General features: G+C 35.2%; 1 protein-coding gene across 1 annotated transcript; it reads right to left on the reverse strand.

The window, feature by feature from the left end:
* Positions 1 to 7,583: 7,583 nt before the first annotated feature.
* Positions 7,584 to 35,705, reverse strand: LOC149539665 (mitochondrial phosphate carrier protein 3, mitochondrial-like). Its single transcript, XM_089800886.1, has 6 exons — positions 35,117 to 35,705; positions 17,226 to 17,587; positions 17,079 to 17,122; positions 8,402 to 8,616; positions 8,099 to 8,223; positions 7,584 to 7,956 (listed from the first exon to the last, which is right to left on the reverse strand). The coding sequence occupies exons 1-6, from the start codon at positions 35,444 to 35,446 to the stop codon at positions 7,887 to 7,889; spliced, it is 1,146 nt and encodes a 381-aa protein (XP_089657012.1). The 5' UTR covers positions 35,447 to 35,705; the 3' UTR covers positions 7,584 to 7,886.
* Between the last annotated feature and the right edge of the window lie 36,384 nt (positions 35,706 to 72,089).

Consider the following 72,089-nt stretch of genomic DNA (forward strand, 5'->3'; position numbering starts at 1 on the left):
CATCATTGTACACCTTATACTCTATTGAGGATTCTCTCAATTTTGCTTTGCTTCAGTGTATTTACATCTCTTGCCTTGTGGAAAGTTCATCTCTTCATGTGTATCTTCTCTTTCTATTATGCGACTATGTTTTGTTCATACTCATTTCTATGTTGTCTATCCATGTGGACTCTTAATTGTTGATGGAGAGTTCATTGAAAACGGTCTCTTTATTCTTGTTAGTGTTGTCATCAATTATCTTCCTTCCTCATGTTGTCCTTAGGTACTCAGACATTCACATTTCACACTTGTGACATTTCATATTGGAGCTTGTTGTGTAATGTACAACTCTTTCATTTTGATCTCCTTGCCTCTCTTGTTGTGTCGGTTGGAATTTATATTATTTTTTTATAACAATTAAGTTGGGAGCCATAAACTGCAGCATATAGGTAACATCTTTGATGATACATCTTTTGATGAAAATGATATTCTATGTTCTCTTCTAATCTCTTGGTTCATCTTCAACGGCGATTATTTTCTACAAGATTTTAACAGTATTAAAATAATGGTTGCAAATAAGTTTTATTATGCCATGTATGCGTTAAAAAGGGAAATCGGGTGTATGTGTGCATCCCAAACCACAACAATGGAGAAGATGGGAATTCGTATCGAAATAAATTATTTTCAGACTTGCCCTTCACATCTCAAAGTGGCATCCTGATCCAATCGGCGATGCCGTGCGAGTAAGTTTCCATGGACTTATACAACTAAGGAGGTGTGTTATTTAGAACTAGTGTACCCAAATGTTTACAAGGGATGTTCTAAAGCCATTGATAAGCATTAAACATTTGATTGAGCTCACTCCAACACCAAAATTGTCTATTAGATCATTATTTCTATATTACCCACTGCATGAAGACTCGTTTTCTATTTCATGCATCTCTATGTTATGGTCACATTCAATTTAGCAAGTGATATGATCATGATGTGAATGTTGGTATGTGTTTATTGTTCAATATTATTAAAAGATCATATTGTGTGTTGATCCATATTTGTGTGCGTTCTCCGAGGAATATTAGACTACAAAGAGATAAGTATTCTATTTTGTAGATTCTATTATTATACATTTGAATAATGATTATAATTTTTTGTTATATCATTAGCAATAGTGTATCTTTAAGATACGTTGATTCTATGAATTATAATTAATCTCTCTTGGTTGTAGGATGGATCGAAAAGTAAATGGATGACGAGAGATTACATGCAAAATCATGAGACCTATAAATGAACATGGAGATGCTACTTGCAGTCATAGGGACAGAATTGGTGATACATATCTTCATTAAAGAGGAAGATCGTATACATGTTATTGTGATTAGTTTCTTTGAAGAGGAAGAAATGATTTTTAGAGGGGCACTGTTCAACTACAAAAATCAGATTCATATGGAGTTTGCATAGCAGAGGGAGGATGTTTAATTGTTTGCAAGCTTGTATGGCAATGTCACTATAAAAGATCCATGCTTGGTCAACTTGGAATCAACTCTCTTATTGTAATAATCATAGCAGTGAAAATGTTGCCCCTATTGAGAGGGGTCTTTTTTGAAAGAGAGCTCAACCATTCTTATACATGTTAATGAGTTTTTCTTTGTGAGAGAAGTTCAAGGTGAAATCACATGTTAATGAGTTCTTTGCGAGAAAAGTTCAAAGTGAAATCACTTGTTCCACCCTTTGCAACTAGGTATGGTGTATCCACCCTCTATGAGTAGGCATAGTAGAGATACATTCTTCTCGAGGAGAAGTTTGAGGTGAGAACCCTCATTCCACCCTCTGCAAGTAGGCATGGTGGATCCACCCTCTACGAGTAGACATGGTGGAAGTCGTGTGTGAGACTTCATGACTTATGTTTCTATTTCTTTACCCTCTGGGGATAGCCATGGTGAATGTCATGTTGAGAAATTTTGTGATAAAGCTTTACTATTGATGTGCATGGGTGTAGCCATTGTGTTTATCATGATGTCATGAAATTTACAAATGATATCTCATTTGCTAAGAGGGAGCATTGATGTTTGCAATTGTGCGAGATCTCTTGATTACTTGAATGGTGCTCTTTCATATACATGTGTTTAGAAATATGAAAAAAACATGCAACATGCAAAGAGAGATGCGGTTGAAAATATGAAGAAACTAGGATTTGAAAAACGAAGAGACTTTCGGTTATGATATGATATGAAGAGTCTCTCAATTCATATATATATATATATATATATATATATATAATCGCTATGTGTGATAAGTGTGGTATTCAATTAGAAGCAATGTACTCAAACATCTATCATTTAATGAAACAAGCATTTTTGGGTGTGGTTGGGTTTTTCCCTCAAGTTGGAGGGGTTTTTCCATGATAGTATTGTTGTCTTTTTATGTTTTAGTGTTCTTTATTTTATTAATTCTTGTTTATCTTATTTCTAGGCAAGATATTAACAATTTGGTGCTTTGGTGCCACTTTTGAAAGCTTTTTATTTACTGGATGTAAGTTATTCACTTTACATCTATTGATCTTCAAAGATCAAATGATTTCCTCCCAAACATTGAATGTTGTGATTATTAGAAATTAGCAACCACTCTAAATCAGTTTATAAATGATTTTCTATGAGGCATCCACTTCTTTGTATAAGATGGGACTTGTATTTGCAATCTAAAATGGTCACAAATTGGACTAGTGTGTCAACAAGAGACTTTTCATTCATTTTGAATTTCACTCTTCTTCTGCTTTATATCCAAACAAAATATTGCCAACTTTGTAAAAATCGTCATTTTCTTTTAATTAGTGTCCCAAATAGAAATGTGTATTAACTAGCTTTGGTCAAGTTTGATTAGTTTGACCTCTACATGGATGATGAATTTGAGAGGTTTACGAACTGCACAATGGAGTCAATACAAAGGTCAAATTTTGACTAGTTAGAAATAGGGTCTAACATGCTTATAAATTGTAAGGTTTAAAATTGACACTTGTTCAAGGTATTTATTTAGTGATTAATATTCATCAATTGGCTAATTTTAGAAATTTTTGGCTAATAAGTTAAATTTAATGCAACATAAATTGCCACACTTATATAAAATTTAGCTCTCAAATATTCAAAATCATTCTAATTTATTTTATTAAAAAATGATTCGGCACAATATTCGATACATTATTAGATTTGATTCACCTAAATAGTATATATTATTGAAGAAACTCAAATTAATTCACTAATATTTATCATAATTATTAGTTACTTTAGAGATATATCAAATATAATGCAATAACCCTCATAAAATGTTACATCAATATTTTCTACACAAAAATTATGATTATTTCCAATAAAAGAAATTGTAAAATTCATCAATAGAAATAATTTTGTTTTCCAAAATAATTAAAGATTCCTAATATTTTATATTTTTTCCCAAAAAAATTTCTCAAAGTTTACCCTGCACTTGTTGAACTAACCAAATTAGACTCAACTCGACCGACATGAGAGATGGTCAAAGTTCTTAATGAAATTTTATATTTACATATTCTATTTCCGTTGGAAGAAGGTATCATTTCTACGGGGCTTTGGCTTCTTGTTTGTTAGTTTTAGGAAGAGACCCACTATAGATTTATATCATGTTTTGTTTTTGTTTAGAAGCTTTAGCATTGTTTTTATGTTTGTTTCGGGCTGCTCTTTTCATCTTGTTTTTGTTTTTGGATTCTCTCCTTTTTGGCTTTGGTCAACGATTGGTTCGGCTCTCTACTTTTTTGGTTTTTGCCCTTTCCCCCATGATGGTTTCTATGTTCTTTTTATTTGTTTCCCTTGGTCTCCGTGTGTTGTCTGGGCTCCCCTTCCAGTTTTCCTTTTGTTGGTTTATATATATATATATATATATATATATATATATATATAATATTAGTTTTCTTCTTGTTGATGTATATATATATAATATTAGTTTTCTTCTTGTTGATGTATATATATATATATATATATATATATATATATATATATCACAGTCATTCACGGAAACCAACATTGGCAGATTCCATATCCATGAGATCAGACAGATGGCTTTCAAAGGGAATATTAAACCAAAATTTCGATTATGAATTTACAGTGACTATTAATGGAGATGCTGTAGGGAATTTATTTTTTTGTCTTTGTGGGCACTGGCTAAAATCCAAAAAGAAGAAAATATTAAGTTATACAGATACGTGTTTATAAAGGAAATCTTAGGTGGACTGGCGAATGTTGTGTTAAGCCTAGATGATAGACTACAAATCCCTTTTTTAGAGGTTTACATGAGAGCTAACCTCAATCACATGGAAATCCTTGAGAATATCGTGTGTAGGTCGATACTCGTATTAAAAGGTAAAAACATCTTTCAGGCAAACTTGGGAGAAATGGAAAGGAAAAATTTAGTTCCTACTCGAATGGCTAAAGATTATTCCAACTGAAAATACTCGTTGGATTATGGATTATTGGAGGGAAGAAGGATACGAGGTTCCACCTTTTCACGATATCAATCTGGACAAGATTTAGATCATACCTCCTATCATTATCAAAAATGGTTGGGGTCGGAGCAAGGCGTACAACTACTACTACAAATTGAAGGCAAAGATGGATTATGATGAGTAGGCGAATGTAGACAAGGAAGAAGCCGAAGAGCATGACAGTACATATATGGGTTGCTTTTGTTTATAATTAGTTTCTTCTAGCCATAAATATAGTAGACTACTATTTTGCTTTCTCTAAAGGCTTCTGACCATGCTAACCAGATTTCGCTTCACATTCATATTATATATGGTTGTATTTCATAGTCAGACTCCATCTGTTCTTTTGGTTATATTGACATATTACTTTGGGTCACTTGTGTATGCTTCATTTCCATATCTCAAAGGCCATCCTATTACGCTGTTCAGGGGGATAATGAATGGGAATGCTCATAGAAAAAGGATTCTCGCTCTCTCTATTACGGTGATAGTTTAACTTAGAAACCCAACTGATAGTTTTTTGTATCTACCTATTAAGCTTTCCAGAATGTTTTGAAACACGTGTCTCTTATATTATTTCACAACACACACACAGATAAAACATTACAAGTCCTTGCAAATCGTCTTTATGATAATGGGTGTTCACAAAATTACATTTTAGAATGACTCCGGTAGAAGGCTTTCTCTGTATTGTCTTAATTCGCAACTCCCTTTCTACTGCCCTTTGCTATCATTTGGGGTTATTGAAGTTGCAAAATAGAGCATAGGTTTAATGGTTCAAATAATGCCGAGATATGGTGTTTTTGACTGTCAAATACTATGTTAAAATAATTTAACTGCTTTTCTTTGGCTACCTTTGGTAACGTATGTATCACTCTAACTATTGATGATTTTGGGCATACTCTAGTAATGAGATTATTAATGGCAAAGGAGGTTGCTTGAAGAACTATTTGGTAAAAGTGTTTCTTATATATGTCACTTATCTATGATTTTGAATGATCTGATCATGGGATTTGAAATTATTAAAACCCCGAGTTATTTGATTAAATTAATTTAATTGAGTATGGATTCATCAGCTTTGACATGTATATGTTTATATATTATTCACACACACACACATATACATGTATATGCTGGACTGATACAGCAACATGGATCTTGGATCAAATTGCTATTGAAAGGACTGAGCACTAGATTTTAAATCAATCATGCAGAGTTAGAAGAATGCAAGGGTTAAATGAATCAAATATCTAAATAGTCAAAAGGGGTGTAATTTGATTTAGAAAGTGCATGTGTGGAGCGCACATACATGCACAACCATGCAATCAATCATACAAATTTTTATAAACATATATGCATCTCTATGTATGTATGTATGTATGTATGTATGTATACACTTATATGCTGATGCAACACAATGCTGCAGATGATGTGATGAAAGGCTGGTTTGGATTGAGCGTATTTGATTCCTCCTACGGCCATTGGCTAAATACTGCAGGAAATTATGAAATTAATTTAATAGGTAGTTACATGCTAGCATTAAGCTCATTTCTTATCTGACCCAACAATTGTGGTTAGTGAATTTGATAAGAGATGCAGTAAATTATTATGGTTTGGTATAGCTTATGCAAAGTGATCTATTTATGGAACTGATAAGGTTAACCTGAAATCTATCAATGAGAGTTGATGAGGTTTATGCTAACACTTTAACAAGATGTCTTATGTGGTAGACTATATTTCTTATGTGTGTGATGTAGGTTAGAAAGAAAAGGTGTTCGAGAGAGGATAATAAAGAACTGGACCAGATATATAAAGCTAAACTAATGGCAGCAGAGCAGCAAGTGAAAGAAGGTTATTCAAATTTCCAAAGCAGCAGAACCCTTGGTGGCCAATATAAATTAAAGATCCCTTGCAGACAACATGGATTAAGGCAAATTACTGATTAAAAACATGGATTAAGGCAATTCCATATGATTCCAAATTAACTTTGTATGTTGGTCTAAAAACGACTAAGGCCTTTTACAGATACCCATGGAATGCCTATGTCAAAATATTACTTCAAATCAGTGAAACACCAGCTTGTAATTTCTTGATATGCTTAATGACCCTGAAATTATCTCAATCAAACAATTTATCATGCACTCAATATGTCTCAATCCCAAAGTTCTAATCCAGTGCTTAATTTCGTTCGTAAACCTAACAAGATTATCACTCAATCCCAAAGTTTAAATCCAGTGCTTAATTGAGTTCGAGAACCTAACAAGATCATTACAACTTGATGATAGCATTTCTTGTTGACAAAACTTTAACCAGGACTGAAAAAGGAATGATCAGTTCATTATACACTAAGCAGATTTGTATTGCGTAAAATGTTCACAAGCTGGCAACACTACATCGATTACAAGAGAAATAGAATGCATAATGTATGTCCATACATTCTCAGCAGATAAATCCAGCGAAACAAAGTTTGCCAGCTGAACATTATATATATATGATTCATAAGCAGTCATATTTGAATGCCTCGTTGGTTAGGAGAGCATATGATGGAAGGAAATGCCTTGTTGGTTAGGAGGGCTGAGTCTAATTTATGGAAATTGTATATGAACTTCAGGTGCCTTAGAATCAAAGAATAACATGTGTATGAGAACCTAGTAAAAGACTCCTCTGAAAACCATGCGACTTACACTCATGTTAGTATAGATATCCAGTTTGTTGTTAAACAAGATTTACTTCTTAAAAGAATATTTGTTGGTTGAGTTCAGATAAATCAAACAGGTCTTCAATATACCTAACTAGACAAGTAGTTGAACAAATTCAACTGTCCATACATAGCATAAAATGTACTGCTCAGGAGTGTAAACTAGTAATCAAGCATTTTTCATCAATAAATCTCACTAAGAATCTAAGGTTTCAACTAGGGCCCACAAACCTTGTTTCATTATCTCGGAACTTATTAAAAACTCATATAGTTGCAGATATCTTCTAAAGCTGTTTGCATCTGAAGTTTCAATTATATCAATAGAACTATTTTTTTACCCCAAGTATTAACTTCTTGAAGTTTTAAAAATGGAAATGAATTTAAAGAACAAAATCTGGAAAATAGACCCTCAATATAAAGTTTTTTATTCAGACATCTGTGATTTCCCCAATCAGGAATTTAGACAAGTTGACAGGGGTGGAGAAGAAAAGAAGGAACCTTCTAAAGAATTCAAATATAATTCTCAAATGTGAAGGATGAGAATAGAGAGGAAAGCCTTTTATAGAGAAGGAATGCTTCAAGGAGAAGCAACGTTCTATAGAGCTCCAATTTTCTAACAGAATTGGTCAAAAAATGAGAAATTAGTTGTGTAGAACTAAACCTTAACCTATCATGTAAACTTCACCTCATAATTTCTTTCTCCACTTAGCTCACTTTTTTCAATTCCTCAAGTTCTGGAGTCGCAGGTGTTGGTACAGCTCCACCAGTGGTAGGCCTGTGAAATAACATTGCAACAACTATTAGATACCGATAAAAACATTTTAAATGTCGAAAACCCTGACATGGCCATAAACACTTTCGAAAGCAGCTGAATGAATTCCTTTAATAGCAAAAGCACACTGCTTGGTGAAACTTACAGGCCAACAAACACCTTGAAAGCATCATAGATACCCCATTGTGCTCCAGTGAGTGTTCCAATCATAACTATACGTAAAGGCAAACCCCGAGTAAAGAGACCAAGCAAACCCATCTGCTTCACAGCCTGATTCCATAAACATTTAACAGTTAGTTTTTAATAATATTAGATTTTCACAATACAAATTAATATGGAACAAATTGCAAGACAAATAAAATCATAGAGCCATACAGTATCCAAGCATTTTATAATTGAGTCAATCAAGAGGACAAGTCAATGAAGTCCTGAACTGTTTATAGATTACCTCGCCCACACTAGCACCCTTAGCATTGTTGAGGAAAGAAACCAGATTGTCAGCCGGATGGGAAACAATAGCACAAAAGACACCAGCAATATATCCTGCTGCAAAACTAACACCCAACTGAAAAGGCTTGCTGCATTGATCCTTTGGTTTGGGGACTGCGTGCTTGTAAAGCAACTCTACAACAGTTTCAAAGGATGCAAATTTCATCATTGTATCTGTGACAAATAAATGATATTAGAATCTAAAATACAGGTTGTTTATTTGCACAAAAATATTTTCCCAAAAGCACAAGCTACATGGAATGTAACACCTAAGCCACAGGAACAACAATTACAACTTCTGTTGCCTCTAGAAAACACGGTTTCTCAATGGAATGAGACTGTTTCCATGTGAAAACACATGTACGGCAACATGCAAACAACAGAAACAACATTACAACTTCTAGCGATAAAGTGAATTCATAATGTTTAAGCAACACCAGTACAATGTATGAACATATCCTAGAAAAAAATGGGTGGGTGGGCAGATAGAATGATTTCAATGATCCATGTCACACATAAGAGTCGGGCGTTTGTGACTTTCAGCTTTTCTAGAAGTCACACTTCAAAAAGCGTCGGCCTAACCAAAGCAAATACACTTATGAATTTAGGCTTTAGCAGTAGGATAGTAACAGCAAAAAGACAGAACTCTTCATGATGATGATTACAATTTATAAACGAACAGATCTGACAAGACCCTGAACATCTCCTGCATATGAGGCAAAATACCTTAAATTAATTGAAAGCCTGTCATGTCCCCATTTTGGAGGCAATTTGATTTAATTAATTTAATTAATTAGGTTGTCCAAAATAATGAATATTTTATGAGGATGAATAATTAATTATTTTAATTAAATAAATAAGTGGTATTAAGTTAATTATTTATAAAGTTATCAAATAAATAAATATTAAAAAGTAACTTTATATTTAATTAATTTAATAAAGTGACTTGAATTATAAAATATTTTATAAAGTCACTTAATAGATAAAATAAAATAATGTTCTAAAAGCTTCTGGAGAAAGTGGAGGAAAAAGAATAAATAGGCACCCCGGGCTTCATTCTAATCATCCAGATTTGTTGTTGTTGATGTTGATGTTTGTTGATGTGCATAGTGGAGCCTAGGGTTTTTGCAATAGTCACAACTGGCCATTGAGAACGAAAACTCTCAATTGGTACGCAATTTTGAGGGTGTGAAATATCACTTGAATTATTGCAGCTGGGAGGAAGATACTTCAGTCTTCTATTTGTGTTACATTGAGAAAAAATATATGTGGCCATTGAGAACGAAAACTCTCAATTGGTACGCGATTTTGAGGGTGTGAAATATCACTTGAATTATTGTAGCTGGGAGGAAGATACTTCAATCTTTTATTTGCGCTACATTGAGAAAAATATTTGAGTACAAAAAGCAGTTCGAAAAAGCAGGCCGAAAAAGCAATTCTAAAAAGTAGGCCGAAAAAGCAATCCGAAAAAAGCAGTCCGAAAAAAAAGCAGGCCGAAAAAACAAAACCGAAAAAAAGCAAGCTGAAAAAGCAGGTCCGAAAAAGCAATCCAAAAAAGCAAATTCGAAAAAGCAAAGAAAATTGTTACAACCATCTACAATCGAGGGCGGCAGCTAGAGAGGCACGACTTGGGCACTTGAGGAGGTTATTTTCTGTTTAGTGGTATTGCAATACATCTATTCTCTAAGGCGACTTCATATGTTAGGTCTGATGTGTATTTTCATAGTTGCCTTTCACTATAGAGTGCTGTTGTAATTGTCATTTCGTATCAAACCTATCATTCATTAATAGATATATCATTCATTTTTAAATTCCTCACAATGGTATCAGCAATCCATGGCTTTAGTTGTATTTAATCATGCATGTGATTAGCGTACTGCTGTAGGGGAGTATTGAAGTTAGATATTTAGTGTTGCATTAATTTTCATTGGCAGTTGTAGGTGCATATTACTTTACCAGCAATCATCATATTTTGATATCTTTGTAAATGCCAAGAGTCTTGATTAACTTAGTATGAATATTGTATTGGATACTCATTCTCAATTAAGGAGATACAATTGCTGGTCATTAATAGTTGTCTTTGAGAGTTAATATATCATTTTTATCAGCCAGTTAGCTTGCATACCAACTGTTTGTTAAAATACCAGTTGGCTGTAGGTGATCATTTTCATGATTAGAACTCATATATGCATTCACTATTGCCAAAATTAGTTGCATATTTATGTTAGGTCATTGTTTAGACAATTTGGAGTCTTTTGTAAGCATTCTCTTTGAGGCAAATCCAAACAAGACTCACTGCAGCAATCTGAAAAGTTATATCAGTCAGAGGACCCTTGCTTGCAAAGTGTTTAACGAAATGTCAAACAACTGAAGTATAAAGATTTTTGGTGTTGGAAGAAGTTATAACCTATTGGGGTTATTTCAGTGGTATCAGAGCTATTGACCTGCCATCCTGTTGGGTAGATTGGACATTGAATCAATTAGTTAATCATGTTTACTTCAAGTACCCAGAAGCAGTGGGACAAGGATATGAAGAAGCTTAAACAAAATTTGAAAAGGTTGGAGAAAAGTCAGAAAAGGATGAATGAATTGATGGTTTCCATGTTTAAGAGGACTACATCACAGAACAAAGACAAAGAGGAACAAGAGGTCTCTACAAGTGAGGTATCTAGAAACCTCTACAAGGAGTTTGCAGCAATTGGTGACCAGCATATAGCCGAATCTAGGGAGGACAAAAATCAGACTAGCTTGGAGGAAGATGTTGGGCACACAATACTTCAAAAGGTAGTGGGAATGGATATTACGCAAATTGATAGTAACGGTCAACTTGATACTCAAGTTGAGACAATTGTATACAGGTCGTCAAAGGGTGATGTCACAGGTACTCGAGATGGTTTAGTTCCAACAGGCAATGACTACAACGTAGTGGGTTCAGATGATGATTATGAGGATGTTGTTGTGCATGATGGTGAGATACTTGGTAGAGATGAGCAGACATTGAGCATTCATGACTTTGCTGAGACAGAGTACCAGGCACAGATAGATGCTTCATCATATGAGGTTGAGACTGGTAGTACTTCACAGGATTTGTCCAACCAGCTCAAGGTGAGCGAAGATAGTATTTTGACTTCATTATCTCATCATGACAAAATGCGGGATATGATAGAGGATCACATCCGGATGATTCAGTTACAGGGTCGACATAAGGGAGTTCAGGCAAAGTCTTCTTGTGTTGACTTACAGGTGATTAGGGAAGGAATGGGAACGATAAAGTTGAGATATTTACATCTTCTATCAGATCGTGACTATCTTCTTAGCCTTGTCGGAGACTATTCAGATGCCTTGAGGAGAAAGGAGGAGGAAGTTGACAAGCTTTCTCGCGAGCTTGAGGACATTCAAGCTTCTTGGATGAATACTCCATTGGCATTACAGGACTGGGAGAGACATGGGAATGAGCATGGCATGGAGCTGAGCTTAGTTTCATCTTGCACTCCTGATACTCAGTTTTCTGCGGCAAGCGGATCATATGTGGTCGTTGATAATGTTGTGAGTTCATCTTGCATTCACATTCAGGATATAGGGAAAATGTCAGACAGGTATGTGGAGTTAGTTGGTATTAATCATATTACTCAGGTGAGGAGTTTGCTTGAGTTACCAGCTGATTCTAGTTTACGGATATGGATTCGAGATTGTTATATTGGCGTTTGGGATTCAGTCGACTGGAGATCTTTATCACTTTTTGGTAGCAGTGATTGTTTGGGTGCTATCATGGATTTGATTAGCAGATTGCACGGTGTTGTCTTTTCTTGTGCCTGCAGCTTGTCCGATGTTGGTATTAGTTTTTATACACCGGTGTTGAGCTTTGTTCATATATCCAGTCGACCATTCTTGCTGGAATGTGTTGATGATCTTTCATATTTGGCAATGTGTACAGATGAGTCCCAGGATCATATTGGCCTTGATGACATCCAGGAGGATGCAGTGGGTAGTTTTGAAGACTTAGCTTCCTTGGCAGTTTCTTTTGGTACAGAGGAGTTGGACAGCAGTGCTACAATTTTTGATACTCCGTATGTTGATATGAGCTTTGGAGTTTATTCGCAGGATATGGTTGGTAATACTCTAGAGACCAGTAACTTTGAGGATACTCCCTTAGACAGTGTGTCAGAGGAAGTTTGTAGGAGACAGTCTAGCCAGTGCCATCATGTGTCTAGTCAGTTGAGAGTTAGTGAGCGAGACATTGCTATCGCTTGCCAGCATTTCGATGCTGCTCGTCAGTTGTTAGCAGTTTATGGATGGGGTTCTCCTACTAGTGATGAGCAGGGAGGCAATTATCTTTCCTTGACAGAGATTCACTCTTTATGGGAGGCTATTCGGATCCTGAGACAGAATTATATGCAGTTGGTAGCCGATAGAGATTATCTTATGGAGTGGGGGAGTACAGCATACGATGCATTATTGGCCAAGGAAGATGAGGTGAGCGAGCTTACTCAGCAGCTCGAGGTGACTTCTGAGATTCTTGAGAGTACACAGTTGGCTTTCGAGGAGTCACAGTTTCATTTGGCTAAGGTGACCATGGAGTTAGAGCGACTACAGTCTTTACCTGATTCTGTACAGTCACAAGCTATGGTGTCTGGTGATCCGAGGATGTCCATGGTCGAGATTTTCAAAGACAGTGGAGATGGGGATGCATCCATCCTTGATACTAACATTGGCATATCGAGTTCGTTCCCACTAGAGTCAGGTTCAGTTGAGTTGGGTGCTGCAGCAGATTGTTGTGGTATGCCTAACATGGTGGTGGCCTCTAGTACTGACGGCACGGAGACTAGAGATGTTGTATCAAAGATCATGTGTGATGTTGGTGAGCCGGCAGTTGGCATGGTTCCTGCTAGTAATACTACTCCCTTGGCGATGTCTTCGGAGGTAGTAGTAAGTTCCAACTTGGTTAGTGATCGATTGCAGTTAGTTACATCTGGATTGCATTCTGAGCCATTGACTGAGATTGGCGCATTCTATCGACATTACACGGTGAGGTATGCTCATCAATTTACCTTTGATGACCATGTTGATGAGATGATGATACGGAGATGTACTTTGGCTCCTAGTGCTTGTCATCAGTTATGGGACAATTTGATGCCTCGGGATGAGAGTTGTGATGGGCATGACATGGCGATAGGTTCTGCGGTTGACAGCTTGATAATACATGACTTAGAGCAGGAGTTTGGGAGTGATGCTTCAGTAGTTGTTGTTATTGATTCTACTCCTTTGGCTATGACATCTCCTGACTTAGGTGGTGATCAATCACAATGGATTGTATCACTTGTTCATGGTGAGCTGTTGACTAAGGTTGGTTCTTTTTTATCAGCATTATACTGCAGGGTATGTACATCAGTTAGCATTTTATCCTTGTGTTGAGGAGTTGATGGTAGGCAAATTTGGTTTGGGTTCCATTCCTTGCTGTTTATCTTGTGATGTCTTTTCGCCATCAACGGTGCATGGGAGTTATGGATATGAGATAGTGGCTGGTGATCTACAGAGTTGTGTCGACTGCAAGAGTTGTACAGTGTGTGGATTCTCCATACTTGGTACAGTTTCATTCGGGAGTGATCACCATTGTTGCAGAGTTGGATTGTACATTTTGTATAGGCCAGTGGGATGCATTGATGGAATTTACTGTGTTGGCAGTTTGATTTGTCCACTTTACTTGGGTTCTGATGTTCTAGGAGTTTGTGTCTCGTGGGTTTCTGACTGTGGCAGTTGTGATTTTGGAGTTTGGTTGAGCTGTAATTGTCAGTTTGATTATGGATTCTTCTTGGTTATATTGCAAAGGATATTACAAGAGCCTGTGTTGATTGACAGTAGTATAGTTCATGACTACATTTGGGATCTAGGCAGATTGATTGGTTTATTGTTCAGCCATTGCTTGGGGACAAGCAATTTCAGAAAGGGCGGACTGTCATGTCCCATTTTGGAGGCAATTTGATTTAATTAATTTAATTAATTAGGTTGTCCAAAATAATGAATATTTTATGAGGATGACTAATTAATTATTTTAATTAAATAAATAAGTGGTATTAAGTTAATTATTTATAAAGTCATCAAATAAATAAATATTAAAAGGTAACTTTATATTTAATTAATTTAATAAAGTGACTTGAATTATAAAATATTTTATAAAGTAACTTAATAGATAAAATAAAATAATGTTCTAAAAGCTTCTGGAGAAAGTGGAGGAAAAAGAATAAATAGGCACCCCGGGCTTCATTCTAATCATCCAGATTTGTTGTTGTTGATGTTGATGTTTGTTGATGTGCATTGTGGAGCCTAGGGTTTCTGCAATAGTCACAACTGGCCATTGAGAACGAAAACTCTCAATTGGTACGCAATTTTGAGGGTGTGAAATATCACTTGAATTATTGCAGCTGGGAGGAAGATACTTCAGTCTTCTATTTGTGCTACATTGAGAAAAAATATTTGTGGCCATTGAGAACGAAAACTCTCAATCGGTACGCGATTTTGAGGGTGTGAAATATCACTTGAATTATTGTAGCTGGGAGGAAGATACTTCAGTCTTCTATTTGTGCTACATTGAGAAAAATATTTGAGTACAAAAAGCAGGCCGAAAAAGCAGGCCGAAAAAGCAGGCCGAAAAAGCAAGCCGAAAAAGCAACCCAAAAAAGCAATTCGAAAAAAGCAGTCCGAAAAAAAAGGAAGCCGAGAAAACAGAACCGAAAAAAAGCAGGTCCGAAAAAGCAATCCGAAAAAGCAAATTCGAAAAAGCAAAGAAAATTGTTACAACCATCTACAATCAGGGGCGGCAGCTAGAGAGGCACGACTTGGGCACTTGAGGAGGTTATTTTCTGTTCAGTGGTATTGCAATACATCTATTCTCTAAGGCGACTTCATATGCCAGGTCTGATGTGTATTTTCATAGTTGTTTTTCACTATAGAGTGTTGTTGTAATTGTCATTTCGTATCAAACCTATCATTCATTAATAGATATATCATTCATTTTTACATTCCTCACAATGGTATTAGCAATCCATGGCTTTAGTTGTATTTAATCATGCATGTGATTAGCGTACTGCTGTAGGGGAGTATTTAAGTTAGATATTTAGTGTTGCATTAGTTTTCATTGGCAGTTGTAGGTGCATATTACTTTACCAGCAATCATCATATTTTGATATCTTTGTAAATGCCAAGAGTCTTGACTAACTTAGTATGAATATTGTATTGGATACTCATTCTCAATTAAGGAGATACAATTGCTGGTCATTAATAGTTGTCTTTGAGCGTTAATATATCATTTTTATCAGCCAATTAGCTTGCATACCAACTGTTTGTTAAAATAACAGTTGGCTGTAGGTGATCATTTTCATGATTAGAACTCATATATGCATTCAATATTGCCAAAATTAGTTGCATATTTATGTTAGGTCATTGTTTAGACAATTTGGAGTCTTTTGTAAGCACTCTCTTTGAGGCAAATCCAAACAAGAATCACTGCAGCAATCTGAAAAGTTATATCAGTCAGAGGACCCTTGCTTGCAAAGTGTTTAACGAAATGTCAAACAACTGAAGTATAAAGATTTTTGGTGTTGGAAGAAGTTATAACCTATTGGGGTTATTTCAGAGCCACCCCCCTAACAGAAACAAAACATTAACAATGATACAAAAATGGAGATAGTCACCGAATCTTCAAATGGTTTCAATGCTTCATGTCACACATAAGAATCAGACATTTATGAATTTCAGCTTTTCTAGAAGTCTCGTTTCAAGAAGTGTCTGCCTAACAAAAGCAAATACATTTAAGGATTTAGCAAAAGGCTGGTAAGGCCCGCTTTCTTCATGATGGTGATTACAAACAAATATATCCTTAAAATTTGAGCATATCCTACATCACGGCAATTAAATAAAATAACAGCCTTTGACATACCCCTGAACATCTCCTGTATATGAGGCTAAATACATTAAATGAATTTAAAGCAACCCCATAAGAGACATATGTTACTAGACATTAGAAACAATACATATAGAAAAACCAAAGCATAAAAGACTTCAATTCTAATAAGATTATAGAGAACCACTCAAAAGCCATATACTGCTAGAAATTCAACACATGACCAATATATATTAAATAATTCAAGCTAAAAGTCTACTGCAAAATTGTAAATTCACTGACAACAAACAAACATACTATTTCAAATGATAAGAAACACATAATGAGAGAAATCTCCTTGAGACAAAAAAACAGAAAAAAAATAATATGACTAGTCATGATTTTAAAGTACAGGAAAACTAACTAATGATAAACATAAACAAGAAGGAAACTTCTGTAAATTAGTCAAAGGTATGAGGAAGACTAATTAAAGAGAGAAGTAGCACATCAGGCTTGACTGAAGGATGAGAGCAAGTATACAAGATACAGATACTAAAATTCACAAACAAAAATGCTTTATGCACATACAAAAATGGCCAAGAGAATCCTCATTGACCACATTTGCAGTAGTGCATTAATGTCCAAGCAAAAAAATTGAAAAGTTCACTAGATTACACAAGACAACCCTGGAAACCAAAGAAGTGCACTAAATGATCAGATACAGTAACCTTTAGAGGAATTACTAATATTTTGTACTTACATGGTATTTGTCGTCCCCAGAGAGGACCAATACCCTTGTATAGACTGCAACAAGCAAAAGGATACAATGATTTCAGAAACATTCAAAACTACATATAGCCTAATTACGGATATCTGAAAAGACATTTAACAAGGTGAATGAACATACCCAAGAACTCCTTCAGATTTAACAAATTTTGGGAGCCCGTCAGACAATCCTCGAGCAAATCCAGGTTGGGTTTGTACTCTAACTTTTACAGCCTCAAAAGGACAAAGTGCAATATCAGCAATAAATTCTGCAGATGCAGAACCTGCCAGGTAGATCAAAGTCTTGTACTTGGAAGCATAATCAGGCCCTGCAATGTCAGAGTAATACTTCTTGAAGAACTCATAAAATCCAAACTTGCAAGCACCTTGAGCACTGTACCCCAACAGAGTTGGTACCCACCCCCTGAACAAACCCCTTGCTCCTTCTTCTTTAAGGAGGATACCAAAGCCAGTAGCAATACTCTTGTACTTTGCAGGATTTATCTAAAAATTAAAGCAATAAAAAAAAGTGAATAAACTGGTGATAAGAATTGAATAGGTCTGTGATTTTGACTACATACAGAATTTATTAAGCTGACTAAGGGATGCATAAGACTGTTACATTATGCATATTTTTATCCTTAATATCAGATTAATTTATCGAAGGAATGCTGCATTTATGAATAACTCTCAAAATACAACTCAGAAAAGAAAAAGAAAAAACTTCTCTTCAAGATAAAACAATTCCATTAAGCTTTACACAAACTTTTTCCCATATATATTTCACTTGCACAAGAAAATGATACAGAGGATTGATTTCAAACATAAGCTAGGCTAAAAGAGATAAAGTCAGACCTACTATAACATGTTTATTAATCCATTACAAATTAAGAGACTGCACAATTGAAGGCCTCTGCACCAACAAGAACTATTTAATACAAGGCTAAATCCAGCAATTACTTGTCATACATGAATGCAGTGCAATCAAATCTTGCATCGTATTCCAGAAAACAGTGTCTAATTATAACTAGAGGAAACTAGATTAAACAAAAGTAATTGAAAAAATCAAAGATAAAAAGGGAAGAAATCAAAAAATAACCTTTTCTTGCCGATTCTTTAAATATTTAATATTGATGTCATTAAACTGCAAAATCTTGCCATCTTTTCTCAAATCAGACACTAGCGATTGAAATACACTATATCATGTCGACAATAAGCCCCTACCCTTTTAGCATCAAGCTTCTATAGGCTAGTTAGCTGTCAGGGATTCTCATAGAGGCTAGTTCTCACCGGCTCCTAGGTGCAAATCAGGGAAAAGAGACTCAGAAGACCCAGCTAATCTGGTTAAGGTGAATCATAGAACAGATTAAGGAATTCTGAAAATATACTGTTCTTGAGACAATTATTATTTATTAAAAGGGCAAGCTTGGAGTTGAGTATCCTAAAAGAAGAAAAATCTATTCACGCCATCTCATAACATTTTCTACTTTTTATGACCAGAGCAGGAGTAGAAGAGCTTTGAATTGACTAGAAAAGCTACATTAGAAGCCTTAAGTAGGATAGTAATTCAAGAAATTTTGAGGCGGCTGCTTGGATTGGAAACCATTGATGAAGGTGAACTAAGACAAAGATTGCAATGTCAGATAGGCTCCCACATCACAGAGGTAGTCTAATAGTTTGCTTTTCGGCTGACCTTCATGTGAAGAAAGGGCTCACCTCAAGTAAAATCAGATTAACTGTAATGTAAACAAAATCCTAATCTGGCACTTGAGAACAGGTTGCTGGACTAAGAACAAGTCAATCATGTTCACTAGTAATTAATTGGAAGGGATTTGGGTAGATTTGAAAAATATTCTTATCTAGGAGAAACTTAAACCTTCTCCTGAAGATCAATAACAGAGGCAAGCCTTGAGCATTGTTAATGAGTTGGGAAATCAAGTTAAGCAGGCTAAGGAATATTAACAAGCATATAAGCAAAACTGCAGATGAATATTATAAAACTTACAAAAGAATTTGAATAAGCTACCATTCAACCTTTTCAGATTCAAGGTCTGAATTGTATTCCTGAAGAAACCAAGCTATTGCAGTTAGTCATAAACGAAAAGTGGGAGGAGAGGCATAACTCTTTCGTATCAGACATATTTCTTCAGATGCACCTTTCTTCACATTACAGTTGGAGGAAAAATATCACAAGAGAGAATTGGGAGAAAGTTCAAATTTACAACTAATCGCATAAACCATCTGAGACGATGAACAACCTGATATCCCATTTCCTACATTTTCAGCTCACTCAATCCATACCTCCCTTGATAAAAGTGAAAAACGGATTCAAATCCATGCATCAAGATGTACTGATGTCAACATCATCATAAGCACCACAGAATTTCAGTCTTCTTAGGATAATACTATTATTCTTCATGGTCACCAGTAAACAGTTTTGGTTTCTCAATTACTACCTTTGTTTGTCTGAGTTAACTAGTTCGGGTTCAGGTTTGTGTAAGCCAAAACAGCGAAAATATTTTGTGCATTGGGTACATTTGTACAAAAAAATGTGAAAGTCCTGATCATTACACATTTTAGCCTAACAACAGGGAGTAAGCTCAGGGTCAAAAACATAAAAGCATACGATAAAGAAAACAACCATAAAAAAATTATTAGTGTGACAATTACACATGCTCTTCCCTCCAACATCTTCTTTTCACCTAATATTGACAAATCTATAAGCCTAAGCAGATTTTTGGCAGTGGTCGTATTGCCACTTCCATAGATGGAAAACTCGCTGAGTACTCGGCGAGTTTCAAACACTCGCCGAGTTTTTCAGCTCGGCGAGTTTTTGGCCACTTAACTCGCCAAATCAAAAACTCGGCTGAAAGGTATTTACTCGCAGATTAATCGCCGATTACTCGGCTAAAACTCGGCGAGTTTTAACTAAAAACTCGCGATTTCCTGGCCCGCAAACTGTGACGGCTAAAAAGAGCACAAAGTTATTTTTTTGCTCATTGTTTGTTGTATTTGCATTGTCTAGAGCCTTGAGGCATGGAGAGAAGAAGGTTTGGAGGCATTCTTAGCTGATTGCAAGTGATTCAAGGCGGATTTAAGTGGATTTTAGAGGATTCTAACCAGTTTTAGAAGACAAATTTATTTCCAGGTATGTTCATTTTATCATAGTTTGAAAATTTTTTATAGTTTTATAACAAATGTTTTTTTGTTTTTGTTGTTGTTTGTAAATGATTTCAAATCATTTAAAATCATTTTAAGTTTAACTCTATGTTTGAACTTTGAATCATTTGAAACCCTAGCTTCTAAGTTTTAACTTTGTTTATTCATTTTTCTATAAATTTAAGTGTAGGGCAGCGGTCAAGCATTAAAAAAACATGACAAACCCGCAAGAAGAGTGGCCACAAACACCATGCCCATCTGGATATATAGGCACTCGGCCTAAAAATGCAAGAGATAAGGCATAGCGGTATACCTATGAAGCTCCAAATGATGTTGGGAAGGTGATATGCATTCCATGTGAAAGAATTATTTCTAAAGACATAAACCGCCTCAAATACCACCTTGTAGGCATAAAGAAACATGATTCAAATCCTTGTCTCAAGGTAACTGAAGAAGAAAAAAGATTCATCAATACCCTACTTGCAACTGCTGAAAAGAAAAAATTGAATAAGAAGAGGACGAAATTAGCTATGAGGGCAGCCATAGCTGAATCTCAAGGAGCTCCTTTTGATATGCAAGAAGAAGAAGAAGCACTTGAGAACATACCAAGATCTCTTCGTGGCCCACGGATCCGCAAAAAAAATGTCTCTTTTACCGGTTCCACTTCTTCTATAAGTCCTAGTTCTTCATCACCATCCGCATCAAGAATAGGGAGTTATTTTGTGCCCAGGAACACGCCTGGAGCACAACCATCATTAGAGAGCACTACATGGTTCAAGGAGGTGCATGAGCAAACTGATATTGCAACAGCTGATTTTTGGTTTTTCAGCAATATCTCAATGAATGTTGCTGATAGTCCCTATTGGGTCAATATGGTGAATGTAATTCCAATATCGGGCAAAGGGTACAAGCCGCCTAATCGCAAGGATACGAGTGGAAGGTTAGTATTTTACTATTTAGTAATTGTAAATAATTGTGATTCACTTCAGTTCATTGTTATATTTTAAATCTTAATTGTTATAACTTATTTCCTATTTTTTTCTAACACTTTATTACACCTAAATTTTGTAGGTTGCTTGATAATGGGGTTGGTAGGGCAAGAGTATTGATAGAAGACCAAAAGATAGAGTGGACGAAGTATGGCTGCACTATTTTATCTGATGGGTGGATAGATGGAAGAAGTAGAACCATTATTAATTTTTTGGTTGCTTGCAAAGATGATGTGGTGTTTTGGAAATTTGTTGACGCCTCCAACAAAGTGAAAAATGCACACACATTGGCTTTAATGTTAGAGAATGTTGTCATGGAGGTGGGAGTAGAGAATGTGGTACAAATAATCACAGATAATGCAGCAGCATATGTGGCAGCAAGTAAATTTAATTTTTTATGTTTGAATCAATATGAATCATGAATGTAATGCTATGGTATTATTCAATTTAGATTTGATGTAATTTGTAAATACTAAATATGGAAAGTTTGTAACTAATTATTGATTTTTTGCTAATCTTTTTAGGCAAAATCCTCCAAGAGAGGCATCCCACACTTTTTTGGTCACCTTGTGCAGCACATGTCCTTGACCTTCTTTTGGAGGACATAGGAAAACTTGATTGGGTGAGTTTAGTTGTGGAAGATGCTAAGCAGGTCACCAAATATATCTATAATCACCCATGGGTTCTCAATATGATGAGAAAGGCCACTAAAGGCAAAGATTTGATGAGACTTGCTATGACAAGGTTTGCAACGGTCTTCTTGACGTTGCAAAATATTCTTGACCACATATTGGATCTGAAACAAATGTTTGTGTGTGCTGATTGGATTGCTTCATCTTACTCAAAAAAGCCCGAAGGAGAGGCTGTGGCATGGATTGTCTTTGATGATAGTTTTTTTGCAAAGGCTAAGGAAATTGTGGAGGTAACTTCAAGAATCAAAACATTATATTTTTAGTTTATTCAAGTTTTGTTATTAATTCATAACTTACTATGTTATTAACTAATTTGTATTTTTCAAATTTCAAATGTAGATGTCTCTACCCCTGGTTCTAGTCTTGTGCATTTGTAATGGGTAGGAATCCCCAATGGGAGGTCTTTATGAGGCCACGAGTAGGGCCAAAGAGGCTGTAAGAAGTTACGATCATGGGGACAGTCTTAGATTTGACCCCATTTGGAAAATAATTGATAGGAGGTGGAACAAAATGCTCCACCAACTCATTCATGCAGCAAGCTACTTCCTCAACCCCAAATTCAAGTACTATGATTGTCCTTGAAGTTGGGATTTTACTAAGACTTTATTTTACTTTACTTTTTAAGGTTGTGTAGTAAGACTTGATATCATTTTCTATATGTTTTAGGGCTGATGATTCCTACTCAGGTCCTAATGGAGAGGTCATGGAAGGTCTCTCTAAATGCATTGAGAGAATGATATCCAATGAAGCGGAGAGAGACCTTATTGTGACCGAACAAGTCTATGTGGAATCGAGGGGTAATTTGTTCTCTTCTATGCTAACAAAGAGAGCAAGATCTACTCAAGCACCAGATAAAGCATCAAACTTTAAAACTTTTGCTAATTGATAAGTTGTGTTTCTGATTATCTTTTTTTATTGCTTTATAACTTTTTATATTTTGTTTTGTAGATTCTTGGTGGGCAAGTTGGGGTGGCAATACCCCCAATTTAAAGAAATTTGCTCTCAGAGTCCTATCCCAACCTTTTAGCTCATCCCATTGTGAGTGCAACTGGAGCTTGTTTGAGTCCATCCACACAAAGAAAAGAAACAGAATGACTCAAAAACGGCTAATGACCTTGTTTATGTGCACTATTAATCTTAAGTTGCGCATAAAAAAAGCACAGAGTTCAGAACTACCTAGTCCACTTGATCTAGATGAGATAGATCCTTATTCTGATTGGACAGCACAAGAGCTAGGTCCATTGTTTACATCAGATGAGATCACTGATTTGGACAGGCAAGCCATGGAGGGGGATGCTGGAACTGATTTTCATTTCACAATGGATGACATTGAGGACAAGGACGAGGACGATAATGATTCAGGCTTAGAGGATGAGGCATTACCAGTGCCACATATAGGAGGAGATGCATCCTCTTCCAGGACACCGAGCGAGGAGGCACAACCACAGAGTTCACAGTCACGCAACTCACGCCCTATCCCAGTGCGGGGCACTTCTTTGAGGACTAGACCCCCTCGCTTTCCTGCTAGTGCAACTGAAAAGAGGAAGATGTGATTGTATTGAATCTTGATGTATTTAGACTTTTAGTATTTACTTCTAGTTTGACAAATTGAAACTATTTACTATTTTGCTTCTTACCATGAGCATTCCGCATGAGAATGCAATTTTGTATGCACTATGCATTTATATATATCTAAACTCTGCTTGTTTCTTTTGTATTCTCTTTAATTAACTTATTAGATGCATCTTCTCATTAAATTTTGCAAAATAAATGTATTTTTAATTAAATTTCAGCAGTTTTTTTAGGTTCCCAAGTTTTCCTGAGTTTTTTTTTTAAATTGCCCAGTTTTTCCCGATTAAACTTTTGGAAGGCTTGGCGAGTTTTTGCCTTTGGCGAGTTTTCCAACTATGGCCACTTCCACAAGCTTCAAAGGAAACAGTCTCCTTTGAATTTTTGTTCTTATTAAAAAGCGTTTCCTGATGTTGTAGCCTAAGTCTACTTCTTACTCTAGCAGGAGGATGCAGCTTCCTTGACCCTTGCATACTCTTTTCATTTGTCTCTCCTCTGATTTAAAGGTGCTTTTATTAAGAACATAAATCCAACAACTCCAATAGTGTCATTAATGTTCAGTGTCCTCAATAATCCAACCTGCCCTGAATTTTCAGCTATTGCAAATGCCAACATGAAAAATATAGACAACCAACCTATGGACTTTTTACTTATGTTTTTTTTTTCTTTATTTTTGCTACAGATAGCAGATGCAGAAATACATTTAATATTAATCAGCATTATTTCCTGATGTTGAAACCGTGGCAAACCAAAAAGCATACCCATAATGGAGACAATTGGACCAGGATCAGGGCCTGAGGTGAGTGAAACAATAACATAGTGTTCAGCTACTTCTTTTAATTATAAACCTTACAAAAGCAGCATTACAAATTTAATTGTAAAAAAAAAAAAAAAAAAAATTCTTCCTTCGGTCATAAATACCATGCTTGAGTATATTGGACTAGGACTGGGACCACATGGCTGCTAAAGGCGGGATTTGTAATATGTATTTTATATAAAAATACATTATTTTATCTGAATTAAAACACAATTTTAACAAACATCAACATCTATTAGAGGATCTTAGCTACATACATGAAAACTATATCAAACACCAAGGACTATAGCAGATTTTTTCATATTTAAAATCAAAATTTCAAGAAATAATCATATGCTTGACAAAATACATATGAGATAGCCCAATGATTCACAATGATACTTAAAGATACCCAAATGTTTAAAAAGATATTATAGAAGTCTCATTTTGCATGCACAACAGATACTTCAATCAACATCAAGATCATTAAAATCAAATTTTCAAGCCATTCTGTAACAGGCTCTTGAAATAGGCATTAAAAGTCACCCAAGTACCTTAAATAAATAATCATATGCTTGACAAAATACATATGAGATAGCCAAATGATTCACAAAGATACTTAAAGATACCCAGATGTTTGAAAAGGATATTGTAGAAATCTCATTTTGCATGCACAACAGATACCTCAATCAACATCGAGATCATTAAAATCAAAATTTCCAAGCCAATCTGTAATAGGCTCTTAAAATAGGCATTAAAAGTCACCCAAGTACCTTTCCCAAATTTTGCATGCACAACAGATACTTCAATCAACATCGAGATCATTAAAATCAAATTTTCAAGCCCCTCTGTAATAGGTTCTTGAAATAGGCATTAAAAGTCACCCAAGTACCTTTCCCATTCAAGTGTTACACAGCAATAATACAATGCATGTAATTTGGATTCAAGTTATACCAGCAAGAGACTGGAATATTAGTCTTTTCACCTGAAGGGTATCTCAAATTATGCTTTAATGAAGCTGTGAAAAGACAATCCTAGTTTAGCTACATAAATAGTTGCACTCTGATCTATGGTCGCTGTCTCTTCTTTCGAATTTAAACTAACAAAACAGCTGGATGAGAAGCTTTAAAAGCTGGTTTAGGAGAGCATCCTGTTAGCATGAATGCTGATGATACTATATTGGGGGAGTATCCTAAGCATTGGAGAGTATTGATATGTTACATTCATGACTGTGTTTGTCATTGATATCAACATAGCAGTGTTTCTATAGAAGATGGAAGAATAGCAGTCAGAGATCTTATGTTGCGCAATAACTGAGAAAGGGTTAAGTGATGCGCAGTTATGGACATCCTGAGAGTGTCTTGATGACGTGGTTAAGAGGACGAAGTCTGAATCGAAGGTGTACGGCAGTTGTATATCATTTACTGTGAGCAGTGCAGAAAAAGAGCATCTGTCTGGCAGTGTCTGATGTTTGCATTATATCTTTTAGCCAAGATATAATAAGGTGATGCGCAGTCAGCCAGCGACAGAAGATAGTCAGGTGATGACGTCAGCAAGTGCGCAATACCTAGAGTCACACATGTAAATTTTTGCATAGACTGTGAGCCAACAGTATTATTGTAATTGTAATTAATTATATATCTTATTTTAATCAATTAGGAAAGCCCTAAGGCCAACTGAAGGAATTATTATGAAGGTATGGTATAAAGGAAAGATGTTTTCCTTAATTGTAATGTGTGATTTGAAGCATTGAAGTTGTTGTTGAAGTGTGAATTGTAAAAAGGAGCATAGCATTGACTGAATGCATGTAAGCGATCCAAAAGATTATTGTATGCACAGTCCGTGATCTGGTTACAAGGTGAGAAGGAGCAGAAGTTTGGTTGACATGACAAAAATAGAGGAAGGAAGTACAATTCAGTTCTATTAATCTACAAGGAATAATACAGAGATCATTTGGACAGTGGGTTCGTTGCTCTTGCCCTCAAAGCTGTTTGGGCAGTGGGTCCAGCTGTCTTCCACAACTCCTAATAGGGTTGGAATCTCCTAACAAGGATTCAAAGTCCCCTAATAGGGACTCATATGTACTAAATGTTATAACAAACTCCTAACAGAGTCTATCCTCCAACAAGCAATATTTATATTAGTACATCATCTTGTGGGTACCATCCCCACTGAGGTTTTCCCTCTGATCAAGGGTTTTCCTAGTTAACATATCTGGTGTTATTGTGTATGAGTATCTTGTTGTGGTTTCAGTTTACATTACTCATATGGTTAAGATTGTTTAAAGTTGTTATTGGTAATATTATTCGTATAACTGATCCACACCCCCCCCCCCCCCAACTCTGTTATATCAGTGGACTATATATTATAACACATCCTCCCAAAAGCAATCTAAGCTAGTAGTGGAAGGTTACTCGCCAATAAGGGACAAAAAGTGGCTAAGCGAGAAAATGAATTGGTATGTAAAGGAGGTATAATTATTGAATCAAAATTTTGATTGTATAAGGCACAATCATTGCGAATTCCATTTTGTTGGTGCAATTAAATATTCGGTAATTACAATTTTACTTAGATTACATAGTAGTTTGCATATGAGACACCTAGGGTTTGCACTTTTATTCGCAAATGGTATAGGATAAATTCCACTTTAGGTGTTGATAGCAGAGTTGTCGGAAACTCCTTTGTCCTTCCTTAGGCTCTCGTATCCCCGTATCCAATTTGGCAAAAAACATATCTGATATTGCCTGAATACACATCAAATATTGTACCCATGTCTGCCTAAAAAAACTTGATTTTCCAACCATGCCAAATACTATGGGATTTGACTTTTTAAAAGATTTGACATAAATCTTTCTAAATTTGATTTCAAAAAAAAACTTTATTAAGGCAAAAAATTTTAAATGATTTAAATTTTAAACAAAACCTCCACAAAATGAGAAAGACAAATAAAATGTTTTTCTACTTCAGCAACCCATTTTTTGGGTTATCTTCTAATGCAACTCTACTATGTTTACATATTGTGAAGCATTAAATTAACTTATAAATATTTATGTGTCAATATCGCTTTTGAAGTAATGAAAATCTCCTTAAATAACTTTAAAACTATGTTAATATATGTGTATGTTTTATTTATTACTGCTGTGTCCAGCCATATTCATATTGGTGGTCTTGAAAAATGGCTGCATCCATACCCAATACCGTATCTGTATTTGTATCTGTATCCATGCAACTTTGGTTGATAGTAGTTATCACATTCCACTTTATGTGTTGATCTCAACTTTTAGTGCACTTGTCACATTATCATGCTCCACATGTTGCACATATTTATTCGTGCAATAAAGGATGATCTGTCTTTGGTGGTCATGTAATTACACCTTGTGTGGGTGATAACTTATCTACTCCTTATCATAGTCTCTTATTTCCTATATAAGTAGGGGCATCTACATTGGATGATCAATTCCAGTGAAATCAATTCAAGCCATCAGTTATGAAATTGTAATGCAGTTGATAAGGTCTATTAGCGATCATTCTTGCATCTCATTGCAATTGTCTTGCCATTATCTTGTGGAAGTTAATCTTGGTCTTTCATTTGATCTTGGGGGTGTTGTAGAGTCACCTAAAACTCTAACACATTTAAATACACTCGCTGATTGTGAAGCAAGTAGGGGAGCTGTTCATGCTTCATTACCACCAAATATAGCCATAAGGTCGGCTCTTTTTACAATCTAAGTCTACTATAGCACATAAACCCCTTTAAATCTCATTACATATAAATATATGTGTTAATATTGGATTTACAATCGTGCCTATAAGGCTTCAATTGTTAAGTAGGTGGTAGGTTGTTGCACATTGATATGTATGATCTAAAGATCCCGGCAGAATACAATATGCTAGGAATATTGCTTAGGCTTTGTAAGAATTATTTAAGTTTACAGGTATGGCAGTAGTGATGTACTATACTGTTATAAAGTATGGTATTGGATATTTTTGCTATCTAGTTTATGACTAGGAACTCAATTTCATATGGAAAGTCACACAAGCATTGTAAGAAGTTACAAATGGTTGGAGACCTATTCTTGGACAAACATTTGCAATGAAAATTCTCCTACTGAGGTCCTATAGCCTTAGACTTTGATAGAGGCCCTACATTTTGCTAAGGGTGTATTGGAATCTCTAATAGGTCACAAGTCACCACATCAAAGTTACTACTCATGGTATAGCATCTGGGCACATTCCACTATGCCCAATACGGATACAACATGGCACAAATATGCATCAGACTTTGTACCCACATGTGCCCCAAAAAACTTGATTCACCAACTAGACTAGGTATTGGGTGATTTGATAAAATGAAATTTTTTAAAAGAAAACTTCAATTTTTCTAAAATTAAATTGTGCAGAAAAATGTATGAACACAACCTAAATCGAATAATGAAGAGAAATAAATAAATAAATTGTATTCGCAGCCCAATTTTTCACTTCCTCACCTTTGCACTCATATTCTTCACTTATTTCAAACAATTATATCAAACACGTCATTTCTTTATCTATTATCAACTCTAAATTATTGTTGCTATTTCTATAACTATTACTTTTGCCACCACACTCACCCTTTCTCCATAGATAAAGCAAGGGGCAGCTAGAGAGCCTATTGGTCAAGCAAAGTCAAAGCTGGGGGCAGAGGTGAAAGCTGAAGCATAGCCTGCTCGAGTGGGCCTTATTATTCTCCCCCATTTCGCCATTCTCTTGGTTATGGGGGTGGCGATGAAGCAGTCGAGTGCGCACAATCATCTATCTTATCCTCCTTAAATCCAAAAATATTCTCCTCTCCAATTTCATTATGTATCCTTATCTAGTGCCACAAATACCAATACCAAATTTTATGTATAACTTCAACTAATTTCCCTTTCACTAGACTCTTCATCCTCTATAGCTCTAAAGGAAGTCTTTTGACCTACATTTGGTTTAGTTTATTCCACAAATTCCATTGCTACTTCCAACTATACTAAGCAGATACTTCTTATTCCTACAAACTCCACCAATTTTACTTTGTGGCTTTTGTACCATATTTTATGTATGACTCCTTTTGCAATCTCTTCACTCTTTCAAATACAACTTTTATTATCAAATTTCTTCACTACAACCATATGCCAACTCACTATTCTTGCTTCTCTTTGCAACTTCTTCATGCAATTACATTCTCTAAACAATACTAACTCAAAATTGTTTTAGACTCATTGAGTTGTTGTTGGCATTGATTGTCATTGATGTGAAAACTTTCATACCAACACTTTAACAGTATCAATTAGTTGTTGGCAAAATGGGGTATATCTTGTTGTTCTTTGATATATCAACATGAATTTTTGTTGAGTATTTTTTATGTTCAAGAAAGGTTTCAAGGACAAGCATACTTATTCTATCAAGTGCTCTATATATACAATAATACTCTTGTATGATTTTGGTGCTGGCAATTCCTATCAAATTCTCGTGATTGTTGATGTACTTCTCATTCGACGGTTTCAATGTTTTTGGCTATAGCATATTATGGACATCTTTTAGTTGGTAGCAACTGTAATTTGATGGCTTCATCTTTTGGTCTTGATTGTTGCGTTTAGATGGCCTTGGTAAATGTAATATGAATTGTGATGTCTTAAGTACAACATGTTTGGAGGTTGTGGTGTAACATGGTTCTTATGTATGTCCTAGATTTAGGATCAATGCTTTGCATTAAATGTAAATGCAATATTTGTTGCATCAGTGTTGTCATGCACTTGGTTTGAAGCCGACATATGTAAGACCAATTATTGGTATAAACAAATAACCTCTTTGTAAACGAAGTAGTAGAAGTAAAAGTAATTGTGATACAATTGATTTGGTAGTAAGCATTTTATGTGGGTTGCACACAAAGTGACTATGAATCCACGCGAAGGAGGTCCGTGCAAAGCAGTGTGTTGACCTCTGTAGTAGATTTTATCCCTTTTCATATCTACTATAAATAAGCCTTAGTATATAGACAGTGAGCCTTATTGTATCCACAATAAGCCCTATTGGCAATAAGCCTTAATAATCTAGTAGTGAGCAGTCTTGAAGTGAGTCGTTGTAAAAATCACCATATCAGTGTCACCTTAACAAGTGTTTTTACATTTCATGAGAATTAGCTTCTCTATGGGTTTTAATCGTCTATTTCCACATAAATCCTAGTGATTTTTATATCAGTGTTCCTATGTTCTTAATGCTTACATTTTATGTGTATGTCCAATGTGCTTAACCAACAAATCTGAATTTGTTTACATAATTAATTATAAGTCCACAAAAGAAAAGTTTTAAAAGTTGTGTGGGAATAACTAATTCAACCCCCTCTCAATTACTCGACCTCCTCAACAATTGGTATCAGAGCTTAGTCCCTTGCAGATAGAACTTAACCACTTGAGGAACATCTTGGATTTTTTAATAGATGGAAGGAGAAAAGTTCGCTAAGGAAGATTGGCAAGTCATGTTGAGTGACTTTGAAGGTACAAAATTAGAAAATGAGGAGCTAAAAGAAAACTTGAAGGAAGCAAATGCTTGCATTGCAAAGCTAAGAGATCAATTAAGAAGTTCAAAGCAACATATAAGGAGGTCAATCAAGAAGTCAATTTTAGACAAAGTTGCAGCTTTGGAAAAAGAACTAAAAGACTTCGAGAAACAAAAGACATTGATACAAATGTGAATTAGGAGCTAAGAGAGAAGATAGTTGATCTTGTGCGTAAGCTGGAAGAACTCGAAGGGGAGAATTTCACAAAGCTAGTTGGAGATACAAATCAAAGAATGCTTGGTTGGCAACGATGGAACTGAAAATGGCAATGGAAGAATGGAAAGAGACTTGAGAGAATTTCAAGAAGATGATCAAAAAGAGTTTAGAACAAAATGAAAAACTAGAGATGGAACTAAAGAAGTTGAGGTCACGAGATCTTCTTGTTATGAACCATAAGGTCATGAGGTCCAATCTCCCCAACCCACATGGCACTAGAGGATATGTCGTGCCAACATCACTAATCACGTTAAAATGCTTACACTATAGTTTATTGAGTGCATTATACATGATTCCTGCAATCTAAAAAAAATTAAATAAGAAAATCAAAAAAAGAAGTTGAATCCTGATAGCAATATCACAAAGAAGTTGAGATCAAAAACAAAGGCATGTGAGAGCAATGCTATCTTAGATCAATTAGCATCCTCTCAAAAAGGATTCAAGGATAAAGAAGGAGATCCATGAAGAGCAATGTGTTGATCTTAGTAGTGGAATCTATCCCTTTTCATATCTATTAAGCAATAAGCCTTGTTGTATCAATAATGAGCCTTATTGTATCAATGGTGAGCCCTATTGGTAGTGATCATTAATATTCTTGTAGTGAACCCTATTATACCTGTAGTGAGCAATACCAACAGCCACTATGAATATCACCATACCAAGTATCACCTCAACAGATGCTTTCACATTTCATGACAATTAGCTTCTTTTTGGTTTTTTCCATCTTGGGTTTTCATGTAAATCTTGGTGTTCTTTGTGTTGGTGTTTCTATGTTCTTAATATTTACATTTCATGTGGATGTCTAGTGTGTTTAACCGACAGCTCTAAAGTTGTTTATACTATTGATTGTGAGTAATCACAGACTCACTGCCACATTCTCCTTCAATTTCACCTCACAATATTGCTATAGGCCTTTAATCTCATCTCTACTTCTTTCATCTCGATCATTCTCATCAATCTTTATATCTTCAATTTTGTCTTCTAGATGACTACTATTGTTACATTTGTTCCCAATTTTTAACTACCACAAGTTATCCATCTTTATCTACCTCATTTCTCTTAATATTTGTTCATTCAAAATCTTACCATTCTAAATACTACCATTTGAGCAGCCCCAAAGGTACTAGTATTACTAAACCTTCACAAATCATACGTTCTTGATTCTTTTTGAAACCATCAAATTTGAACCCTACTAATCTATTTACATTGCATGCCTCTTAAACCTTCTTCCATTTGATTCTTTCCAAACAAACAGCTTGGTCTTCCCAATCATCTAATCCTTCACTTTCCTCCCAAGTACACAAATTTCATGTCTTTTCCTTCATCATTGGAACCAATTCTATCCTTTCCCTTCACTTTCTTGAATGCTTTTAAATCTATCTAAAAGATTCTTTTCCACGCTAAGCATTGCTTCTACTTTGTCCAAAACATCATCATCTTCAAACTCCTCTTGATCTTCTTTAAGTTTTTCATTCTTTTGAATTCTCCTTGAAATAGATCAACTCCACTCACTACCCAAAATCTCTCACCACTCATTGTTAGTATCATCAAGCACTACCCCACTTTACACTAATTTGATCTGGACTGTTGAATTTCCTCCTCTTGATTTTTATCATTTCTTCTTCATTGTTGCTTGCATCCAAACCTAGCTTTCTTTGTTCACCTTTTGCAATTTATCTAATCTACTTGGAACATCATTTATTATAAACTCTATCATTTGGCATTGATTTTAAGAGAGAGACATGGTGGTAGGGCAAGATGTCTCCTATGATTGGAGATGTCTTTGTAGCTATCTTCAACATGAGATTCATCTACTTGCAATTGTAATACACAAGTTTAAATGGTCTTGACACATGAAACTAAACGTGTAAATGGAATTAAATCACACAAGATTATAATAAGAAAAACATAGTAAATTAAACCCTCAACTCTAAGCTTATAGCTAATATTTGATCTCAAACTTGGACAACTATTTGGTGAAGCCCTCTTTAAAAGTTAACTAAATATTTGCCTATGTAAACAGTGGTATGAATAACAAAAATCTATTTTCTATAATTCACGGGTTAAACTCTATTTTACTTACTCTCTATACCTCTATGCTACGGAAATGCTCTTGAGCTTCAAAAAATAGTGTATATGTCTCCTATATTTGGAGATGTCTCTGTAGCTGTCTTCAACATAAGACTCGTCTATTTGCAATGGTAATACACGTGTTTAAATGTGTCTTGACACATGAAACTAAAACTGTAAATGAATTGAACCACAGGAGTTTATAATAAGAAAAATATAGTAAATTAAACCCTAAACTTTAAACTTAGCTAATATTTGATCTCAGACTTGGAGACTATTTGGTAACTGCCCTATTAATAAAGTTAACTGTATATTTGTTTATGTAAACAGTAGTGTAAATAAACAACAAAAATATATTTTCTATAATTCAGGAGACAAACTCTATTTTATTTACTCTCTATATCTCTATGATATGGAAAAGCCCTAAAGCTTTGAAAAAATAGTTTGTCTCTTTTTTAAAAAATTTATATACTTTTTCTTTTTCAAAATCCAATTTTTTCCTCCTAGTACTTTTGGTTTGCTTCTCTTGCTCTTCATCCTGATGATGGATCACGTAGTGTGATTCGAAACGTTGATGGTAAAAATCTTAACACAATCAAATCCAGAAACATATCAATACAATATAATAGATTGTGGAAATTTGTTCTCTTTAATTTTTTTCATGTTATGGTTTATACCATAGCATACTTTCCAGCAATACTCAAAATCAATATTTACTCAACAAGCCACAAACAGGAATAAAATTAGATTACTCAAAAAAGGATAAAACTCAAGGAAAAATGCATCTTTTCCAACCAAAGCAGCCCATTACAATTTTTTTTTTTTCACATTCCCTCTGATTTCTTTTTATTTCTGTTTTTTATTCTCAATAATTTCTGTTGGCACTCCACTTTTTTCGTACGCTGCATTCGATAAGAAGTTTTGCTACTAACATGCGTACTAGCATTTCTTTTTATTTTATTTTGAACATTCCTTTTTAAGTCTCAGAGATGTAAGTCCCTGAAAAAGAAAACCATCCCCAGGATGTCCCCAAAACTTCCCAAAAAATTAAAAGGACAAGACAAGGAGTTTCATCCATTTCCCCGAGTCCCAAGGACGTCACCCAAACCAATTGGAGTACATTCCTATGGAATATAGCAAATTTCATAATCCGTGTTTGCGAGATAAACTATGAATAACTTGAGCAAAATACTAAGCTGCAAGACAATGGGACCCATGATATGTATTAGAAAAGCCATCTAAGACTACTTCACGCTGAGTTAAACATGACTTACCAAGCAGAACATAACAATGTACTTTATCAAAGGTCTTGAGGCTTCAGAACAGGCTCGAGAGATATTAAATATTCTTACCAATGTTCGTAAAAAAAGATCTAGCAGCAGACAAACAGATGTCAAAATACAGATCTAAAGAAAGGTCCACATTTCAAAAATTAAGTTTCAACATTTAACCCAAACACACAAGCAGCCCCCAAAGCATAGCCCTTAATAGCATTTGAAGAGGTGACAATGGTTTCAAACCTGAGGAAGCCTAATAATAAAATGTTAAAATTGGGTAATTACCGCATCATTTGCTCAGTTTGGTGTAAACCCAACAAATTTATCGTGATGCAAGTCTCTGCACATGTAATTAAGCACCAACCAAATGCCCAACTATATATATATATATATATATATATATATATAATTTGAACCTCACTAACAACATTTGAGATAACCGTTCAGGGGTATTTGGTATAACGTCAATCGTAAAAAAAGTGTAATAACCATGCTCGTGTTCAATTCTCATTAACTGGAATAGGAAGACATAAACTTTTACAACAATCTTAGGATGCATTCAAGCAAATGTTTACAGATCGTGAATGTGATCCAAGCTTCCCCACAGAACACAAATAAAATGTGGTAAGAAGAAATAACGAATATTTCATAGAATAGGGAAAGAATTTATACGAATGGATGAATATCCAACCTGCATATTGCATTTGACGAGATCAAGAGGAGTTACACCAGTATGGGTGAGACCGCAACTGAGGATGCCTCCCATGGTACAAGCTGCATAGAAAGCAGGGGAATACATGGCGATCTTCCCGGGCTCGCTGGGAGCAGGTACCACAAATGTCTTGCGAGGATTGACATTGACCGTCTGTTTCTCTGTCACAACCACACCACTTTTCTCCATCCAAAGATCAGATACAAATGAGGAAGGGCCTCTCAGAGCACCCACCGAAGATGAACAAGAAGAATATAGATAACTCGGAAGCATTGTTGACATTTTGCCTTGCTCTGGATATGTTGTCATATCTACGCACCGAAAGAGATCAAATGGCAAAATACCTAAATGTCAATGCTTCTCTTTTGTTGAGTTGAAGTTTTCAGATTTTTTGGATTTCAGTGGCTTACCATTGCTATACAGTAGGGTTGATGAATGAAGGGCTTTGTTATTTCCAATATCATCTAGTGCTCTAGGGTTGGGAAGGGCTACTGTTACGACTCTTTGCCCCGCCCCTTCATGAACCCAAAACGGTTAGTCCCAAGCTTCGATACTGAACCTTTTTGTTCGAGAAACTATTTGATTGGACTGCATATTTCTATTGCTTACCTTCACTTTGACCCAATGCTCCTAATACAATGGCTACATTGGCGAGTGTGAGCGGGGCACATCATAGTTTGAATTTCCCTGGATTTTGTTCTCCTTAGTGTGAAAGGATTGGTTTTCATTTTGTATTTGCATTCTAAGTGAGTTGGCTTCCATTGATTATCATACATGAGTGGGTTGTATTTACGGACAAATTCTAATTGGATTATACATATCTACGATTGTCATATGTGAGTGCCTTGTATTAATGAAGGGAGGATCCGAGAGCAATAGAAGTAAATGTGTAGCAACATATAGGACTTTGTTTGCATTTCATATATCATTATAATTGTATTTGTGTCTTCATTCATTTCTATCAATCTCATTGAACTAATAACAAGAGTTTTGGTATAAAAGCATTAAGATAAAAGAGAAAGCTTGTGTTGCCAAAAATTATATATTTTCATTTTATTTGTATAATGTGACTTTTTGAAATCAAATATTTTAAAGGTTTTCAAGGTGTGCATTCTATTGGATTTGTAATATATATCAATGGCCAATATCATATGTTGCATTATTGTTTATATGGTTGTTAATGTTTAGAATCATATAACTAGTTGAATAAGACGGAAAGGTTGCTTTCCTGTGATGCATACAAAGGCCAAGTATATTTCAATTATTTCAACTCTATACATCTAATTCAAATGTGAAATTCATGAAGAATTTTTTTAATGTGAGTACAATAATGTTTATTGTGAGTGCATGGGGGGTACTACTATGTTTGTAGTTATTATCAACCTAACATATCAATCAAAATTAAAGCAAATGTGATAATCTCATCATAAGCTGACAAGCGTAATTGTTGGTGTAATTAATTTCTTGTATAATTGTTCTTAACTTAGGATAATGCATTTCATAGTGATTTGTGAAGGGGGCACTTAAGGTATTACATATCATGGTTGTAAAGGAAATTCCACCTTTGCTAGTGTGATCTAATTATCATGTTTTCATATCCACTTATAGTGGAATAGTTAGTCCACCTTTAGTGGAATCATCTATTATTATTTTTATCTACCTTGCATCTCATTGAGTTACGTATCATCCTTGTGTAATTTCTTATCCTATTATCTAACATATATAAGCGAACACATTTACATTATACTCAATTCAATTATGCACTTCAAATTAGTGCATCTTGGTGAGAATGCAATTTATTCTTGTCAATTTCTTCTCTCTTCCTTTTGTATTATTCATTAGGTTCTAGATCTTGGGTTATAAGCTAATTCTTACATGGTATCCAAGTCATGGGAGCATCTTTCAGTATGTCTTCTTGAAGAGATCTTGGTGCATTTGTGATTGGTTTGTTAGTTTTAGGGATAAACAAGTTTATGAAGCATCCTACATGAAATCTGAGCTCACCACCATGTTTGAGAGGTTGATCTGACAAATTTTAACTATAAGTTTACCCATATTGGAAAAAAAAATAGTTTTGGGGCAACAAAGGTAGGAAATCATTTTGCATGGTGTGATCTACATAGGCAATATTGTTTTTCTTTATTTCAAAAAATCATAGTATTTTTTCTATAGTTTAAAATATTATCATTTTGTCAACGTCATGTGAATCTAGTTAGGAGCCAATGAGATACAATCAGTACATATGATTCTATATTAGGAGACTTCAAATCCCTATCAAATCATTACAACCCAGTTAGGAATTGATAGGAAGTCAACTGAAACCACTGTCGAAATTGCTTCAAGATTGTCTTCACTAAACAATCTTTACGATAACATATCCAAGTACACAAAGTAACTAAACAACAACTTATTTCTCAATACAGTTCCTTTGAAGCTCACGATGCATCCACAACATCAATCTCTCCTATGATCTTACACAATTTGTAGCTAAAGCTCACATAACCTAACATACATATGATACATTGTCGCACACACTCTTGTAACGAAGGAAACAAAGTTTCCTTTATACTAAGTGCTAAAATAAGTATGTAATGGGTACCCTAGAAATGCCCAAAAACTGAACTACCTACTGATAAAGATTTTAATATTAATTATTACAGCATTATAACATGTAAAGTCATCCCTTCAAAGTGGCATAAGTATTGGACAAGGCATAAGAATGATACAAGCAAACACCCAATCTGCCTATAGCTAGAAATGCACCCAAATTGCCTATTGATGAAGTTGATAGCAATAAATTCCAAAGGCCAAAACCTAAGGGAATGACGTCTAGAATGTCACAAGAGAGGATAGACGTTCTCTGATGCCAAGAACAGATCTGTAACTCACACATCCATTTTCTTCTCATATTCAACCTGCCTAACGATAGCCACAAACTCTCCTTTTATTCCTACTTCATAGGGTCGACCACTTTTCACAAGCAATGCAAGATAAATAAAATAAAAGGCTAACGGTTACACAACTAGAAAACTACTAAAGTGGGGACATTACAGTCTGCCCCCCTTGAAATTACTTGTCCTTAAGCAATCTCGGTCCTATTTGTTGTAACAATTGCTCACTCTCCCAAGTAGCATCTTCCTCTAGCAAGTCTCTCCATCTGACAAAATATTCTTTAATCACCCTGTTCTACAGAGTCCTTCCCTTGGTATCCAGAATAGCCTCAGGAACAATATGAACTCCCCCTCCTCGTCCAATGGTGGCAAATTTGTAGAAGGCACAACTCTTTAACAGACGACTTTCTTAAGCCTCGACACATGAAACACATTATGCACCTGACTGCCCTCTGGAAGCTCAATCTCATAGGCAACCTCACCCACCCTATGAATCACTCTGTAGGGGCCATAAAACCTAGGCTTCAACTTATCTGCTCTGCTCTTCTTGAGTGATGACTGTCTATATGGTTGTAACCTCAAGTAAACAAAATCCCCAACCTCAAAGTTGCACTTTGTCTGGTGTTGGTTAGCATACAATTTCTACTGATTTTGGGCTTGCTATTTATTCTCCTTGAGCACCCTCAAAATATACTGACTATCTTTTAAGAAATCTTTGGCTTTGGGCACTCTACTATCTCCCAAAACCAGATCCATGAAACTAGGTGCTTCATAACCGTATAGTGCCATGAATGGAGTCATCTTGATGGACATATGATAAGTGGTGTTATAACAGTACTCTCCCATATGTAGCCATTTGACCCAAGCTCTCTATTGTGCAGTCACATAGTTCCTCAAATATCCTTCCACCAATTTATTCGCAATCTCTGTCTACCCATCTATCTGCAGATGATAACTAGTGCTAGGTGTAAGATCTGTGCCACACAATCCAAACAATTCTTGCCAAAAAACACTCATAAATTTACTATCTCAATCACTAACAATGAAACTAGGTATCCCATGTAACCTGAATATCTCTCTGAAGAAAAGATTGACCACCTATGTTGTTGTGTAGGTGGATGGAATAGTAAAGAAGTGAGTAAACTTTGTCAGTCAGTCAACTACCACATAGATGTAATCTCTCCCCTATACTCGTCGTAACCCAGTGATGAAGTCCATAGAAATACTTTTCCATTTTCTATTCGGAATGGGTAAAGGTTGTAACAACCTTGCAGGATGTGTGTGCTCTCCCTTATTTTGTTGATAAACTACACACTCCCTGACATGCTTTTGAACATCATCCTTGAGCCCTTTCCATGTGAACCACTCACGAATCTGCTTGTAGGTCTTAAAGACCCCTAGATGTCCAACTGTAGGTGTATTGTGAAATGCCTTCAGTATTACATCCCTAAATTGTGATGAAGGAACCAAATATATCCTACCCTAGAACTTGATCAATCCATCCACCACCACATAACGATCATCCTGTATGGTGCCTGCAATCATTCCAGAAGCCCAAGTGTCCCTTGCATACTCTGGGGTAATCATATTTCTCCAATCTTTGGTGATCTCAACTAGAGCACAAATATGAAGTCTTTGGGATAAAGCATCTGCTACCACATTCTTCTTACCTTTGAAAAACTCAATGTCAAAGTCATAAGGCTACAATTTCGTAATCCACTTTTGTTGGCTATCATTCAAATCACACTGGCCCATGAAGTATTTGATGCAATTGTGATTAGTCTTGATAACAAACTTCCCACCAACTAGGTAGGATCGAAACTTGGCCAATGCATGCATAATAGCCAACATCTCCCCATCATAGATGGAATAGTTCTTTTCCACTCCACGGAGCTTCCTACTCTCAAAAGCAATGGGATGCTTCTTCTACATCAAGACTGCCCCAATCCCATCACTTGACCCATCAAAATGAAGCTCAAATGGCTTTGTGAAGTCCAGTAGAGCTAATACTGGACATGATGACATTACCTTCTTGAAATGATTGAAGCATCTCTAAGCTACCCCTGTCCATGTGAAGACCCTTTTCCTAGTAAGGTCTGTCAAGGGTGCAGCAGTATGTTAAAATCCCTTAATAAATCTCCTATAAAACCCATAGAGACCAAAGAACCCCTTAAGTTGTGTAAGGCTCGTAGGAGTAGGCCAATCAATAATAGCTCTAATCTTTTCGGGATCTACCCGAACTCCATATGCGTTGATGATATGCCTAAGTTATAGTCACTCAGTCAACCCGAACTCACACTTAGATTCCTTAGCATATAGAGACTCTCTCTCCAAAATGGACAACACCATCTCAAGATGTTGTAAATGATCCTCCCAAGTCTTATTGAAGACCAAAATGTCATCAAAGAAAATCAGGACAAATCTCCTAAGCTACCCCTTGAATACCTGATTCATGCAACTTTGAAATGTAGCAGGGGCATTGGTTAGCCCAAATAGCATAACCAAAAAATCGAAGTGGCCATGGTGACACTAAAAATTTGTCTTCTCAATGTCCTCCACCCTCATCTTGATCTAATGATACCATGACTGTAGATCAATCTTCATAAAAAAGCATGCACTATGCAGCTCATCAATCAGCTCATCTATATGTGGGATGGAATATCTACTCTTAATGGTCTTCTTATTTAATGTCATGTAATTGATCCACATGCACATCATCCCATCCTTCTTCTTTACCAATACTACTACTAAAGCAAAGGGGTTCTTACTAGGCCTGACATGCCCCATCTCCAACAAATCCTTAATCACCTTTTCTATCTCATCCTTGTGTTTCTTAGGATGATAATAGGGAATAATCATAACTGGTTTTGCTCCCTCCTTAAGTTCAATAATATGCTCCATTTCCCTGTCAAGAGGAACCCTATGCAGAATCTCGCCAAAAACTTTAACATGCTTATCAAGTATCTCCTGGATATCTAGTGGATGACTCTTCACCTACGGTTCCTGTGAAGCTAGCATAGTAAAACATTATGTCACAGACTCTACATCATCATGCCAAAATAGTCTCTGCATTCTCCTCAAGGAGATTACTCTACAGTTCCCATCTGAAATTCCTCTAAGTACAACAATTCTGCCTTCATGCTAAAACCTCATCTCCAATTTTGCTAGGTTGAGTGTGAAATTGCCTAGCAAAGCCATCCATGTCCTACCAAGGATGACATCATAGTCTCCCATGTCTACTACATAGAACTCACCCTCCAACTCATAGCCATCTCCAAACCTATGTGAAGATTATATATCTTCTTATTGCATAATAATTTGTCACCATTAGCTATCATGACTCTAAACCCGACATGCTCCTCGATCTGTAAACCTCTCTTGGCTACTAATTGTGCATCTGCGAAATTATGGGTAGCCCCAGTGTCAATGAGTGAGATCATTTTCTACCCCTGGATAGTACCCCTAACCTCAAATGTGATTACCTTTTGAGCCCCCATTAATCATGCCAATGACTTCTTATTCTCAAGAATGTTGCTCTCCTCTATAGTGCTATCCTCATCTAAAACAAAGTGTTGATCTTCCCTCTCTAATTGTGACTCCTTTGTTGAGAAATACTCCATTTGATTTGCCTTAGTGATGTAATACCCCAACCTTGCTTCCAAACCCCAAGCTCTCACAGGGCTACCTTAGGTCAACCACTAGACCCACTAGGTCTTCTTTACACCCTATGCTTACTAGGACCTTGCTCAAGAGATCCTAATCCTTCAGTTGGGGGCACACCAACAAAGTAACATCAAATTTCTTCCTAGCCGACTCCAGTCCACTACTAACCCTCAAGTCCATCTATAGCCCCAAGGGTGCTAGTTCTTCATCCAGGGTTTGCTTAGACTCCTTCTAACATCCATGACTCTAAACAATACTGATTTCATAGGTGCATTCAATCTACTAGGGAAAATACACCAAATTGCTCCAAAAAGGCTACTAGGAATTAGCCCTCCTAAATAGCTGGAAACAAGATTTCTTGAAAAAATTCTTAACAACCCTACAAAAAAATTACATTTATGGATACCCTTTTTAGATTACTTCAAGATTCTATGATTGTTCAACCCCCAAACTATCCGTACAACCAAAGTACAGTTTTAGGCCAAAAATGAGGATTTCAAGTGCTTTATCGCTATTGTGATGGAAAACCACCTTGGAAAATGTTCCAAGACCTCTCCTTTGGACTAAAACAAGGTTAAATATTTTTCTTACTCACTGTGCAATCAGATCGAGGTGTTTGCATGTTCAATCCCCTCCATAGCTCATTTTTCCAACTGTGATTCCTAGCTAAGTTGCATTTGGCTTGCCTAGGGCATCACTTTAAAAATGCTTTTTGTGCTTCCCATGGGCTCTCCTTTGCTGTACATAATGTACAAGGATTCTAGTTCCAAATCCCAAGAGGCCATACATTTTATACAGTGGGAAAAGGCCCTAAGACTCCATTTTTTATTAGCTGCCCATTTTAGAATAGCAACCTGCTAACTTACAAAATAATTTATTCGAACACACAAAACTCTCTGTAACAACACAAAAACTATAAAAAAAAAATGAAGGAAAATTACCACTAACACTTCCAACTCAGAAAAACCTAAGTCTGATCTGTACAAAGCATGAAAAACACTCAAAACAAGAAACTGTTGTAATAAGTAAAAATGTTGATTACAATTTGTAAACTCTCATTTCTCCTTCTTCCAACCTCTTGAAAAGGTTGAGTTTGACCTAATATAGGCTTGGCATGGAATTTTCTAATTATTTTAAGTGGTTGAAGGTATCCCACAAAGAAGTTTCTCTTTTTGCATAAAAGTTACAAAAGTTGTCAATGACAACTTTGCAAAAAATGAGCAATTTTTGCAATTTTGCAAATTATCTATCCAAACTTATTCTACTTGCTACCAAACTTTCCAAAAGGCTTAAGATGGATCTAAAAAATCTAATAAGGACCCTAAAACACTTTCTTTCCCTATTTGGCCCTCAAAAACCAAAAATTCTCTATTGAGTGAAATGAGCAATTTTGAGCAATTAGGAGCAATATTGCATTGTCGGGCTCTTCTAACCTATCTAACCTCACCTTAGGACCAAGTTGATCCTATTATTAGACTAGTGATGTGGCTAGCATCACTACAAGCCAAAAACAAGGAAATACCTAGGTTTCACGCTTAGCCTACCTAGGTGCTCCTGCACCACTTAGCCTTGAGAGGACACTTATGAGATATGTCCCAAGGCTCTCTACAATGAAAACATAGCTTCTTTCTCCTCAACTCATTTAGGGTGTCATTATCCAACTTCTTGTCCCTTTTCGGTTGAGCATCCTTGTGAAAATATTTTTTGTCCTTCTTCATGGATGAATCCCTATGTTGAAATCTTCTCCTAAAAGAAGAAGGTGCTAAGTCACAAACCTTTTTAGTGGCCTCCTGTAACGTAGCCAAGTCATGCCCCTTAATCCAACCCCTCAAGGGATCTGAGAGTTCGTCCATAAACAACACTACTAACCTCCTCTCTAAAATATCTGTGACCAACATAACTAACCTCTAAAATTCACTAATATACGTCTCAACTTATCCCCACTACTTGAGTTGTGCCAACTCCTTAAACTGTAACTCAGGATCTCTAGTATCAAATCTCTCTATGAGTCTCTTAGTAAACTCCTTATAAGATGTGATATGATTACATCCCAGGTTTACCATGCCATGATGCCACCACTCATGCACTAGACCATCAAATGAATAGCCGCATACTTGATAGCCTCCTCCTTAGGTATAGGATTTAGTTGGAAGTATGTATCTACCTTCTGCACCCAAGCTCGTGTGGTCATCTTCCTTGAAGCATCATAATAAGGTAAAGAAAGTTTCCCAACTTTCTTTTTGAACTCTCAAAGTTTTGATTTCTCCCTCCTGATCTAGGCAAGTGTCTCATCCTCAAGTCCATATAATCTCTAAGGGAAATATCCACCTAAAACTCTGGTCAACTAGCCTCCCAGTCCCTCTTGAATTGGTCCTATAACTCGGTAATCTACAGTTCATTTACTATTTGAACCGACTCTCTGGGTGGAAAGGTGGGTAGAAGAGGTCTCAAGTTCACTATTTGAGCTAGGCATGCAATATCTCTAAAGTTATCGAGCCTCATTCCCATTGTTGCCATGTCCATTATTACCATTAATGTTATTCTTAGGACCATTATTGTTGCCTCAGCCTCCATTATTATCATTGCCCCTACTGTTATCGTTTCCCCAACTATTATTGTTTCCATTGTTGGCATCTCTTGGATTAATATTGACTCCCATATGTCTAGCCATAAGTTGCATCATCATATCCATTCACCTGTTCAGCTCTTATTGCATACGTTGCCCCTCCTCTAACATACCCAATAACTATCTGAACATTACCTCCTCTTAATCTAGATTGGTATTTCTGCCTCCACCTAATCCTGTATTCCTATCATCTCAGTCACCCATACTATTGTCTTGTTCAAAGAATATCTCCTCTATGTTTGTATGACTAGATTGTATGCCCCTCTGCACGAATGAACTAGATTGTTCGCTTTGCAAATTTGAACTCTTACGTTATCTTTCCTTGGTATTGCGAAAACTATAAAGCCCCTGTCGCATGCTCAAACAAAAAAGCTTAGCCTTTTTAATTTCTAATTTTAATGTCTTGATATTTTGTCAAACACTTTTCCCTCTATCCAGTTGTTCCAAATTCCCAATAAGACCTCCACAAGATGGTAGGACTTATAGCTCTTATAACATTGTAATGGGCACCCTAGAAATGCCCAAAAACTGAACCAACTATTGATAGAGATTTTAATGTTAATTACTCCAACATTATAACATGTAAAATCATCCCTTCATAGTGGCATAAGTATTAGACAAGGAGTAAGAATGATACGAACAAACACCAAATCTTCTTGTAGCTAGAAATGAGACCAAATTGCATATTGATGAAGCTGATAGCAATGAATTCCAAAGGCCAAACCCCAAGGGAATGACATCTAGAATTTCACAAGAGAGGATAGATGTCCTCAATGCCAATAACAGATCTATAACTCACACATCCATTTTCTTCTCATATTCAACCAACCTAACAATAGCCACAAGCTCTCCTTTTATTCCTACTTCATAGGGTCAACCACTTTTCACAAGCAATGTGGGATAAATAAAAGAAAAGGAAAGAAAAGAAAAGGTTAATGGTCACACAACTAGACAACTACTGAAGTGGGGACATTACAAAGTATTGAGTAAACCTCGAGGATTTCCCAACTTAAAATAAATAGCATGACCACATTAATATATCACACATTACATTACATTACAATATACACTTCTCATAATGATATTATTAATATTCAGCCTCCTCGAAACAACATGCTAAATAATAATCACAACTATTCATAGAATGAACATCTACTTCTACCATGTTAATCATAGCATCTTGAAAATGTCTTAAACTATAATCCAAGTCTAATGAACTATCTTTAGCCTCACCTAAAAGATACAACACAATTACTAGTACTCACTTTCAAGAAACTCACTCTGAGAGTAGCCTTCGTAAAAAACTTTCATAACTTACACAAATTTGCATATCTATTTCTACAAATACAGACACAACATCAAAATACATTCTTTAATTCTCCTCTAAGCGTGCATGACATAACTCTCTAACTACAAACCTCGTCAAATGAATCTTCCTCTGCAACTCTGACTAAACTATCTAAAAATTGATATGTTGATATTAATGAAAAACACAATGATGAATGCAACACATAAGTACTCAATCATCTCTCCAACATACTGACAGTCTGAGATCTCCCCTATACAGTCATACCTCTAACAAAATCAAGCATTCATGCTAACAATCTCCCTCTTTGACATTGCTGGCAACATAGATGAAGAATTATCCATGTATAAAAAATACCAAATTATATTTCTTTCTTATCTACTTTATGTTGGAATTCTTTAGAATAACTAGGGGGGGTTGAATCAATTATCCAAGGTTTGAATGTACAAATAAAACTTTTCAGCACTTAACAGATTCATATCCATATACCCATATCATGCATGCATCCATTAGATCATCAAATACCTTAAACATTTGCATATATCATCTCTCCAACATACTGACAGTCTGAGATCTCCCCTATATAGTCATACCTCTAACAAAATCAAGCATTCATGCTAACAATCTCCCTCTTTGACATTGATGGCAACATAGATGAAGAATTGTCAATGTATAAAAAATACCAAATTATTTTTCTTCCTTATCTACTTTATGTTGGAATTCTTTAGAATAACTTGGGGGCGGGGCGGGGGGGGGGGGTGTTGAATTAGTTATCCAAGGTTTGAATGTACAAATAAAACTTTTTAGCACTTAACAAATTCATATCCATATACCCATATCATGCATGCATCCATTAGATCATCAAATACCTTAAACATTTGCATATTCCTATCCTAGGTCAAAATAACTTTGAAGTAATGTAAACATAAAATACCACAAACTCATTCACACATTTTGACACAAGGATTTTACGTAAAAACCCAATTTGGGAAAAACCACCAGTAACATGCTACAAAAATTTTACTCTTCTAAAGTGATACCTTATGAAAGGCCAACCCTGTTAAAGGTTACAATACACACTGCTAAATGTGACCTGGTTAAAGGATTTCAATCACCCTGATAGGAGTAAGCCTTGTTAGAGGACTTTAGACCATTCCATTAGAATGTCACCTAGTCAAAGGATTTAAAAATGACTGTTAGGTCAACCTTAATCCAAACGATTTATCCAAACTTATACAATGGTTAGAAATAATAGCAAGACTTGATCTGATAACAAAATACAACTCACTTGCAGATTACATATCTTTGTTTTAGTCCTCCATTATGCTTAGCATTCATCCTTTTCATCTCTGATAACTTGTTCACCCTTCAATCATTCAATTCCTTAATCCTTCTTGCTCAGCATGCTAGTTGTAGATTCATCCCTTTGGCCACCTTATGAAGCAACACCTTAGACTTCTTGTCTTCCTTAGGTTCTCACACATGACAAACTTTGCTTATGGTCTACTATCTCTATAAATAGAGAATTTAGGTCTTTTTTCACTCAACCACAATCGTCCATTTTAGGATTATGTAAGATTTCAATGAATCTACCCATTTTTCCATTTTAGTCTCTTCTAGTAACTTCCTCTCCAATCTTCTTTCAATTCACCTCAAAATGGTTTATCTTGAATTATGTGCCTCCAACTCATTAAGATTATCTTCCACACACTTCACATAATTTAAGAAATCAACTTTGTTAGCTCAGATTCATCAAATCTTCAATTTAACACATTTTACTATCACTCGGCACTTACAGTATTCTGTCACTCGACTAATACTAGTTCACTTGACACACACTAAATTTTATTGATGTTCGACATCAACTAAACTTTACTCGACATATACAAACTTTTCTTCTGTGCTTGGCACCTATTTATTTTCACTTGGCTTGAACTAAATTTGCTTAGCTTTCACTATTTACTTGGTCAAGCTTGGCAAACACATTTCATTACTTGATCTTCTTCTAGTCTTTGCTTGGGTAACATTTCATTATAGGCTTAAAATAGATAAAAAATACACTATAGTATCAATGTCTTACTTGGTCCTAGTGCTCCTTTTATAAAACAAATAACTTAAGCTTTCTCTAGGTGCTCTTGTTATCTTTTATTTTCAAATTCTCTTCATCAATCAAACAAATGGTAGCATTCAGACCAAAAAGCAATTGTCTCACCAGCAAGTAGCAGGTTTGACATGATTGACAAAATAATGATTGTTCCATGATAGGTTCCATCAATCTGATCTCAACAGTCTCCCTCATTATTGATCTCTTTTCTAAACAATCTTGCTCTAAACAATCTAAACTCAACAATCTCCCTCTTTTGCATTGACGGCAAACAATGTTGGAAATGATTAAAAAGATCATGAATGAAGAATAATGGAACTGGTAAATAATGTTTTCAATCATTATTTTTTCATTGATGTCAAACTTGCTACTTGCAGGAATGACAATTGCTTAAGTGATCCAAATACTATCAATTGGTTGATTGACAAGGAGGTGGCAATCAATAAGATGTAACTAGAGTACTTAGAGAAAGGTTGAAGTTATGATGTTTTAATGAAGTATAAGGACTAGCTAAGCCACTAATGAAATAGTGTATTGATGACATACTCTAAGAGAATGGACACACTAAGACACATCAAAGATGTAAGGTTTAACTAAGTCATTTGTAAAGCCTAGCTAAGTTCATTGGAGAGAGCCAAGCAGATTCTCAGTTGAAGCTGAGCAAGTTCAACTTTAGTGTATGTCGAGCAATCCTTCAGGTGCCAAGTAACATAGAATCCTTCAGGTACCAAGTAACACAAAATTGGTTAGGTGTCGAGCATTAAAAAAAAGTAATGGATGCCGAGTAAGTCTTCAAGTGTCGAGCAAAGTAGAAATTCTATAGGTGTCGAGCGCCAATAAAATAACAATAGAAGCTGAGTAACACAAAAGGAGTTGAGCATCAGTAAACCAATGATGCCAAGTTGCTACATTATTTGTTAAGTCAAAGATTCACCAAATCAGTAGCGATAAAGTTGTTACATCAAATTTTGTGAATTAGTTGGATGATAAGGATAATGAGTAGATGTCACTGAATTTTATGTAAACCATGCAAACCAATTCAAGGCGAATGCTAATGGATTTATCATGAAGTTTCTAGAAGAAGCAATTTGGAGGGAAAATAATACCGTTTTCTCAAGATCAAATCAAGATTTGAGTGGGAAATGAAGAACATAACTTCTCTATAAGAAGCTACAGGTCAGAGATCAAAGAAGTGTGAGAAGGGGGAGTTGGTCACAAGTGTGGTTGAAGCCAAGAGAAGGCTAATGTGAAGGGGGACACAGTGAGGTGTAAATACAGAGCATCAAGACTCTAAGTTGATCAAGTGATCATGGAGTGCATTGGCATAACGAGTGGAAGAACTCAAGGGGACAGATCTTGAAGGGTGAACAAGCTGTCAGCACTGCAAGGGAGGAAAGCCAAGCAAAGAAAAGAACTGAAGAGTGATATGAAATCTACAAGGTTAGAGTTGCAATCTATATTAGGTCAAAACCTTTCTAATACTCTCTTACCATTGTATTAGATATTGAAATCCTACATTGCTAGGTTAGCTTAACAACTAGGTGGATAAGCCTCAGGAAAAGGATAAAGAGATCCCCAGGAGAAGGATAAAGAGATCCTCAAGAAAAGGATAAAGAGATCCTTAGGAGAAGGATAAGAGATCCTTAGGAGGAGGATAGGAGATCCTTAGAGAGGGATGAAAGATTCTTTTGAGAAGGTGACTATAAATCCCATGGACTTGGGTGAGCCTAACAACTCTATGTAAATCCTTTAATAGGGTGACATTCCAAGTTGAATGTTCTTAAGTCCTCTAACAGGGCACACTCCTAATAGGGTATAGAAATCCTTTAACGGGGTCACATTTAACAATGTGTTGTAGCCTTTAATAGGGTAGACCATCAAAAGTGGTTGAAATCGATTGCGCAGTTATTTTGTGGGTATCATCCCCACCCCAATTTTACCTTCTTATTCCTGGAGGGTTTCTGGGTCATCAAAATCCTTAGTGTTATGGTGTGAAGCATGTTTTCTTTCACGGTTGTTTAATGTTTAATTTCATGCATGATAATTTCAGTTATGTGCCATTAAGGATTAAAAGAAAAAGTTGTATTGGACATTATTGGACCTTGAATAGCTGATTCACCCCCCCTCTCAATTATTCTAAAGAATTCTAACAAACAAATATCAAAAACATTACTAAAAATAAAAATCTTTGAAATTCCTCTCTCTATTAGTATATGCCCTTCTTCTATATAGGGTAATGTAAGCTTTGTCAATCTCCTTCAATGTATCTTCTCCTTCTGACTTATATATTCTCTTGTTAGGAATTTATCCCTCTTTCCTATGTCTCCCTTTCTATATCTCCCTCTTTGACAAAAATGCCAAAGACTTGTCATCTTTTCATGCAAATAAAATCAATTCAGGTTCTCCCTTTATCACCTTGCATGCGACTATAAATGTTTTGATTGGGCTCCTTCATTACTTTAGGCAGCTCTTAAATTAAGATCCACTGCACCAAACTTTAAAATATGACATTCAACTCAATTGATGCAAGACAATACTCTTTCTTCTTAAGTAGCTTTGGATAGGGGTATCACCCCTAGCTTACCTCTAAGATATTCACAAGCATCCCTAGGTAAAGCTTAAATGAATATATCATCTATCTATTCTTTTGTATTCACATATTTCATTCTCACTTCTTTGTCTTGAACTAACTCTCTCAAGTAATGATACTTGATTGCAATGTGCTTTGTATTTGTGTGCATCACAGGGTTCTTAGATATATTTATAACACTTATGTGTCACAGTAGAGTACCAAAGATTCAATAATTTCTTCCTTCATTCCTTTGAGTAGCTGTTTGATTCATACTATATTGGTACAATTCACTACAACAACCACATATTCAACTTCAGCAAAAGATTGAGATATACAATTTTGTTTCTTACTAGTCCACGAGAATAATCTCTCTCCTAAGAAAAATACTCCACCACTTGTACTTTTTATGTCATCAATATTTCTAGCCCAATTATCATCTGTGTAGGCTCTCAATTCAAATTTATCATTCTTCTTGTAGTATATACCATAATATTTTGTTCCTTTCAATTATCTCATAATTCTCTCAACAACCATCAAATGATTATCCTTAGGATTTGTAGAAAACCTTACAATAATCCCAACATCTAGTGCAATATCATATCTATTATGTGCTACATATTATAACTTACCAATCATAGACCTGTACAATGTTTGATTCATTTCAACAGAATCATTAGTCTTTGAAATTTTATGTCCTATTACCATAGGAGTGCTAACTAGTTTTGAATCCCTCCATACTGGAAAAGTTTTCAATATTTCCTTTACATAATTGGATTGAGTGATGTAAATACCATATTTCATCTGATATACTTGAAAACCAACAAAGAACTTTATCTCTCCAAACATAGACATCTCAAATTCTTTCTTCATTTTGTTTTCAAATGTTTTACATAATTCATTTGGTCCACCAAATATAATATCATCAATAAATATTTCATCTAGTAAAATCCCTTTACCTCCTTCAATCCTCAAGTATAAGTTTTTGTTATCATCAATCTTCTCAAAACCAATCTTCATGAGATAATTGTGAAGCCTTTCATACCATGCTCTTTGGGCTTGCTTTAAACCATATAAAGCTTTATGTAATCTACATACTATGTTCTTGTTGTTTGGATCAACAAACCCTTTTGGTTGTTCAATGTAAACCTCCTCTTCTAGTATACCATTCAAAAATGTTGACTTCACATCCATTAGATAAACTTTGAAACCTTTGTATGCAAAGTAAGGAAGCAAAGTTCTCACTCCTTCCAATCTTGTAATAGGGGCAAATGTCTCTCCATAGTTAATTACCTCTTCTTGTGCATACCCTTTGCAAACTAATCTTGCCTTATTCCTTGTGACTTCACCATTCTCATCTAATTTGTTCTTGAATACCCACTTGGTTCCAATAACATTCTTGTTCTCTAGTCTAGGTACCAATGTCCAAGTTTTATTCTTCTCAATATGATCAATTTCTTCTTTCATGGCATGATTTCAGTCTTCATTCTCCTATGCATCCTTCATTGACTTAGGATCATGCATGCTTAAAAAACATGATTCATTTCTCAACCTATTCCTTGTCATTGGTATGTCTTCTTTATCTCCAATGATGTTTTTAGTAAGGTGATGTTTTCTTACATACTTTGATAGTCTTGGCTCTATTCCCCTTCCTTGGCATTAGATCTTTCATTTAGTTCAATCTCAAAATCATTGTGTACTTCTCTATCAAGTAACTCTGAATTCTTTTCATGCAAATTGATCTCTTTATCAGAATGTACCTTAACTTCTGATTGTAACTTGGCTCCTGAAGACAGCTCTGCTCCTAAATACAACTCAAAATTCATTGTATGCAACTCAACAATCATTGATACTTGTTGTTGATTTACAACTTGGTTCACAATACCTTCATCAACAAGCATATCTTCATAAAAGTACACAAAGGATTTGTTCTCTTCAAGTTCCTTCTTAAATTCAACTTCATGTACCTCTATATACTCATCAAACTTTACATCTGCACTTTCCACAACTTCGTTAGTGTTAGTATTTAAATGCTTATAAGCTTTACTTCCTGTGGAATAAACAAGGAATATACCTTCTTCACTTTTTGCATCAAATTTAAATTTTCTGTTATCCATAAGAATGTAACACTTGCTTCCAAATACCTTAAAATATTTTACATTGGGTGAGTATCCATACCATAGTTCAAAAGGTGTGGAATTTGTACCTTTCTTGACTTGCACTTGGTTCAAGGTATAAATAGTTGTACTTGTAGCTTCTCTCTAGTATTTCAAAGCAATATTATTCTCCATCATCAATGTTCTAGCATAGCCCATTACTGATATGTTCCTCCTTTTAGCAATCCCATTTTGTGGAAGGGCCCTAGGTGCAGAATTTTATCTTTTGATTGTTGTATCATTGTAGAATATCTCAAACTCATTTGATGTAAATTCTCCACCTTTGTTAGATCTTGGACATTTCAAGCTTTTGCCAATCTTCTTTTGAACTCTTGCCAAGTATCACTTAAACATTTGAAAAGCATCAGATTTTTGTTTCAAAAACATAACTTTCATCATCTTAGAATAATCATCAACAAATGAGATAATGTACTTGTTACCTTTGTAGCTTTGCACATCAATTGGTCCACACAAATTAGTATGAACTAATTCTACAACTTCTGTTAAGGCATGAGTTGTAATTTTAAAACTAGATTTGTCATCTTGCCTAACTGACATTGTTTGCAAATCACATTATTAGGTTTCTTTAGTTTTGGAAAATATCTGACTCTTTTCATGTTACTGATACTAAATAAGTTATCAAAGTTAACTTGACATAACCTCTTGTGCTATAGCCAAACATCATCAAATTCTGCAACAAGTCAAGTAGCATCATTCATGTCAAGATAAAATAGATTACATCTAGTTTGATCTCCATTTCCAATCAGTTTTCCATTACTGTCATAGATCTTTGCTTTCTTGTTATCAAATTCAACTTTACAACTTGAACTATTCAATTGTGACACACTCAACAAGTTATAGTTAAGTCCTTCTACATAGTAAGCATTGTCACACATGATCTTTTCTGTCAATCTTATTAATCCTTTTCCTTTTATCAAACAAGGTGCATCATCACCAAATCTAACACTATTTTCATTACAATATTCAAGGGTAATGAAATTACTTTTGTCTCCATTCATGTGATGCAAACATCCATTGTCAATGATCTATCTGTCACTCTTGTTCACATAAGACACTAATGCAGATGCCTCATCTTTATCAAAACCATCCTTATAGCAACATACACAACTTCATCATAATGGTCACCATCATTTGATTCTTCTTCATTAGTGTAGCAGGATTTATTTCCTTTGTCTTTATAATCTTTGTTGTTCTCATCTCTCTTACTTCTATATTTGTCTCCACTTATATCATTCTTCTTCTCTAGACACCTTGCAACAATATGACCAACCTCATTACAATTAAAACACATGATACGTAGCTTACATTTTTATTTTCCTTTGCCTATGTGGAATCTTCTAGCCAACAATGCTTCAAGCTCTTCTGCATCAGCTTCATATGTACCACTATCACTAAAAACATGCTTAACCTTTTTCTTCTTCATATCTTTAGGTTCTTTCATGTCAATTTAGCTTTGAAAGTAGAATCAATACTCTCATATTTGAAGTTATCAAAATTAGAAAGTTCAAAAGTAGAGAGTCTACCAACCAAACCTTCAAGAGTTTGATTTCTATCAAGGGTGCACCTCAATTCTTGAGTTGTAGAGACTCTAATAGCATAGCTAGGCAACAAGTATTCTCAATACTTTTCTTATTACAAGCTCATCATCAATGGTTCCATTTGCTCCTCTAATTGCATTAAAAATTTCCTTGACTCTTGTACAATATTGGACTATGGTATCACCTTCTTGCATTCTCATTTCATCAAACTTACCTCTTAAACTTTCAGCTTTGGCTCTCAAAACATTTTTATCTCCTCCATAAATTGTTTGTATAGCATCCACATCTTCTTTGCAGTATCACATCCTTTGATATCATCAAACTTTGAGTAGCTTAGGGTAGAGGCAAGCTCTAACATTGCCTGATTGTGTTCTTTCTTCTTTTTTCAGATCATTAGCAGTATGGGCACCAACAGGATCAACATGTTCAGTAGTGATGGTTGACTGAGAATAATCTCCAAGTCCTCCTAGGTGTAACTTCATCAAACTTTACCATGCGAGAAAGTTGTCTCTGTTAAGCTTGGGTACCTCCTTTCTGTACATCTTGATCTTTAGCTCTTAGTACCTTCAAACTATCCACTCACAAGCACTTAGCTCTAATACCAATTATTGGAATTCTTTAGAATAATTGGGGGGGGGGGGGGGGGGGGAGGGGGGTGGGTGGCTGGGGTGAATCAATTATCCAAGATCTGAATGTCTAAATAAAACCTTTTAGCACTTAACATATTCATATACATATACCCATATCATGCATGCATCCATTAGATCATTAAATACCTTAAACATTTGCATATTCTCATTCTAGGTCAAAATAAATTTGTAGTAATGTAAACATAAAACACCACAAACTCAGTCACACATTTTGACACAAGGATTTTACATGGAAACCTAATTTTGGAAAAACCACCAATAACATGCTACTAAAATTTCACTCTTATGAAGTGATGCCCTTTGAAAGGCCAACCCTGTTAAAGGTTACAATACACAGTATTAAATGTGACCTGGTTAAAGGATTTCAATCACCCTGTTAGGAGTGAGCCTTGTTAGAGGACTTTAGACCATTCCATTAGAATGTCACCCAATTAAAGGATTTACAAATGATTGTTAGGTCAACCTTAATCCAAAGGATTTACCCAGACTAATAAAATGGTTAGAAAGTAACAACAGGACTTGATCTGATAACAAAATACAACTCACTTGCAAATTACAGATCTTTGTTTCAGTCATCCATTATGCTTGGAATTCATCATCTTTATCTTTGACAACGTGTTCACCCTTCAAGCATTCAACTCATTAAGCCTTCTTGCTCAACATGCTAGCTGCAGATTCATCCCTTCAACTACCTTATGAAGCAACACCTTAGACTTCTTATTTTCCTTAGGTTCTTGCACATGACAACCTTTGCTTCTAGCCTACTATCTCTATAAATAGAGAAATTAGGTCTTTTATCGCTCAACCACAATCATCCATTTTAGGGTTAGGTAAGATTCAATGAATCTACCCATTTTTCCATTTTAGTCTCTTCTAGAAACTTCCTCTCCAATCTTCTTTCAATTTGCCTCAAAATAGTTTATCTTGAATTATTTGTCTCTAGCTCATCAAGCTTATCTTCCACACGCTTCACATAATTCAAGAAATCAACTTTGTTAGCTCAAGTTCGTCAAATCTTTGACTTAACACATTTTGTTGTCACTCAACACTTATAGTATTTTGTCACTCAACCAATACTAGTTCATTTGGCACACACTAAAGTTTACTGATGCTCGACATCAACTAAACTTTACTTGGCATATACTAACATTTTTTCTTTGCTTGACACCTATTGATTTTCACTCGGTTTGAACTAAATTTTCTTAGCTTGCACTATTTACTCTATCAAGCTTGGCAAACACGTTTCTTTACATAATCTTCTTCCAATGTTTGCTTGGGTAACCTTTCATTATAGACTTTAAGTAGATAAACAATACACTATGGTACTAATGTCTTACTTGGTCTTAGTGCTCCTTTTATACACCAAATAACTCAACCTTTCTCTAGGTGCTCTTATTATCTTTTCTTTTCAAATCCTCTTCATCAATCAAACAAATGATATCATTCAGACCAAAAAGAAATTGTCTCACCAACAAGTAGCAGGTTTGACATCATTGACAAAGTAATGATTGTTCCATGATAGGTTCCATCAATCTAATCTCAATAGTCTCCCTCATTATTAATCTCTTTTCTCAACAATCTTGCTTTAAACAATTTGAAATCAACACTTTACTCCCCCATTCATGTTGCTCGTGAATGTATAAGAACATCAATCTCTTATAGATAGTTTGCAAAAAAAAATCATGAACAATGTTTTACTTTGCATCATAGTAATATTTTTCATGTATACTTCTCCCCCGTTGACATCAATGTCAAAGGGTATCATTATGCCAATTCTCGAAATCATCTATGATCCAATTTTCAAATTATCAATAAGTGTACAGATGCATTATTTGAATACCATTAGCAAGATTCCTTAGTGACTCAACTCAAACATAGATACTCCCCTGTATGAGAAGCACCAAGAATCCAATCCAAATAAAATATAGTGCTTTGATGATACTGGATTGATGCAATATCTACATCAACTACTCTAAAGAGGGTTGGGGCACAACCCCAAGCATATCTCTCAAGTACTCAAATTTTTCTTTAGCTAAAGGTTATGTGAATATGTCTGCTATCTACTCCTTTTTTTTAACATACTCCAATTTGATCTCTTTCCTTGCTACCTTTTCTCTCAAAAATTAATACTTAATTGAAATGTACTTTGCCTGTGAATGTAATACTAGATTGTTTGGCATACTAACTATACTTGTGTTATCATAATGTATGATTATAGGCTCAGTAAACTCAACACCAATATCCTTCAATATTTTCTTCATCCAAATTATTTGATTACAAATATTTTTTGTTCATACATATTCTACCTTTGTTGTACTTTGAGAAATGCACTCGTATTTCTTTCTTAGCCAAGAAACCAATCTACCACCCAAGAAAAAATATCCACCATGTGTGCTCTTTCTACCATCAACATTTCATGCCCAATCAACAATAGTATATGCATATAATGTAAAATCATGTAGTTTGTCATACCATAGCCCATAATCAAAAGTTCCTTTCAAATATTTATAAATTCTTTTTACTAATGTTGTTTAGGAGAAAAAGGGAGATACTTTGATAAGATGTAGATCTCCACTTTCTTAGTCCACTAAGCCATTCAAATATATATGTTAGGGAAAGAGGGAATTTCCTAATATGGTTCCTCTTTATAACCCAAATTAGATTAGCTAGGACCCAAGAAAGAAAGGGTGTCAATTCTAAATTCAAATTATAAAGGAGAATGCAATACAAGAAAATACACTCTTTGGACCTTATAGGATAATGTGTATGTTAAATTGAACCAATTGCTTAAGTAAGGTAGATTTAGATGTTAAATAAATACAATTAGCCAAATTAAGATATAGATGTAGGGTAATGATATGAAAGAAAAATATATACAATACTCACCTTAATTGTGTAGTGGAAGATGTATTTTAGCTCCAAAAGTTGTGGATCCAATCCTATTTTTGAATATCGAACATTAAATTCCCAAATGGAGTGACAAAAGGAACAAAACCCAAAGATTTTTTCTCTAGAAAAATAGCAAGGTCTAGGTCAACTTGGAGGGTTGAATTCTCATGAGGTTGACATGTACCAAGGGCACTATAACAAAGTCAAACCAACTTGTCCAAGAAGCTCTCGAGGAGTTATTTCCAAATCCACATGTAAAATTCTACTGTCATGTTCCTATACACATAAAATGAAGGATTTTTGTTATTTGTTGGGTGAGGGTTTACCTTGTTCAAGCCCTAGATTGAGGAATCAACCTTGTAAATGATAAATTCAAATGTAAATAACAAGCAAGATAAATATTAGGATTCACCTTGCTTAAAACCCTTATCAATAAGGATTTTGTTTGTAGTGTGTTGTAGACCTTGAACTTGGTATAGGAATGTAGGATATCTCCATAATTTGTAACAAATCTACCACAATACCATCATGGTATCATAGATGTAAGTGTGCGCCAATGTAGAAGATGATGAATGCTTCAATGTAGATCTCCTCTCTTGATGGCCAACAATAAGATAGATCTTGAAGAGGAAATGCACACAAGGGATCCTTCAATGCTTGATAGAAATTTCCCTTGTTTGAATGCTTGAACTCCTTGAATGCAGAGAATAGCTTGCTTGTCTTCAAAAGGGTATGAGTGTTTGAACCTAAGAGATGAATTGGATTGTATGTTATGAAAATCAAGCTTCCAAGCTTCCTTATATATGATTTTTTGGGTGGGAAAATAATACAAGCCAATTGAAAAGCAGGATTAAACTAATTAAACCCTTAAGAATCTTCAAGCTTTGGGCACCATAAACCCTGGGGCCAAGGTCCACTTTGTCCTAGAAGGGCAAATAGGAGAGCCACGTAAAGCTTAGGAATTTTTCAGAAGGAATAAGGTAGAAAGTGGAAGGAAACGAGGACAAGGGAGCACCGAGCACATGTCCATGTGTGATCTAGGAAAGGCATTATGGAAAGGGTGCTAAAAGGTCTTAAAAGGAAAGTGCATCCATTTTAAGATAGTGCAATTGCAAGATGTGCTTCTTTAAGTTATGCTTGAAATCTTGCCACAATTCCAAACATGAGTTATATTAGGTCTAGTATGTGTCAAATATTTTAATCCTAATATCATGTATATGTACCTTGTTTGTAATACACTAGGAGATTCATCTTTGCTTGATAAATTACATCCTTTTACCATAGGTGTTCCAATAGGCTTGCAATTTTCTAATCCCAATCTCGTTAGCAAGTCCTTAAAATACTTAGTTTGTGATATGAAAATGTCATCCTTGTTCTAAAAAATCTATAATCCCAAGAAATATTTCATCTCACCAATCATCCTCATCTCAAATTCATTCTTCATCTCATTTGAAAATGTATCACTATCTTTGTCATTACCTCCAAAAATGATGTCATCCACAGTCACTAAAATAATCATTAATCCGTCTTCATTCTTTCTTAAACACAAGTTACTATCCCCATTACCTTTCTCAAGTCCCAAACTGATCAAATGTTTGTCCAACCTCACATATCGAGCTCTAGGTGCTTGCTTCAGTCCATATAATGTTTTCTTCAATCTACAAACCATGTCCTTTTCTTTTGACAAAGGAAAGCCATTAGGGTTTTCAATATATACCTCTTCTTCAAGCTCTCCATTAAGAAAATATTCCTTTAACATCCATCTTATAAACCTTAAAATTCTTGTTAGTTGTATATGCTAAAAATATTCTAACAGCCTCCAATCTAGCAACAGGTGTAAATTTTTTGTCAATATCAACTCCTTATTGTTGTGAATAATCTTTGCATACTAACCTTACCTTGTTTCTTAGTACTTCACCTTATTCATTCATCTTGTTTCTGAATACCCACTTTGTTCCAACTATGTTCTTGTCTTTAGATCTAGGAACTAATTCCCAAGTTTTGTTCTTTTCTATTTACTCAAGTTCTTCTTTCATAGCCTTTATCCAAAATTCATCTTTATAAGCTTCATCCATGCTCTTAGGTTCAACTTTGATATTAAACATAATTCTTCACTCACCTTGTTTCTTGTCATAGCTCCTTTGTTTGCACTCGCAATGATCTAATCTATGGGGTGATTCTTTGTAATGTAAATGTTAGGCATTCCCCAGTCAATTGTGATTTTTGCTCTTGGTTTTGATCTAGGTTCAATTCTTGGTTCTCCTCTTTTTAATTCAATCTGCAAATTAATGTTAGTTTCATTAAATAATCCCTTCTCAACATTATGATTATTAGTCCTTTGATTAGTATTGTCATCAAAATCAGAATCAAGTATCCTCTCTCGAATTTTGAACTTTTCATCAACTCTCACATTTGCACTTTCAACAATAGTTTTCAATCTTTGATTAAAACATCTATATTCTTTACTTTTTAATGAATAACCAAGAAACATACCTTCATCACTTCTAGAATCAAACTTCCAAACATCATCATCTTTCTTGATATAACACTTACTTCCAAAGATTCTAATTTATTTCATTGTAGTTGTATGTCCAAACTAAAGTTCATAAGCTGTCTTACCAGTGCCTCGTCTAATCTACACCATGTTCATTGTGTATACTGCGGTGTTCATTTCTTCTCTCAATAGATATGTGATACATTATTCTCAAACATCATTGCTCTAATTGCTTCACTTACTAATCTAGTTCCTCCTCACTGCTATCCCATTTAGTTGTGACATCTTAGGAGATGAAATTTGTCCCTTTATACCATTATCCTCACAAACTATGTTAAATTAATTTGAAATAAATTATCCTCCTCTATATGATCTCAAACACTTAATCTTCAAACTAGATTCATTCTCAAATCTACTCTTAAATATGTTGAATTTCTCAAAAGCTTCAAATTTATCTATAAGAAATATTACCCTCATCATCCTAGTAAAATCATCAATAAGAAGCATGAAGTACCTTTCACCATGAAATGCTCTTACTCTTGTAGGACCAGTCAAATTTGTGTGCACAATCTCTAGATTTTTTGTAGTGGTAAATATTTTGCTTGGAAATGAACTTTTATTTTGGTTTTCCATCACACATTCTTTTCCAATCACATTAGAAGGTTTCACAATATTAGGTAGATCTCTTGCTACATGTGTTGTACTTATCTTTATAATGTTATCAAATTTAATGTGAGAAAAAAATTATGCCATAACAAATTGTTGTCAAATTTAGCAACTAAACATGTCGTCTCAATAGGATTTAATTGAAAAATACTACCTTAATTTCTTGTACTTGTACCAATTAATGTGTTTTCTTTGTCTTTTATTATGCAAGTCTTCTATGTAAATTGCAACTCACATCCCTTGTCAACAAGTTGTCCAAGACTCAAAAGATTATATTTCAATCCATGCACAAAGTAAATATCCTTAGTGTTAGTCTTTCCATCAAAAGTAATATATCATTTCCCTTTAATTGACATTGTGCATTATTTTCAACTCTAACTATCCATTCATCATAACTATTGAATTCAAAAAACTTGTTCATTTCTCCAGTCATTTGATGAGAACATCCACTATCTATAATCTAATCAAAAATTTTATTTTCAACATGTGATACTAAGACTTTTTCTTTCCTCACTTCTTCTTTTACATCACTTTCTTTCTTAATAGAAACAAATAATATCTCATCATCACTATCTAAAAAATATACCATCTTAAAATCAGGTTCATCATCTTCATTAACAAAGAAGCAAAGATTTGGAATCTTAGACCTGTGAGGCTTCCTAGGCTTAATCTTCTTTTCTCTCTTAAGACATTCAAATGAAAAGTGACCATTTTTTTGTATAATTCCAATAGGAAAAAACTTTGTTACCTTTAGGTTCCTTTTTTGAAAGTAAAGACATACCTTCATTCAAATTTCTTTCTTCTTCTTCTTCTTTTTGTTTAGTAGCCTAATCTCTAGCATAGTCTAAACTTGTATTCACACTCCTAGTTAATATAGGTATGTATTTCTACATTTTGAAATTAGTCTCAACTCTAGGTACTCCTTCATACCATTTCATCCATAATTTAGATTCTTGCAATTTTCCAAGAAGAAATTCTCTAGAAAAGTCAGGTGTGCAAGGAATAACTTCTTCAATCATTTGTGCCTTCTAATGGTAAGGTGGTGTCAAAGTTTTCAAAATCTTCCATAAAATTTCATCTTTGACTTGGTTCCACCACAACTTCTAATTCCTACAAAAATCTTAGATATCCTACTAAAGTATGCCCTTATTGTTTCATCTTCCTACATTTTAGGACTTTGAAACATACATATCAAACTATGCAATCTAGACTTCTTTGCATACTAATCACCTTCAAATATACTTTGCAATCTAATCCAAATCTCATTAGCAAGCATTAAAGTGTTTACCTCTATATATTAAAATTTTGGATGAGCTGGCAACAATTCTTCTTTATCATGCATGTTTTTCTTGAATAGGTCTTTAACATCTTGCTCACATGAATCAAGCTTATCTTCATCTATTACTTCATTCTTCTTGAGTGTGACTAGCCAAAATTATAGAGTCATGCACATCAAATGAGTCTTCATTTTTACCTTCCAACTATCATAATTCACTCCATCAAACTTTAGAATTTCTTTCCTTAATAAAGCCATGGATATCCTTAAGTTAAAATTTTCCTTCAAGGACCTAATTCTCTGATACTAATTGTTAGAAAGTAAAATCCACCAACACAACTAAGAGTGGGGTGGGGGGGTTGGGTGAATCAGTTGTGTGCTTAAAATAACTTTATCAAATATGAAACATGTAGTCAAAATATAAAATAACCACATAAAGATAAACATACACAATAACACCAAATTTGTTAACTAGGGAAACCCTTGATCAAAGGAAAAACCCCAATGGGAATAATGCCCACAAGACGATATACTAATATAAAAGTTTCTTGTGAAAGGATAGACTTTGTTAGGAGCCAATGAGATATAATCAATTAAGAGACTTTGACTCCACATTAGGAGATTCCAAGCCTGTCAGGAGGTGTACCAACTCTATTAGGAGTTGATAGGAAGTTAACTGAACCCACTGTCCATAAGACTGACTTCACCAAACAATCTTCATGATAACATATCTAAGTACATGAATTGACTAAAAAGTAACTTATTTGACAATACAATTCATTTAAATCTCATAGTTATATCCACAACACAAATCTTTGCTATGATCTAACACAATTCACATCTAAAGCTCACATAATACAACATACATATGACAGACTGTTACACAAATACTCTTACAACCAAGGAAATAAAATTTCTTTTATACCAAGTCCTAAAATAAGCATTGAGTTGGTCTTTGAGGATTTCCAAATTTATAATGAATAGTATAGGACCACATTAAGATATCACATTAAAAATTACGTTGTAATATACACTTTCCATAATGATATTAACAACAGTCAACCTCTTAGAAACAACACACTAAATAGTCATCACAAATCTTCACAAAATGAACATTTGATTCTAGCACATTAACCATAATATCTTGAACATGTCTTCAACCATTATCCAATCCCACTAAACTATCTTCAGCCTCACAAAAAAAATACAACACAATTACCAAAACTCACTTTCCAGAAACTCACTCTAAGATTAGTCTCCACAAAGACTTTTGTAGCTTATGCAAATCTGCATATATCTTTCTATGAGTACAAACACAACATTAGATCACTTCCTTGATTTTTCCTTTAAGTGCACAAAACATAACTCTCTAACTACGAACCTTGTCGAATAAATCTTCCTTTACAACTTTGACTGAATTGTCCAGAAAATGGATATGTTGACATCAATGACAAACATGCTCATGAATGCAACACATAAGTACTCAATCATTTCTCTGGCATACTAATTATCTCCCACATAAAGTCATACCTCCAACAACATCAAGCATTCATGCTAATAATCAATGCCTTTTAACAATGCATGCATACTACTTTTGTCCCACCTCCAATTATGCTTACTCGTGAAAATTTTCCTTCTAAAGAGATTTAGGATTGTCGTCACCCTCTTATGGTTGTAGTATATCTTAATAAAACTACCATATGAAAAACTTTGATTAATGATGGATCTAGTTTTTATATTAGTAGTATTATTATGTTAAAAGCCATGGACGTTGATCTTTCTACTATTTTGTCAGATAACATTCCTATTCAAGGATTAGATAACATTGATAAGAGCACTTTGGGTATTAAAATGCTACCAATGAAAGTTGGTTTAGTGAAATTGGGTACTTCCATACATGTTATGCCTGGTCCTTTCACTTATTACCTTATGTTAGCAAGACCTTGTTAGAGTAAGGTATATTCTTATTAATTAAATAATTTTTATTTAATTTAAGTCACTTATTATCTCTATTTTACTTAAGCTAAATATTAGGCATATAATAATTATTTCTTTTATTATTTATTATAATGCAACCTAATTTAGTTACCTTTTAGGGTTTTGATCCCCTTTTATAATAATTGACATCCCTCTATAATCTAATCATTCGTTTACCTTTTGATTCAATATCAATTTTCCTTTTTCACATCAAGAATGTCTCCTCTATTAGGATTAACAAGACAGAAATATAAATTACATGAAAATTTATCCAAAATATAAAAAATAATAAAGTACACAAAATATAATACAAGACACAAAGATTTAACGTGGTTCACCCAATCCCTAGTCTACGTACCCCAACAATGAGTCCAATATTCTTATTATCTAGTGATTACAACCTGATTGCAACATGTAATCCCTTACAACTCAATATTGTTGCAAGAAGCTACTATCCAATTATATATTATGAAATCCTTAACCCCAAGCCATTCTATACAAGATTTTTTTTGCTTACAAAATTAAAGCTAGAATAATTACAACATGTCGACCCAAGAAAAAATAGCTAATAAAATAGTCCTGAAACCTAACGAGGATACATGGTGAGTGTACAATACTTTCCTAATTTGTCACCACAAGCTTTTAAGGATCTCTAAATTTAAGCCTCTATAATTTTGCTTCTCTCTTTTTGTGACAGGTGTTTACATGCAAGTGATTCTAGGAAGCTATGTGTTGAGCTTTCCTTAACTTCAATATGGTATCAAAGCTTCAGACTTCCATACCACTATTCTCTTCATTAAAGGTTTGGCCTTAGTTTTCAGATCTATATTTTTTCAGAGGATTTTTTATTGAATTTGGGGGGACTTTTGTTTATGGTCACTTTTAGCCTAAATAAACATCAACGTTGATCTTAGAGCATCCAAAAACCACATTTCCATATAAAATATGTCTAGTTTGGATGATGTTGCATCCTAAGGCAAACCAATATTTCTCCCAAGTTGTACGACCTGGGCACGCTTCCTAAAATGATGCTTTTTTTTTCAAAAAATTATATATCAAAATTATTTTTGAAGACTTTGATTATTTCATCAACAAAAATAAAAACTACCTTTACTATAAAGTTTGAATGCCTTTTCAATAAAGCATAACATTTTTTTAAAAGGGGAGGATAATTTCTTTGGGCCCCATAATTCTGTTGATGTAGGGCCTATGTGCCTTTGTGAGATCTGACCTACATGCAAGCACATTGAGTTCCACCTTGCATTTGGTCTTCGTGCACCCTTTGAAGTGGGCACATTTTCCTCTGGCTCTTTTTAGTGGCTCTTCCAAGTTTAGCAAGCTCTTTTAACTCACTAGCCCTATCCTCCTCCTTATTATCAACACGGTCAAAGTTTGTACCTCATTAGGTTTTGGAATTTGTGCCCTTTCTTTTCCTACCTAGCACATGGTGAAAGGTGGTACTAGCTTGTGAAGGTGGTTTTTCATGTCATCAGCGGTTTTGGGTTTTTTTTCACAATGGTTTTTGTGTTCAAACATTGGTTTGACCATTTCACAGGTTGTTTCACTTATTGCATAGTGGTTTCTAAAATATTGATGGGCAAATCTGGCATCTCTTGGTGGTTTTTCACCTTAAATTATATTTTTTACTTTGTTGACTAGTGGTTTCAAAGATTTTTAAGGTATGTGGTTTTTTTCAGTGACCCATGATTTTTTTGGCAAGTTAGATTTGTTTTCTAGTATGTGGGGATTTTTTCTACCATTTTTCTCCATGATGGTCAAATGGTAATCAAATTTAGGCTCACTTTCTACTGATGTCAACATTGCATCAACATGCTTGTTAGCCCTTCTGGCTCTATTTGAACCTATTGAGCGGTTGTTTTGCATGATATTAATGACATAAATTCTTTCAAATCTCTCTTTTGAAAAGCTAATCAATGACCAACTCCAAGGTTCTAGATGGTTATTTTTCAACCTGTTGGGTAACTTAATGAAAATAAATTTGAACGCTCATAAGGAGGCCTTTGCAGTTGACATCTACCAATTGTACACAACTTTGTTGAAATGTAACCATAAGACCAATATTTTTTTGTATTTTCTATTTTATGATGAATGCAATTTATAATCAATGCAACTATATGAATTCATATTCTAACCAAGTGTTTGAAAAAAAAAAAATGAAGATAAAGTAACAAGAGATTTAAAGTAAAGAATGGACAGAATGGCGAGCTCTCTCCATAGCTCTACTACCAAAGCCTCAATATTATCAAAGGCTTAAATGATAATATCAAATAGTTGTAAGCTATGATGGAGGTTAGCATAGGAGGGAAAGATGACATAGACAATGAGGTAAATAAGGTTTCTAAAGAGGATCTCAACCCCTTGAATGAGAGCCCAAGCAATAAAATGAGATCGAACAAGAGGAAGAGGGATAGTGAGGACACTCTAGATGACATTCAATTGATGACTGAAGTAGTATAGACCATGGAAAAGTTGGAGCTCAAGGCTACAGAGTTGGTCAAAGATACGATGCCCTGATTTGTTCTCCTGGCTTTTCTATTTTTCCCCTGGTTTTTTGGTTTGATGGGCTTGCCTACTCCTTTAGAGGTTTTTTTATCTTAGGACTGGTTCTAGTGGCCTTCTATGGCTGGTTGTTTTTTCTATTTTGCTTTATGCTCTAGACTTTAAATTGGTTTTCTTTTGTTGATTTTTGAGTTTTAGGCACCCATTAAAACTTGTTTTACTTAATAAAAAAGAATAGATTTAAAGCAAATTACTAAAAGGGAAATTCCAAAAGGACATAAGCCAAAGTAACAACACATCTACAAATTAAATTATCAAAAGGATTTGGTAGGAAGCTAATGAAATTAGGAGCAACACTTCCTCAACTCCATTGACACAATCGTCAATGGAAATTTAAAAAAAAATTTGAAAGATGTTTCATGTTTCATTAAATCATGAGGCCACAGAAAGTGTTCTCACATGAGACAAAACACTATGTAAGAAAATAGTGATCCTGCCTCTAATTCATCACAATAGCAGAATTTATTAACACAAGGCAAACAACAGAATTAAAAGATCACACAATTCTAACAACACAATAAAACCATTAGCTCCATTACCACTCATCAACATGAATTCACAAAAAATAACACACTTTGACAAAGTTTACTAGACTTAGAATGAGAGCACCAAAAAAATTTATTATTGCATCAAAATATCAGCCTTGAATACATATTACATCCATGTATTTAAAAGAAATCCTCTCCTCCTTTTGTGTTAGGAGTGAGAGCTTTCTAATGCAAACTCATACTAAAAACTTAATAAAAAAAAACTAATTACATATAAACCAACTCTCTAAATGGTGCTAAGTAGGTCTCCACCCTTGTTTATATCAATTAATGGGTGCATGAGCCTTTACATGACTTAAAACAATGAAAGAAGAAGAAGATAAGGAGAGAGAAGCCATGAGATGATTTGCAAGTCATTGAAACTTCTAAAAAATGAAAGCTTGGACTTCTCTAGGTATTTCTGGGAGTTGAATTGTTGTCAAAGTACATTTTTGATGGTTTTAATTACCTTCTATGATCTATACCCCTCTATCTTTAAAACTATGATGCCACCTTTTGCAAGCATCCAAAAATGAATCAGTTTCTCCTGAGACTTTTCCAGTTTATTTTTTCTCCAATGTGGCCCCTAGAGCAATCTCTGGGTGATAAGGATCTATTGGACCCACTATCTCATTTAGTTATCTCCTTAACAACTCATTTTGCTTCCTCAAAACCAAGATCTCCAACTCACCTTTATCTAGGTGTGAGAATACTTGTTTAAGGCTTGTGGTGATTAAAACCTTAGCTGTATCCATTTTGGGCTTACCCAACACTTTTTCCTTCATATGGTAATCCTTTGGAGTCAATTCTTTGGTATCAACACGAGGAGGAAGAATGAAAATATGTGCTAAAAGATCTTCATTTTGGTTCTTCACGATAAAAGCCAGTGTTTTAGCATCATCATTGGGCGGTTTTGACATCTTAACTGCTTTTATCAATTCTATCATTCCCTCCTCTTTAGTGAACTCCATAAGTCTTTTTTGCCTAATCAAAACCTCCTTTTAAAACCATGTTGGATTTGTTCCCATAGGTGACATGTACTGGGTAGAAGACGTAGTTTCCAAAACTAGTCTTTTCCCTTTATTGCCTCATTTTGGAGTCTTTTCTTGTTGAGGAAGGACTACTGATTGAGCTTCCACTTTAGTTGGGTGTAAGACCTAGTCTCTCCATTGAGAAGAGTTTGTTCCCCTTCCTCTAAGGTCTGACTTTCTGGCTCTACTATCGGAGGAGGTAAGGCAATTGATTCTTGCTCTGATTGAAGAGGAAGAGGAGGTATACAAAGAGGCCCTTTTGGTAAAGGAGGAAATTGTTCCCAATCTTCTCCCAATGACTCATTTTGAGGGGCATCTCGTATCTTCTTTCCTACTATTTTAGTTCCCATTGGAATGAAATCAAAGTCTAAAATGTTAAAGACATTAGCTTCTTCTCCTCCCATCTTTATGGTCCATCATTATTCTTCTTCTTCTAAGGCCTTTACACAGATGGGTTCTTAGGGAATAGAAGGTGGTGTTTAAGTCAAACTACTCCTTCTTTCTTCTTCTACAGATCTCACTGAGCAAGTCCTCTTATTAAGTAGGACATATTTAATTTTCTCCCCCTCTCCCTCATCTTGTACCTCAGGAATGGTTTTTAGAACCTAATGTGATGAAGTTTTCTTCTCTAAATTCATTTTCTTCTCACCTACCATGGTTGTCTGAATTCTAGCTCTTTTCGACACTAACAGGGAGGCTTCCATAGGGGCTGAAGGGTCTTCTTGTACCTATACCCCTTCTCCTATGGGTTGAGCCTCTTCTTGCTCTGCTTGAACCTCTTCTTGTGTAGTTGATTTTTCCTGGGATTTCTCTTGTTGTTCTCTCACTCAGGTGACCCTCTTTCTCTTCTGACTCTTTACCATTTCTATTTGAAAGTAGTCTACCTCTTGTTCATGCTGATGTACCATTTTTGGCCTTATTGGTGACTTCTTTGGGTAGGTAGGAATCGTGAATTTTGTTTCCTTGCCCTTCTTGGGTTAAGTTGTGGCGTGTAGGGTTGGGGTTTGAGGAATTGGGTCTAAATGAAAAGGTTTCCTAACCCATTCCCTTGTTAACTTGATAGCATGTTGAGCCCTTTGACGAATATCATCTTTTCCCTCTCGCCCAATTTTTGCATTCATAATGGGCCCCTTGTATATCTTATCCCCATTGTATAAGGTATCCAACACTTCAAGGGCATCCTTGTTCCATGCCTTGAGAGGTACTTCTAGGTTAAGCACCTTTTCTGCAAGTTGTAGACTCATCCTAGAATATTCCCTGATTCCAACATCATAGTCATCTACACAATTCATCCAATGATCCTCAAGTGCCATCTCAGGTAAAAACTTCTTCCCCACAAAATGTTGTACCATTCCAATGTTGTCAAAAGATGGGTGAAGTGGTTGATAATCCTCAAGAGGATACTAGTCCTATTCTAAGTCAAAAGTAGCAATTTCCTACTTTTGTTTAACCTCGAAAGGCACAATGGTGACTAGCTAGACCCATGTCTTCTTATGTTGCTTTCTCACCCTATCACAGGAAAATGCCAATTTCCTTGCTATATCTAATAGCAGTAGCATATCTGATCAATACCTTGTGAGCTTATTCAAGCACAAGAGAGGACCAACTACCCAGATATAAGAAAATGTGTTAAATTGGATGAAAGATGCTCCAATTTGTGTTATCTATGTTGTTGCTTCTATTGACATTCTCTTAGCATAATCTCCTTCTATAAACCAAATGATGGAAAATATGATTCCATCATTGACCAACCTATATTCAAGACTATTTAAGGGGAGCTTCTTCTTCACAAGCTGGGGATAAACTATGTAAGGTCAAGCATTTGCATCCTGCATGCTTCCCTTCCTAAACAACCCTGGGTAATCTATGAGTCTTGCTACTAGAAGATATATTATATAAGAAGTCATATAGAAGCAAGGGTCATTCTTTACTAAAATCAGTTGTTCATGCAGATTGTCACTGAGGGTAGTATCCCAATCAATAGGCATCTTTCTTGTTTTGATAGTTTCTATGAAGTGCACCATCCATGTCTCTAGGTGACTAGCTATAGGGAGGCCCATGGCTCTACTTAGAAGGACTATAGAGTAACCAATGTCATCTATCATGTAACCTTGAGTCATATTGACCTTTCCACTTCTCCTATTCAACCGTGTCCTATCAATGAGGTACTTTCCTTGTACCAACTCCTTTGCTTCTGACTTGTTTTCCATGTACTATCAATCCACCATGTCATAGGTGATTTTTAAGTATTGATGTACCCATGGTAGATGGAAGACCTTCTCAATTTTTTGGGGTTTAATATCCAAGACAATTTCCCCAGTCATGCTCTTGACCACTTTCTCTTCTGGCACATAATGGTGTATTAGAGTCATAATCAGGTCTAATGCTTGAGCTGACATCATATGAGAGGCTACATTTACTAATCCACTTCTAATCAAAGCTGATACCATGATTGACCTCTCATTGGGCTTATTACATAGTAGTAGAAATGAATTCTAGTTAATATGTCCAAACTTTGTGTCTTAGATCTCTGAGTGCTTGTCTCCAAATCATGATTTCTTAGGTGCTCCTTTATATTTGAAGGCGACTAGTTTTGGCACAATATTCACTGCCATAGAGGATGAAGATGATGCCATTTTATCTCCACAAAAGGGAAATATCAGTATTATCAATGATAGAAACTTAAAATGACCTTAAAACATGACTCAGACTGACAAAAGCCTAACAAAATAGAAGAAATTGACAAATAAACCCCTAATTATGCCTAAAATGCACCCATGGCACACTTGCACATGTGCGCAAGGTGCATAATGTGCACCTTACAAGGGTTATCAAAATGCAAAGGTTATAAGTGCACATGTTGCACACCTTACCCACATGTGCATGTGCACAACATGCACAATTTATTTGTCCAGAGAAAAGCCTTTTGTTTGATGTTTGTGCATTTCGTGTACACTTTATATGTGCACACATATGCAAGTGTGCATATTCACACCCTATTTTTACCTTTAAAAAAGGTTTCAATCTCAGTTGTAGTCGTGCACACAAGCAAAGATGCGAAGCTCTAGAAGGTGTGAAGGTGCAGTCTTTGAAGGTGTGAAGCGAACAAGTGATTGAAAGAGGGGGAAGGGGGTCTTATTTATAGGCAATGGTCTAAGAGGGCGTATACTTTTGAGGGTGAGCATATGTGCACGTGTGCCTCTTTGATTAGAGGTGAATGGGCATTTTGTGCACTTAGGGCACATGTGCATGGTACACTAGGTGTGAAACTACACTTTTGTTTGCACTTTGAAACAAAATTTGTCCTTTTGACCCTCTAATTTTACTCGAACTTGCCTAACCGGGTATTGGGGACTAACCTAGACTCAAAGGAAGATCCTGATCGATCGAGGCACCTAATTGGGTGCTTTGAGAGGGATCTCTCAATTAAAAAGAGGGGGTCCCCATTTTGGACTAAAAATGGGGTGTGTGTTGTGAAACCACAATAGGACCTACCTTTAATTGTTTTCTCATATATTGAGCATGCAAAATCTATTTTACACAAATAAGATACTATCAAAAAGTTGGTTTTGAAGTCATCATAGCAATACAAGTGTTTTTTTAATTTTGATGCCTACAAGAATTTGGTATAGCTATGATACCAAATAAGAATTTTTCTTAGGGAAAAATCACCCAAGATCAAGGAACTCAAGCACAAGCACAATAGTAGACCAAGGTATGATTAGAATAATAATATCCAGAATTGATGTATTCTCATTGCATTGATCTATCCTATACATACACACTAGGAGTGCCTGAATATAAAGGCCTTTGGAATGCTTCTAGAATTTCTAGGAGTCAACACATTGATAAGTCTTACAACCAAGCACATGTCCACTAGAAGTAGATTATCCTCCATTAAGAATAGGAGTAAGTGTGATGATGAGAGGATAAGCCTATAAAGGTTTAGCACAAAAAATAATGTTGTAGACACCATGTGCTTAATTGA

This window comes from Cupressus sempervirens, chromosome 9 (genome assembly GCF_028749045.1).
Source record: "Cupressus sempervirens isolate cs-2001-9-10 chromosome 9, ASM2874904v1, whole genome shotgun sequence".
NCBI classification, from domain to species: Eukaryota; Viridiplantae; Streptophyta; class Pinopsida; order Cupressales; family Cupressaceae; genus Cupressus; species Cupressus sempervirens.

What these genes read in the sequence shown, in the direction of transcription:
- LOC149539665 (XM_089800886.1), bottom strand. Translation starts at nt 35,446, where the DNA reads ATGACAACATATCCAGAGCAAGGCAAAATGTCAACAATGCTTCCGAGT. An exon ending in TCGTCAAATGCAATATGCAG is followed by an intron (nt 17,588 to 35,116) that starts GTTGGATATTCA and finishes TTTAATTTTTAG; the next exon opens with ATAAATCCTGCAAAGTACAA. An exon ending in CTGGGGACGACAAATACCAT is followed by an intron (nt 8,617 to 17,078) that starts GTAAGTACAAAA and finishes TATTTGTCACAG; the next exon opens with ATACAATGATGAAATTTGCA.